Source organism: Gobio gobio (assembly GCF_949357685.1).
Source record: "Gobio gobio genome assembly, chromosome: 21".
NCBI lineage: Eukaryota > Metazoa > Chordata > Actinopteri > Cypriniformes > Gobionidae > Gobio > Gobio gobio.
In genome coordinates, this window is record NC_137117.1 from 33,157,971 (window position 1) to 33,230,059 (window position 72,089).

Below are 72,089 nucleotides of genomic sequence, written 5' to 3' on the forward strand. Positions count from 1 at the left end.
TAACTAAAAACCAACAAATATGCAGGAAACAATAAATATGGAATATGCAATATGCACTGAAAAAACAGGAAAACACAAGTTGTCCAATTTACTTAATCGTATTATTTGTGATCTACGCAACAAATTTGTGTTTCTCTTCTAAACATGATTTCTTTGCTTTCGATTAATGTAATTCTCTAAAATGTGCAATCTACTAGATTAAACTATTTGGGGTGAATGAGAACCAATTAAGTACTCGAAAATGATTTTTTCGGAAACTGTAGCTCCCAGCATGCTTTGCTTGGGACTTGACGACTAGAGTAAAATTGTTGAAATTAAGTGTTGTTATATGTGTTTTTGCGCAAAATGAGAAAAGGGGGAGACTTTATATTGTTTATTAGTGTTTAATGTTTAATTATGTTGGAATTATTAGAACAATTTAATTTACACTGGTTTACCATAGTGGAGAAGAGCGGAGCGATTGCTTAGCCTGTGGACTGACTCAGCACATGTCAATAGCATTTCACTTAGCATGTAGCATGTATATGTTGTGCTATTGCTGGCAAATATAATAAAAGCTACTGAGTACAGTGTTATAAATCACTCAAGTGACAACAACAATAGACTATACAAAAATAAACTTGTGCTTTAATTAATGAGGCAGGGTCTCAAACCCCCATATGCACCACTGTTGTTAGGGAGCCATATTAAAATCATTGTGAGACTACTCAAATCGTCTACTTAAAAATTATTTAATTCCATTATGTTGAAATTATGTGAACAAATTATGTTTGTTTATCTTAATTGAATCATGTGGAACCTGATTAAATCATGTAAATCCAATGCACCATTTTTTTCAGTGTGGAATTAATTGTGCAGGGCTTTCACTGTGAGGTCGAGTTATAAATGTGTGTGAACGCACACAGTGCTTACATCTACTGTGTTTATGTGAATACTCGACTTGGCATTTTGATACATTTCTGTGTTTATTTGGCCGTTTAGCGCATTCCGCGTTGTGCTCGGAGCGTGCGCACAGCGTCCTGTCAATAATTCAGTTGTCTTTCACGACTTATCGCTCTTTTATTATTTATTTTGATCAAATCTGCGTGGATTATCATAAATACAACACATTTATTTATCACAAGGGTCTCTGCGGGAAAAGCGAATGTACCAGCAGGTGAAATGTCTCTTTGCACCAGTTTCAATTTCTAAAAAAAAAGGTTCTATATGGCACCAAAAATGGTTCTTGGCTCGTTATCATAGGGGAACCTTTTTTGGTGCTATATAGCACCAATTTTGGTGCTTCAGTGGTTCTTCATAGTGCTAAATAGCACCTTAGTCAAAGAACCGGTGAAGAACCTCTGAAGAACCGCTGAAGAACCAAGCACCAAAATTGGTGCTATATAGCACTAAAAAAGGTTCCCTGATTACGAGCCAAGAACCATTTTGGGTGACATATAGAACCTTTTTTTTAGAGTGTATAGGCCTATTTTAAAGATTTGCTATATATTATATTTTGAGCTGAACTTCACATCGTATATCGCAAATTTTGCTTTTACCATGCAGCAAACTAAAAAATAAATAATAATAATAATAATAAAACACTTGAAAAAATAAATTTTAAACCGTTTAACTGTATATTAATCTATCAAAATTACTTTTGGTAAACGGTTAAACGGTCAATATAAGCATCCCTAATCCTTGCAACCCTTTAGCAATACACTTTTTATGTGTTTTGGTCATTTGTTTTAGTGATGCAAAGTCAGATTCTTTTCCACAAACTGGTTCTTTTCGGACAGTTCGGCTCAATGAACCGGTTCAAAAAGCCGATTCATAGGTTCCTGACGTCATCATGCAATGATGTCACTATGCATTTAATTTATGCTTTTCATGCATTTCTCAGTGTCATGCTATATCAAGGAAACATTCAAATAAAGTAATCTGTGTCAATGCATATTGAAACAATCAAATAAAGTTATTTGCGTGCAGAGCATTTTTTGCTTATTATTGCCTTACTTGAGTTAATGGTGTTTGTGTTCACAGTTAATTCATTTATCGACTGAAATTTGCGCAACTACAGCACACATTACAGTATTGACAATACAATATTGAAGGAGGAACGCGATGTCTTAGAGCCCTCGCCGCTGTGGGGAATCCGTGGTGCCATCGAGCTGAGCAGAGTCTGCCACCATGGATACTCGAGGTGGTGGGCTGGAGTGACTTGCCTAGGGGGCTGGAGGGGCGGCTGCCGTCCAAGAGGGAGTGGAGGAGTCGCCACCATTCGCCATGGGCCAGAGCCTGCTGCCGTCCTCCATGATGGGGGGAAGCAGGGATCGGGGTACTCGCTATCAGCTGCCCGAACCTGGAGGATCCGTTGCTGTCCACCAGGCGTCACCAGGAATCAGAGGGCCGTCCACAGAGGGTTATCCAGCACCACCGCCAGACATCGTGGAGGAGTTCATGCCAACTGGTGGAGGACCAGATGGCAGTGCGTTTTGGGAGCTGGACCAAGATTTTTTTTCTTTTCCTCTCTCTGTCTCTCCTCTTGCTTCCGTCTCCTTTTCTCTCACCTCATCTGTCCTTACCCCCAGGGGTCGTGGGAGAGTAAAGTGCAGTCCCGAGAGTTGATGGGGGTATGTGGCAAGCAGGATGAGGTCGAGAACAATGAGAATGGGGTGTCAGGCCGGTGTTAATGCACGTCACACCGGTCACACACCAGTCTCGAGTTTCTCACGGAGGAGCTTCGGGAGCATAAAAGGAGCGACAACAGTGGAGGATGAGAGAGGACCAGGCCTGGGACATTTACGTAATGTTTTGTTTATGCGTGTGCGGTAGTCGTCCGTGAGGGGCTGCCGATTTTAATTTCATTTTGTGTTTGTTTATATAATTAAAGTGTTGAGTGCTCGCTCCCTCCTTCTTCTCTTATCAACTAACCTCATTACAACTAGTTAATGCATTGCATACAGTTGCAATGTTATGTAGGCCGATTAGTAAATGTTGATCTTAATCAGCTTAAGATTAATACACTGCAGAAGTAGGCTATTGTTTGTGTAACTAATGTAGTTAACTCATGTTAATAAATTAAACTTTATATGTAAAACTGTGTCACTGGTTAATTCTAATTGTTTTGTGATAAACACAACTCAGCATATTGTAAAGAAACTGGAATTCAGTTTCTGTTTACTAAAGCATTCCAAAACCTTTGAAAATGTCTCATAGTGCCACATAACTAATATAACTAAAAGGTGAATGTCACTGCACACACACACGATTATTGCAGTCAGTTAGAATGCACCTATTTTGTATTTGAGAGGTTGAAAGTTATGGTTTTTATAATAACACAATTTACTATATTAGCCTACCGTTTTGTAATCTTGAGGCAGACCAGAAACCATATGCTTGGTTTGGAGGCCAGACTTAATGTCTTCCAGCTATGAAGGTAAAATAATAAATAATGGACTAGGTACATCAACATGAGCGAATTCCTCAACGCTGAGAAAGTTTAGCTGCTAAAATTCCTGAAGTGGACAGAGACAATGTGTAAATAATGTCATATTTTATCATAGGCTACATACACAAAAGAAGGGACTTAAAGGGACCTATACGAATTCCTAAGTGCGCTACTTTTCACATCATGCTGACAAGAGATGTATTATTTCGCTCCTCTGAAACTATACGTGTGTGTGTGTGTGTGTGTGTGTGTGTGTGTGTGTGTGTGTGTGTGTGTGTGAGTGTGTGTGTGAGCGCGCGGCCACCGGTGGGTGGTGTCAGCACGCGCTATAAATAAAGGTACACTTCATCAGGACATTTTAAAAAAAAATCGCATTTTCCTTTACGCCAGAGATGTTTCAGAGATGATAAAGATGATGCTCAGAATTGCTCTCGGCACTGAAATGGAGTTGTTTTGGAAGAAATTGTTCATATAGAAACTCGGATAACCGCGCCTGACAACTTTTTCCCAACTAAATATTGGTCACGCGCACATTAAGGACGCTGGTAAAATGGCAAAACTGTTTCCTGATGCCCTTTTGTTAATTGTGAGTTTGCTACACATTTTCACCGCGGGTAAGTGCTACAACTAGACTGAACCGCTGTTCTATGTCTGAGTTTTAAATTAGTAAAGTATGTTAAAATTGATAAGAGACGTTAGCCTAATAGGTTGTTATTTTACCGTTTTTAGTTTTAATCCTGTAGGCCTATACGCTATTTTTGTCCTCACTGGCTGTTATTGGTGGGTGAATCCCAGGAAATCTGTAAAGAACATGTCAAGATCACAAGACAGTAAAAAAGATAGCTTTGATTTGAATGATCAAAATTTATTTTTGGAAGATTACGAGTTTTTACATTCTGATATTATTGTCAAGTAAATTATTTAGGCCTATACTTTATTTAAAATTCTAATAAAAACGTTTCCTCAATAATTTGCAATAACAATAAGAATAGCACTAATATGAAAAACGTGATAACAATTTACAGTATTGTTACATTTATTAACATTAGTTAAGTGTATTAGTTTACATGAATTAACAAATGAAAAATGCTTCCGAAGTATTTATTAATCGTTAATGTACAATACATTAATAAAATCAAAATGTGTATCTGTTAATGAACATGAACAATGAATAGTGGTATTTTTTATGAATAACTAACTTTAACAAAGATTAATAATACTGTAACAATTGTATTGCTCATTGTTAGTTGATGTTAGTTATTGCACTAAATAATGCACATTTTTGCACCATGATAGAATTTCTTGTAATGCTCTAAATTTGTGGTTATTTAAATAATAACAATTTAGGTTGCACTTTATTTTAAGATGACATAGTTACATTGTACTTACTCAAAGAACTACTGAGTAATAGTAATTAACTACAAATAGGCTAAAGAGTTTGATTTAGGGTTAGTTACTTGTAATTATGCATAATTTACTGTTATTAAGTACATAATAATTATGTGTAACTATGCCACCTTAAAATAAAGTGTTACCCAAGTATTCATATATATATATATATATATATATATATATATATATATATATATATATATATATATATATATATATATATATATATATATATATATATATATCATTATCATTATATGTGTCATTATCGTTCTATAACAATAGTAATGATGCAAAATTTGCTCAAATTATAGGTGCATCATTTTCCCGGACAGGAGACCTACACTCATTCCCAGGCTTCTCTGATAATCCGAACAGTGTTTTACATCAGCAGACAGAAGCAGAGCTCATTTCAGCATCACACACCCACACGAGATCCAAGCGCTGCACTTGTTACTCTTTCAAGGACAGGGAATGTGTTTATTACTGTCACTTGGGCATCATCTGGATCAACACCCCGCAGTGAGTACATTTACAGTATCATCATTCCCAGGCAAATGAAAGCGCTGACATAATACAGATGATGACTGATTTGTCTACCTAAGTAGTGCATGTATTTGATCATATCATATAGTGTATTAATTCATATTTTGAAAGTCAAATTAAATTAAATTTAGCCCATTAGTCTCTTTCAAACAAACCAACGAATACACTATGCAAACATGTGTTAGCAATATATTAGGTTACAATATACTAAAAATGAAATGTATTTACCAACCTACAAACCAAGCAACTGAATATTCTGCAGAAACACACATTCACTCCTCTGAATGTTGTATTGTTGGGGTGGTCTGAACAAAATGAACCCCTGGGAAAGTAATACATTCAATGTCTGAGATTAAGGCAAGGATTGTCAGTCATGCTGAAGAACCTATTTTGAAAGTCTCTTGTTCAGGCCTGTAGCTTGATGAATGATCAACCCAATGACCTTTATATTCAGGACAGAAGCAATGAGAGGTACTTAAAGTAATAATTGGATATGGTCGTTCTTTCTTTTCTCTTTTTCATTCTATTGGACCAAGAGTCATACTGAGTACACTGTAAAAAATGTATAATCTTCCCAACTCAAAAGTTTCTAGTGACTGGTCACATCTAAAATTTTCAATTGGCTAAATTGAATTTCTGTTAATTGAATTGTATCCATTGTGGCAACAGTCTGTTAACATGGGCTCAATTAGAAATAATATGTTGAGCCAATGGAAAAATGTAATTTACCAACACTGAAAAAAATGTCAGGCCTCTCCAATGTAAAATTTTCTAGTGACCGATCACATCTTAATTTTTCAATTTGGCCAACTAAAAAATTTAGATGTGATCGGTCACTAGAAAATTTTGAATTGGAGAAATGTTTTACAGTGAAACTGTGTGGTTGGTCCAATTCAATATTTTAAATTGTAGTAACAATGGTTTATTTCTCACTGTCCCAAAAGACAAAAATGACTAAAAACATAAATATATTAAACAAAATACAGAAACAGACAACAGGGTTGACATTTTATCACATTACTTTATTAACAAGTAAATTCCAACACAGGATATTTGGGTGAAAATACCTTATTTTCAATAAGGAAAAACTCTGAATACATTCAAGAAGTCTTCTGCATAACAGTCTTAATGTGGTGAAGAAAACGCAGCACTGCAAGCTAAAAACCTGCAAATAAAAATAAAAACTAACATTAATGACAAAGCTCCCCTGCATCACATCTGGCAAGAGACAGAACAGAAGTTTCTTCATTATATAATGAGGATGAGACGAATGAATGGACATAAGAAAATCACGAGCTTGACGTGTTTGATATTAAAAGGCAATAACTCAAGCCCTGAAAGAGGCGGACGCCAAACGCACCGTGTTCAACAGTCGCATGCCGCACATATCACATAAATGACTTAATTTCCTTATTACCTATTGTTTTAGACATATAAGACATGAGGAAAATAAAACTATTGGCTACAGGCTACCATTAGATAAGTATGTGGTAAACGAGAACACACTCATGAAACCAATGAATGCATGAACTTGTGATTCTACAAAATCTCTATTCTCTTGGGAATGTCTGTTTCGGTCTTCAGCACCTGCTGGTTCGGCTCCGCTTGCGCTGCCGCTCCCGCGCTCCGCATTTGAAATCTCCACACGAACGGTTTTTTTCAATCACATTTTGCGCATGCGTATACCGTTTTTCGGACGAAGGACTTGTTCAGCCAACATGGATTTTTCACTTCGACTTCATAGATTGACTGAGCACAATTAAATATGTTCAGTGAATATACAATTTTAATTTTGAGTGAAGACCTTAAGCTATGGTTAGTACAATGCATCTTTTTGCATGGCGATAATTATTGGTTTATTTATTGGCGATTAATAATTTGGAAGTAATTTATTGGGCCAATATGTAATGATCAATTTGCACAATTTTTCCCCCCAATTTTTTTTTACAGTGTAGTTGTAATTCATTTTGGATTATTATTATTATTATTGCCAGCAGCCATATCACCCTGTAGCCCAAGACTGGTTTCCCACTGAAGCTGCAGGGCTGAGTCTGGTCAGTACCTGGATGGGAGACCAACTGGGAAAACTTGGTAGCTGCTGGAAGAGGTGTTAGTGAGGCCAGCAGGGGCTGCTCACCCTGTGGTCTGTGTGGGTCCTAACGCCCCAGTATAGTGATGGGGACACTATACTGTAACAAGCACCGTCCTTCGGATGAGACGTTAAACCGAGGTCCTGACTCTCTGTGGTCATGATCCCATGTCCTTCGATAAAGAGTAGGGGTGTAACCCTAGCATCCTGGCCAAATTTGCCCATTGGCCTCTGTCCATCATGGCCTCCTAATCATCCCCATATATATATATATATATATATATATATTATTGTATTTAGGGAGCTGCAAATAGCTAAGTTGTAGGCTATTCGTATGCATATGGTAGCTGTTATGAACACTGATCATAGGATTAAGTAATGCCTGGCGTTGTTCCGTGGTATATGTGGGAGTTTTATTCAGCGTCCACCTGGCTGCGGTTTGGACGTGTGTGTGTGTGTCTCTCCAGTGTTTCCCACACATAGACTAAGTCGCGGTGGTGCGCCACAGAATCAACACCGGCCGTCACATACTGTGTTTTTTGGCGGCTGACAAAGCAAATTTTTATTCCACTAAAGCCTTATTTGATCGGTGAGTGATGAGACTGACTGTTGCACTTCTGACTGAAGGCCCGCGTATACTTCGGCCGTCCGCGTTCGTGCACCGTCTGCATGACGTAATTTTCGTCATGCGGAGGGCTCGCGGCCGGCCGCACACCCCGGTGGACAGTCCGCGTGCAACGGCGGATGCGCCAGCAGTACAGAAGAGTCCACTAGGTGGCAATACGCACAGTATTGAGCACAGTGTTCAGCCGTCGAAGAAGAGTGTGCAAAGACTGGTTTAAAAACAACACGCTTGAAAAAAAAGAGAGAATTTTTGATTCTTCAGTGTTTCTTCCAAACTATGTTGCAATGGTGAATGCACTACAGTTCCCTTTCAGTCGGTCACGTTCGACGTACGTCGGAATTGGGATCACTTCTGGGAGCCCCTATCAGCTTCGAGCTACATAGAACCGGCCAATGAACAATTGGCGTGCGAGATTTGCATCTCGCTCTCCGCCCCGCACCGCGGGTATAAACAGGAAGTGAGAGCGAATGCACACTGTCATTCACTTCGGAGCCGAACGGCATATGAAGACGACTCTCAAATCATTTGAGTATTCAGAGCTGCTATCAGCAAGACTGCAAGACCGGAGATCGGGGATCATCGCGTGTTGGAGAGACGGCACACATCAGCGGGATCGCGGTGCTCATCTGCTGCCTCTGAGTGACAGAGAAAAACTGCTGTTGTCACAACAACAACTGTTGGTCTGGTGGGCATTTTTCCTGTGAGTACAGGCACAGGCTGCACTATTCCCTGTGCGCTGTCGCGTTTCCCCCTGAGTGCTTCAGCACAAGAGCGTTTCCTCACAAAAAGAGTACACGGGTGACGCTGCGTCTTTTTCAAGATGTCCGCCTTGCATGCCATGGCGTTGCTTCAGGTCCACCAGGCCCAGGCACTCCTTGACATGCACAAGGGTAGGCCTGACCTAGAGATCCTCCTCCCCCTAGTTCGGTGTCTGGGAGCCTGGCTAGCGCTTCCCAGCCCGTCTCGGTGGCTCCTCTGTACCATCAGACTCGGCTATGCGATTCAGTTCGCCCGGCGTCCCCCCAAGTTCAGGGGCGTTCACTTCACGACAGTAGTGGAGGCGAACGCCCCTGTGCTCAGGGCGGAGATCGCAGTCCTACTGGCGAAGGACGCGATAGAGCCGGTCCCTCCAGCCGATATGAGGTCCGGGTTCTACAGCCCGTACTTCATTGTACCCAAGAAAGGCGGCAGGTTACGGCCGATCTTGGACCTGCGATTCCTGAACCGGTCCCTTCACAGGCTGCCGTTCAGAATGCTAACGCAGTAGCGCCTCTTCAGGTGCATCCATCCCCAAGATTGGTTTGCAGCGATCGACCTGAAGGACGCATAGTTTCATGTCTCGATTCTCCCTCAACACCGGCCCTTTCTGCGCTTCGCATTCGAGGGATGGGCATATCAGTACCGCGTCTTGCCCTACGGCCTGTCCCTGTCGCCCCGCGTCTTTACGAAGGTTGCGGAGGCAGCCATTGCTCCCATGAGAGAGCAGGGTGTTCGCATTCTCAGCTACCTCGACGACTGGCTGATCCTTGTCCAATTGCGAGAGCAGTTGTGCGAACACAGGGACAAGGTGCTCAGTCACCTCAGCCAGTTGGGACTTCGGGTCAACTGGGAGAAGAGCAAACTCTGTCCCACACAGAGGATCTCTTTTCTCGGTATGGAGATAGACTCAGTCGCCATGACAGCGCGCCTCACCGAGGAGCGCGTCCAGTCAGTGTTGAACTGCCTGAATTCGTTCAGAGGCAGGACAGCGGCACCACTGAAACATTTTCAGTGGCTCCTGGGGCATATGGCATCCGCAGCCGCAGTAACGCCGTTGGGATTGCTTCATATGAGACGCTTCAACGCTGGCTACAAGACCAAGTCCCGAGATGGGCATGGCACAGCGGAACCCTCCGCGTCCAAGTGACTCTGATGTGCCGCCAAACCTTCAGCCCCTGGTCGCACCCTTCATTTCTACGGGCGGGAGTTCCCCTAGAACAAGTGTCCAGGCTCTCCGTTGTCTCCACGGATGCCTCATCCACGGGCTGGGGTGCCACGTACAACGGGCTTGCAGTTTCGGGTCTGTGGAAGGGGCCTCAACTGCAAAGGCATATCAATTGTCTCGAGTTGTTAGCAGTTCGTCTTGCACTCAGCCGCTTCAAAGTTCCGCTCAGAGGCAAGCACGTTCTGGTCCCTACAGACAACACTGCGGCCATAGCGTACATCAACAAACAGGGTGGTCTACGCTCCTGTCGGATGTCACAACCTGCCCGGATGTGCCTGCCATCTCCTCTTGTGGAGTCAGAAGCATCTGAGGTCGCTTCTTGCCATTCACATTCCGGGCCTGCTCAATCGTGCAGCCGACGAGCTGTCACGTCAGCAGGTGCTTCCGGGAGAGTGGTGACTCCATCCCCAGGTGGTTCAGCTGATCTGGAGTCGTTTCGGGGCCGCACAGGTAGACCTGTTTGCCTCCCCAGAGACGACCCACTGTCAGTGGTTTTATTCCTTGACCGAGGGGACCCTCGGGTCGGATGCCCTGGCACACAGCTGGCCCCAGGGCCAACGCAAATATGTGTTTCCCCAAGTGAGCCTTCTTGCGCAGACACTGTGCAAGGTCAGGGAGGACGAGGAGCAGGTCCTGTTGGTCGCTCCGTATTGGCCCAACAGGACTTGGTTCCCGGAACTAGTGCTCCTCGCGACAGCACCTCCTTGGCCCATTCCTCTGAGGAAAGACCTCCTGACTCAGAGACGGGGCACCCTATAGCACCCGCGTCCGGACCTCTGGAAACTCCATGTCTGGTCCCTGGACGGGACGCGGAGGTTCTAGGTGACCTACCGCAAGCGGTAGTTGACACCATCACTTCCACTAGAGCCCCCTCTACGAGGCGCCTCTATGCGTTGAAGTGGAACCTGTTCGTCGATTGGTGCTCTTCTCGCCGAGAAGACCCCCGAAGATGTTCGATCAGGTCTGTGCTTTCCTTTCTACAAGATGGGTTGGAGCGAAGGCTGTCTCCCTCCACCCTCAAAGTCTATGTTGCCGCTATCGCCGCTAATCATGAGCTAGTAGATGGAAAATCTTAAGGTAAGCACTGATTGTCAGGTTCCCGAGGGGGGCGAGGATCCACCTCGCCCTCCCTCTATACCCTCTTGGGACTTGTCTCTGGTGCTAACCGCACTGCAGAGAGCGCCCTTTGAGCCTCTGCAGTCAGCAGAGTTGAAAATCTTGTCGTTAAAGACAATACTCCTGACTGCGTTGGCCTCCATCAAGAGGGTTGGGGACCTGCAGGCATTTTCGGTCGACGAATCGTGCCTGGAATTCGGGCCAGGTAACTCTCATGGATATGTGCCCAAGGTTCCCACTACTCCCTTCCGGGACCAAGTGGTGAGCCTGCAAGCGCTGCCTTCGGAGGAGGCAGACCCAGCCCTAGCTTTTCTCTGTCCCGTCCGTGCTCTCCAGACTTACGTGGACAGAATGCAAAGCTTCAGGACTTCAGAGCAGCTCTTCGTCTGTTACGGAGGACAGCAGAAGGGAAAGGCTGTCTCCAAGCAGAGGATGGCCCACTGGATAGTGGATGCCATCGTCTTGGCTTATGAGTCCCAAGATGTGCCCTGCCCGCTCAGGTTAAGAGCCCACTCCACTAGGGGTGTTGCTTCTTCCTGGGCGCTGGCTCGTGGCGCCTTGCTGACAGATATTTGTAGAGCTGCGGGCTGGGCGACACCTAACACGTTCGCTAGATTCTATAGCCTCCGTGTAGAGCCGGTATCTTCCTGTGTACTCACTTCCCATAGTCAGTAACAGCGAAGTGCCCGTTCTAGTGTCGGCTTGCTGCGCCATTCCCTCCCCTATGGTACGGATACGTGCGCTTATCTGCTCCAGTCGAGTTCCCCAGAACGGCGAACCCTGTTGAGTCCTCCGCAACCCGCGGCAGTCGGACGTGGCGGAGCGTTCAACGCCAGGTCTAACACTCGTATGCATTGGTGGAACTTGTGTTAGGCTGGGTTCCATATGTTGTGACCCCCACGGCGGTCCCATATGTGTATTCTTCCACGGTATGGCTCCCTACGGCGAGCCAGTATCTTTCCCTCGGCAGAGTCTCCTCTGCCATCTCAGGAAGGTGTTGTCCCCCTCCTCTAATTGGCCGGGGCCACCCCTGGGACTTTCGTATGTTGTGCTGCCCACGGCCAGCCCATACGTGTATTCTCCACATGTTAACTCCCTCCGGGCATGATGTGGCCTCCCGCAGCGGCCTTCACCGGCACGCTTTCCCAGCGTTATCCAATACAGTCAGCTGAGTGGGTCTTGTGGAACAGCAGCTTTGACTCTCCCTGCGTGAATTTCCCCGCCCGCATCAGATCGGGGTCTGAGGGGCTCATCGCTGGGCGTTGGAAGTCGTAGTAACTATGGCGTTTTCCAAAGGGATCCCAATTCGTCGGTACGTCCGACGTACGTCGAACGTGACCGACTGAAAGGGAACGTCTCGGTTACGTATGGTAACCCTCGTTCCCTGAAGGAGGGAACGGAGACGTACGTCCCGTCGCCACAGTTGCTGTACCATCACTGCAGGGCCGAGTCACCAAGTTCGGCTCCTCAGTGAAAAACAGCGTGCATTCGCTCTCGCTTCCTGTTTATACCCGCGGTGCAGGGCGGAGCGCGAGATGCAAAATCTTGCACGCCAATTGTTCATTGGCCGGTTATATGTAGCTCGAAGCTGATAGGGGCTCCCAGAAGTGATCCCAATTCGTCGGTACGTTCAACGTACGTCTCCGTTCCCTCTTTCAGGGAACGAGGGTTACCATACGTAACCGAGACGTTCTTCTCCGATCATGCCCAGCAAATGTCCCGTTGATGACAGTTGATGAAATTAAGTATAGTTTAGTCAGTGTGCACTTTATTATGCTGCTTGCTTGTTGCTACTGTGCCCAATAGTCTTAAATATTTATTTTCACCACTGAACTCTTTTTTTTCTTGTTCTACCTCACCTGTTTTTACCATTTGTTAAATATAGTTTTTTTTTGTTCATTAAATGTTCCTTTTTTTAAATTGAGGCTTGTAAAATTGTTATCATCATGATCATTGTGTCATTTTTATGATGTAAATTGAAGGAGCAAAAGCAGTATCGGCTCCAAATATCGGCTCGAGAAAATCGGCAGCCCGTATTGGTCATCGGCTAAGGCTGATGAAAAAAAATCGGCATCAGGACTAAAAAATCCATATCGGTCGATCCCTAATACATATATATATATGATTGGCTTCATCACTCTGTCTCCTCTCCACCAATAAGCTGGTGTGTGGTGGGCGTTCTGGCACAATATGGCTGCCGTCACATCATTCAGGTGGATGCTGCACATTGGTGGTGGATGAGGAGATCCCGCTCCCCTTCTATGTAAAGCGCTTTGAGTGCCTAGAAAAGTGCTATATAAATGTAACAAATTATTATTATTATTATTATTATTATTAAGGGGTTTGAGGACAAAACACATGAATACAGTACACCCCCTGAAATTATATATTTCATTAAGCTGCTAAAATGTAGGTTTTACTTTTTAAACAATATAAAAAGCCCTATTTTTTTACCAATTATACTGACTTTATATTTATTAAATAGGCCTGTTATATTATATTATACTGTTGTAACGTCTTAGTTTCCAGTGAAGATGAATATGATCCGGAATCAAAATGTAATGAATGAATCAAACTGTATTGACATTAATGTAGTGCATATTTACATACAGTATATGAATTTGAAGTATTGTATGTTATATACACAGCAAAGATAGCCTGCATTTGACCGAAATTACAGAATCGTCAGCAAGCAGACTATCTGGATAGAATCGTGAATGTTTTTATGGTTGTCAGTGGTGCATAGGCAATACGATTTTCCCAATAAATAGGCAAGAATAAACCTGGTGTCCTCCATGATTCCTGTTCATTCTGACCACAAAGCACCTGAATGCAACAAGCTCGTATTCACGACTTGGGAATTGTGACATTTCCGATAGCCCGTGAAGGCAGCATTAAATACACAGGGATAATAAACAGAATTAGATGCCACTAAAATGTACACACTACCTTTAAAGAGTTGTAAGAAAACAATCATGTTTGACAGCGACAGATCTTAAAGTGACAGCGGCCTAATAAACCTGCTGCTGTGATGTCAGTCATTAAAGTTAATCAAAGAACAAAGGTAACAGAGAAAATTGTAGCTTTAATAAGGATTCATCTATATTTAATGTATTATTTATGCAGTTAAGAAAGGTGTTTGATAACTTTATTATTGTTGGTCTAACAGGAAGGCCACAGGTAAATTTGACATTTATTATAATGGGTTTATGTGAAGATTGTTTTAAGTTCACTTAAATTTAAAAGTTTTTGTTTTTTAAAAGCCTTATAAATATTGAAATTGATAGCTTTCAATTATACTATAATGCTGAATTTCATAGAGACAGCAGGAGCTGTATTAGTATCAGTGATACTGGCCTTCATTCATAAAAAGATGCCATTACAACAAATATTTTTAATATACTGTCTTTAAGTTGTTTCTACAATAATTTGGAGAGTAAATGAAATGATTACAATATAAAAACATTAAAATTTCCAATGAAAAAAAATTGTGATTAATTAGTTACACAAATACACAAATTAACCCCCGTAGCACCTATACAGGTGGAGCTGGGGGAGGTGGAGGGTTTCTCAAAAAATCGTGCTGCAGATTGCTAACAGCAACACTACCGGCATTCGTTTGAATGTTGAGCCGCAGCTCATTGGCTGCTGATGCAACAGCAACCAATCAGCTGTGCTATGTAGATAATGATGTGATCGCTAACAAATGAGTTAAAGACCTATCAGCCTGCACCATCTAGAGTTTCATGCCAGAACTAGGCAATTGTAGTATTTTAATATCAACTGAGTATCATTGATTCAGTGATTTTTGCACTTTGAATTGTACATAGAGGTCCAACTAAAGTTATACCTTTCTGCAATACGTACCACAAGCACATTTGGATGTGACTGTGTTTCCATGGTGACGGCTACTGTCCATGGTGCTGATGGAACAGAACAGTATTCTCAAATATTAGAGTTTGAATAGCATTACCTTTTGACAGCCAGCATAAACCGTGTATATATTTCAAAATACACCCTTTCTGTGCCCACTTGCGCTCTATAGTAGCCAGAATACCCAAATAGCTAAAAGGATTTTTTTTAAAGGACCTAAAAGTCCCTAATGTCATTTCATAGCCAGCAAACACATGGCTAAAATATATGGCTACTATAGATAATGCATTCAGAGGTGTGTTAGTACAAATATGACAGCTTGCAGTCATGAATTCGTTATCCCTATTTAGCCAAATATAAGAGGGATCGCCACAGGACTTTTAGTAGAGTGATTCAGATTGATGTTGAGCTATTTGAGGCCCATCACTCACTATGGATATTGACGGGCAATCCTTCAGGAATCTGCTCGGACCCCTGGCTCCACACTGAAACCAAATGGTCAACATGAGAAGAAACACTTCTGATGTGAGATGAGAGGCATGCATTCAAAAAGAGAGACTAAAGAGAGTGGCTGGAGATCAGAGAGAAGCTCATATAAAGTGCATGGAAGCTTTCCCAGATGAGGCTGCAGAAAGATTTTTGGCCGTCGCTTCAACCCATCATCTCCATCACTAGAGGCAGTCTCTTAAGGTTTATCTCCAACAATGTGATTTCAGCTTTTTTTGAATGAAACAGGTTTCTTTCATTTTATTTTCATTAAGCTTGTACAAAAATAAAAAGAAGATTTTGTGTTTCTTGTAACTTTTAGTTTACCAAAATACTTCAAAATATCATCTTTTGTGTTCTGCAGTAGAAAGACAGTCATACAGGTTTGAAAATACAGTAAATGATAACTTTTAAAATACACTATCGTTCAAAAGTTTGGGGTTCAAAACTAAGATTTTATTTTATTTTAAAGAAATTCATACATTTATTCAGCAAGAATGCATGAAATTGATCAAAAGTCTCAGAAAAAGATATTTATCATTTTACAAAAGATTTCTGTTTCAAAGTAATCCTTTTGTTTTAAACTTCATATTCGTCAAAGAATCCTGAAAAAAAAAATGGTGGCTTCCACAAAATTATTAAACAGAACAATTGTTTTCAACATTGATAATAATAAGAAATGTGTATAGAGAGCGCAAAGATGAAGAATGCATCTTTTAATTGAACAATTCAAAGGATACAGGGCAGAAACACAGGGTAACACATCCACTCAAAGGCGAGACCGGACAAAGAAGTGATAAAAAACCCAGAGTATATATATAGAGAGGGTATGCATTGACGTCACTTTCCCACCGGAACACGCCCCCTCAGCCGGACTGAGAGGACAGGGCACACAGTTCATACAGGAACAGAACTAAAATGCAATGAAATACAACCATAACAGAACATATATGTGACTAAATATTTCTTAAGGATCATGTGACACTGAACACTGGCATAATGATGCTGAAAATTCAGCTTTAATCACATTAATAAATTGTATTTTAAAATATATTTAAATGTGAAAAACGTATCTTATATATAAATATATAACTCAAATACTGTTTTTACTGTATTTTTGATCATAAGAGACTCTCACAACCTTGATCTTTTGAATGCTATGTTCTCTTGAAACTGTGTATCATCACCATTAAGGTGATGATACACGGGGCAACTTTTTGAGCAATGTTGCCGTCAATGGGCAACCAGGTGAGACACAGGGCCCATGACTGATCTAAAGTATCCAGATAGAAATGTGTTGCTCATTCTCAATGGAAAAGTGCCCAAGCAACAGCATTTGGCAACATTGCTCAAAAAAATGCCCCGTGTGCCCCTTTAGTGTTTTTGCTTGTTTATCACAGGCTGTGAAGTCTATGTAAATATTGGCGCAATTACAGATTCTCTATCTTACTGTACAATGTCAATCTGTGTCTTATGCCAGGGTGGATGAGTTCAGCCCAACTTGTGCCATGCTGTGTGATTTAAATTTTAATAATCTGCTTGGCATGATTGTCTATGTTCTGGCTCAACTTTTATTGATTTGTTCTCTATTACATTTATATACTATCAAAACGACATTTCCACATGATTTACCAGCCCACGTGTTGTCTCAAAATCAATGCCATACCTCTTCAGCTTCAGTCCAACTGAGTGAGACTATTCTGAATATTTGTCGTCAAGATATCACTCATTTTTTATTAAACAAAGAAAAAAGTTTTGAATGACAACCACATTTAAATGCACTAAAGAATTCCCAAAATTATTCCAGAGCCACTTTTAAAGTCGTTATTTGGCAATGTGATTTCCATATAGCAAGGTTTATTTGAACTTTATTTCTATAGTCCACTGTAGACATTCTACTAACTATAATTAACTTTGCAAGTACATACAGCAGGGGTGTCCAATCTTGCTCCCGGAGGGCCACTATCCTGCGAAGTTTAGCTCCAACCCCAATTAAACACACCTAAAGCAGCTAATCAAGCTCTTAGGCATATGGTGCTTTCAAGTCATGTCGTAAAGAGCGTATTTACGAGTTGAGCGCACATGAACGCCACCATGAAGTTGTAAATTCCAGTGGGAAGTTTGGGATTTTCTTTAGAACGCCACAATGAAGTTGTAAATTCCAGTGGGAAGTTTGGGATTTTCTTTAAGCCCCGATCTGTACGAGTTTCGGGCGTGTCAGTGAGAAACATGGCGGAATCAATGGATGCAACAGAGGGAGAGAGAAAGAGAAATAGCAAAAGTAAAATATAACGGGTATTTAGCAGTGACACTGTCAGGCTTTGTCATTTACAACAAAGTAAGCTAGTAGTGTAATATAACAGTTAGCCTAATATGTAACGATACAGTTCTTAATCTTAAGATTAATTTAAAATGTAAAAGGTTAAAATTCACCTGATGCGCATTCTTTGTTCTTCATTTTCTATAAGCAGAGTTAACAGACCTTTCTGTATTTTCATGAAACTCATTAAAAGAAGGTACACCGCCATCTTGCTCCACCCAAAGAGGCTTGAACGCACATGATGTCATAAACACGACTTCTCACCTTGTAAATACGAACATCCCAGGAGGACATGAACGCACCAATACTATGCTGCATTCCAGTTCATTTTTATTATGCCCTTCACTAGCTAACTTATCGTTCACTTGGATGTGCGACGCGTCATTGCTTACGTTGCTTGAGTGCCCACTACTGGAGGAACATTTGCAATGGAGTGAACTGGAACATCCTAAGCCCTTGATCACTTGGAATCCACTATAGGATTGATTTTCCCCTTACGAAATTGTTTAATGCAGCATTCTATATAGGTGTGTTTGGGTTGTTTTAAATGTTTTAAAAAATAATTAAAATATCATAGAGTTGTTTATGGTGGGCCGTGGGGTAAATTAAACTCGATATGCGGTGACGTCACAATCGTGTTGCTTTGTGAGATATGAAGCTGTCTGAAATGTACATATTAAGTAGAGTAAGTAGAGTACATATTAATTAAGTAAGTGTCAAAATCGAGGGAGCGAGGGTCTGTCCATATAAACTTCCCTTGTCCACTTCACAAAGTGAAGCACACTTCAAAATGGCGGTGGGGATTCCCCACGAAAACCTTTGTCTTTTAATATGGACATTGGCTCATCATTTGAACAATATTGCGAGATGGAGATAATATAAATAATAATACTAAACTCTAATAAAACTGAAGAAATTATTTGTAAAATGTACTTAATAGAAATGCAATATTTGGTGAGGAAGATAGGACACCCCCACATTTATTTACTACTTAAAATGTTAATAAATAATAATACTACACTCTAAAAAATGCTGTGTTAAAAATAACACAAGTTGGGTTGAAAATGGACTAACCCAGCAATTGGGTTGTTTTAAGTAAACATTTAACCCAACCACTGGGTTAAAACAACCCGATTGCAGGGTTAAAACAACCCAATTGCTCGGTTACCGTATCAGCGTTTGGTCCACACGTTTCTGCCGTTTTGGGAGCATGAATCTGATATATTTGGAAACCGGGTCCCTGAGTGGATAAATCTGAAAACGACACCCTTGCGTTTTCTTGTGTACAGCCAATCCGTATATTTTGTGAAACAGTGATGTCATTACACCACGTCCTGCACGGTAAAATCTAGAAGGGATACAACTACGGGCACTGGGCATGCGTACATCAATATTGCGTCATTTAATTACCGTTTTTGCATTATTGTAAGGGTAGGGTTGGGGTAGGTGGCGTTAATAAAACACAATCTGGTAAGTATCAAATTTATTTATTGTTATTTTATTGTGAGATTTTGCCTCACTTTCGACCGTTGCTGTACCCCTTCTAGCCACAACTCTTCTCTGTTTTTAGTGTATTTCTATGGCAGAATTACAGCACCACACACTGGCCTGGCATGTATGCTGCATCGTTTTGAGTGTGTTTCAGTGCTCTTGTGTGGACAGGGCCTTATTTAAACCTCATACATTTCGCTTGGTTTGCTCTTGATTGTTGAAGTGAGTGAAATCACCATGGTGAGATCAAAAGAGCTCTCGGAGGCCTTCAGAAAGAAGGTTGTAGATTCATATGAGTAGAAGAATCTCCAAAATATTCTAAATCAGCCATTCCACTGTCCGGAAAATAATTAACAAGTGGAAAACATTTAAAACAACTGCCAACATGACCAAGTCAGGCTGTCCTAGAAATTTGAGCCCAAGAGCAATGTTTCAATGTCCTTGTAGAATTATTCCCTTTGCACAGAGCGGAATACCACATTCTTGGCTTTTAACAGCTCACTTACAGTTTGTGGTTGTGAACACAGGTGCCAACCGCTGCATGTGTTGGATTCATTGGTGGATCTAGAGGAGCAAGCTACATGGATCAGTGATGCAATGGCTCTTTGCAGGGATTTCCAAGAGGAGAATCTCTGAAACCTGTCAGAGGTCAGATGTTTATCCTCTGTTCCTGTGGCACAAGCTGTCACAGTTGGCCTGATCACTGTATCTGAATCTGGGTCCACAAGCATAAAGTTGTCTGTGATAATGAAGTCATCTGCATGTGGCTTACGCAGGAATGCTGGACCTGTAAGCCAGTTAGATCTCGCGAGTTGAGATGCATGGATGGACCTAGAAGCAATGTCAGCAGGAATGTGCTCTGTGGGTATGTATCGCCTCTGCTTTGGTTCTGAAAATTGTCTGATTCTCTGTACCCTGTTGTGGACATAGACGTAGAAACGTTTAGTTTCCTTGTGGATGTAGCCGAGTACAATTTTACTGCCACAGTAGAAGGTAATAGCATCTGGCTTGAAGTCAATCTCTTGAACAATGAGTTCTGCTACCTCCACTGCTAAGACTGCTGCACAAAGCTCTAACCAGGGTATGGTAGGCTGGTTTTTTGGTGTCAGTTTTGCTTTTCCTAAAATGAAGCCAATGCTGATCTGTCCATCTCCATCTACTGTCCTGAGATATGCTACCGCTCCTATAGCTTTCGTTGACACATCTGAGAAAACACAGATCTCTTTGTGATTTGCCTTTGAAAGAGAGTTTGTCGAGTAAGAACGAGGAATATGAAGGTGTTGCAAGTCTTTTAATGAATCTTTCCATGATTCCCACCCATTGCATTTCTCTTGTGGCAGTGGTGCATCCCAGTCTGTACCTTCGATGGATAGCTCTCTAAGAAGAAACCTTCCCTGTATAGTGACAGGAGCCACAAGACCAAGAGGATCGAAGAGACTATTGATTATGGATAGGACACCACGGCGTGTGAATGGTTTGTCGTTGACTGATACATTAAAAGTAAATGTGTCAGTCGCAGTTTCCCAATTCAGACCAAGGCTGCGTTGTGTAGGCATGGTTGTTCCACTGAGATCAAGGTCTTTGATGTCCTTTGCGTGATCTTCAGATGGGAATGCTTTAAGTACTTGTACACTGTTGGATACAATCTTGTGCAGCCGCAAGTTTGATTCAGAGAGGGATGCTTGTGTTCTCTTTAGTAGGTCTATTGCTTCCTCTTCGGTTGGAAATTAGTGCATCGTCCACATAGAACTCACGTTCCACAAAGTGTCTGGTGTCTGGATCGTTGCGTACCCTTCTCTGCTGCTTGTCTTAGGCAGAAAGTTGCTACTGCCGGGGAAGGGCTGTTGCCAAACACATGGACTTTCATCCTGTATTCAACAATGTCCATGTTAAGGTCAATATCACGATGCCATAGGAAGCGTGGGTAATTTCTATGATCCTCTAACACAACAAAACAGTGAAACATTTGTTGTATGTCTGCCATCACTGCTACACACTCTTTCGTGAAACGCACCAGGACACCAATTAGGCTGTTATTAAGGTCTGGTCCAGTGAGGAGCACATTATTGAGAGAGATCCCCTCATGCTGTGCCCTGGAGTCATATACTACCCTGATCTGATCAGGTTTTTTGGGATGATAGACTTTCCAACATTCCTTTCCCTTTGGTATTGGAGCTGCAAGTTCTGCATGGTCACTGTCGAATAGTTTTTGCATGAAGGTTACAAACTGTTCTTTCATATCTGGCTTCCGTTCTAGGGAACGCTGCAAGGAAGAGAGGCGGCTTAAAGCTTGATGTCTGTTGTTTGGAAGAACTGGCCATGGAGATCTAAAGGGAAGAGGTGCCACCCAACTGTTGGAATCATTCTGGTAAACTTCTCTCTCCATAGTCTTTAAAAAGACTTCATCTTCGATGGAGGGTGCAGGTTTACTGTCGTTCTCTGTTGTTTTAAATAAATCCTGGCCTAGATTGTCTTTGCTCATGTTCAAATGTGTTTCAAAGTCATGAGCTGTATGCAGAGCTGTTAAGTTACTAGTGATCTTTTCTTTAACATGTACGTGACTTGTACAAGGAATGAACAGTGAGGGTCTTCCATTTTCTAAGATGTTTGTCTTGACACTGGAAACACTGGGCTTGTGCACATCTCCTAGGCATACTTCGCCAACCAGAACCCATCCTAGGTCTAGTTTTTGGCCAAAGGGTGTGTTGTGCGGGCCGTTAATTTGTTTTCTCACCTTATGAGTATATCTCGTGCAAGCAGCAGGAGGATGTGAGCTTCAGGGTCTAGAACTGGGATTTCAGATGCAATATGCTTGAGGTGAGGTTGATGGAGAGCAGCCGCAGGTGTTGGAATTTCATTGCGGTTGTTGGGAATTTCATCACATTCAATTAATGTTGGAAGCGCAAGACTAATTCCACCATTTGCTGCTTCAATCCGATAGCATTTGCTTTTCTTCCTGAACACTCAATTAATCCAGCACATGTCTTTTGGCTGTAAGGAGATGCTTTGAAATTGATGTTGAATAAGTCTAAATGATTTTGACCTGGCCAGAGATCTGTTGCTCTGATCATCGAGCATAGCATACATCTTTACTACATTCTCAGGATGCCCGTCAGGAAACACCTTGACTAGACATATTTTGGAGCAAGATTTTGTGGAAAGGCCGTGGCAAACTTCAGTGTAAAGAGAGCTCACCTCTTGTGTCATTGGAATTTCTCCTACATCCTCTCCGCCATGCTGTAATGGAGGACTTTGGGTTTTGGGTGCCCATTAAGGTGGACCAGGATGCAGAGCTGAGTTATGACTATCACTGCCGCATTCATCACATTTTAGAATGGCTTTGCAATCCCGAGCAAAATGTGACAATGATGAGCAGCACCAGAAGCAGATCACTTGCTCTTTCAGAAAAGCTTTTTGCTTGTCGATTGTCTTCATTCTGAAGCCTCGACATTTCCTTAAAGGGTGGGGTTTATTGTGGATGGGACAGTATTTGGCTGGATCATCTTTAGAAGGCATTTTGTCTTGAGATGCTCCATGAGAGATTTCAGTTTTGTGTACCCACACTGGTGTCTTGAAGTTAGTGCATTTTTGAGGGGGTCCTTCATACTGTGGACGGTAACTACTGAAAAAAGCAAAGCTGGGATCGTTGCGTGTTTTGGCATGATTGCAAATGAACTGAGTAAAGAATGAGAAAGGAGGGTAAGTGACACCAAATTCTTCTTTGAACTTTGAGCCTTGAGAAACTCAAGGCTCAAACACTTACACTTCTCTTGTAAGGCATATGGCAGTTTTTCAAAATTAGGTGTGATGCCACGAGCAGTGTCTAAGCTAAGCCTGGTAGATAGCCGTCTTCTTTGGCTGAGAGCAGCTCCATTAAAAAAGATCTTCAAGCTCTCTAAGTTTGAGGTTATCTTTGCCTGAAATTCTGGGAAAACTGTCTAACTTCTTAAACAACGCACTTTCGATAACTTCAGGTGAGCTGTAACATTCATCAAGTCTCTTCCAGACCATTTTCAAGGCTGTGTCTGGGTTTCCAGTGTGAACTGACCTAAGACGTCTCATGTACTCTGAAGATTCTTTGCAGAGCCACTTTGACAACAAGTCTAGCTCCTCGCTGGCTGTAAGACCCAAATCTTTGATTGTGTTGGTAAAAGAGGACCTCCAGGCTCTGTAACTTTCAGGGTGATCATCAAAGCATGTTAAACCAGTGCTCACCAGCTTACGACGCGCAATATATTTTACTAGGTCCATCATGCCTGAAGTGTCTGAGTGTTGTTGCAAAGAACTTGATACTCCACTGAACCTGGGTTGTTGCTGGCATTTATTGCTGACTGGTATTTCGATTGACTCCTCTTTCATGTTTCTTGAGAGGTTTTAATTTTTGCATTTTTGGCTCTCTTTGAGATGAAGAACATGCATCAAGTACAACATACTGGCTATCATTCACCTGCGCTATATTTGGTTCAGTTTAAGAGGTAGCCCGGTTCTGATCTGTTACTTGGTCTAGTTCAAATTTGCAATCCTGATGCTGATCAGTGGCTAAATCAGCCTGCTCACTGCGATATGTAGCTTGGTCCCTGACATAATCACAAACATGCTTGTCTGTGCTTCGTGCCGATGAAGAGTGACTTTTCTTGTCATATAGCTCCTCTTCTTCAAATTCTTATCATGCAATGCAACATGACAATTGACCCAAACATGACCCAAAACATTCCAGGAAATCCACCAAGGAATGGCTAAAAAGAAAGAAAATGAGATTTCAGGAATGTCCAAGCCAAAGCCCGGATCTTAATCCTATTGAGATGCTGTGGGGTGATTTGAAACGGGCTGTGCATGCAAGAAACCTCTCAAACATCACAGCTGAAAAGATTCTGTATAGAGGAGTGGGGAAAACTTTCTCCCAGTCGATGTTAGAGACTTGTAGACAGTTATAGGAAACGTCTTATTGAGGTTATTTCAGCTAAAGGGGGCAATAGCTATTAGGGCATAGGTAAATTTTTTGTTAAATAAATGATATTATGGTTAAAATGTCATTGTTTTTGGTTCAATTACATCACCTCATCTAGAGATATTGTTTGAAAGAAGATCAAATATTGATATGTCTATATTTTTTCACATGACTGTAACTATCAGTCATTAAAGCATTAGGAGACTCTCTGTTTAATATCTGCTAAACTTTATTTTGATGGTCCCCCAACAGACATTATACTGACTTTAAAGGGATAGTTCACCTTGAAATTAAAATAAAGTCATCTTTTACTCGCCCTGCTGTTGTTCCAATGCCCTAGGTTTTTCAGTCTTGTACGCGCTCCTCCATAAAATGGCAGTGAATAGCGACCAGGCTAAAACATTATGTAGCGCCCCCTACCTGTCTTTACTCTATTTAAAAAAAATAATCTTGTGTTTTTGGAGTTGTGAGATCCAGGCGATCACCGGGCACTCACCGCTCATAACCCCGGGCGTGAGCAGCCTTTCCTCGGCTAGTCCTTCTGACGTTTGCCGCTGGCTCTGATGTCCTGTAGTGGTTCGTCTTGTGTAGATCTAACGGGCGATCTTTGGTGCCATGAATCTATAATTTGTTGTCTGCCAAATCGTTTTGACTGAGGGCAAAGAGAAGTTTCATAACGTCTCGGTTACGTATGTAACCCTCGTTCCCTGAGGAGGGAACGGAGACGTACGTTAGTGACTAACGAATGGGGGTTTCGCTTAGAAGCCAATCATCTTCAGAGAATTCAACAGCGCCCAATGGCAGTGCCAATGCCATGGGCATGCGGAATTTGCATGCGTAACTCCGCCCCACCTCGTGGGTATATAAGGAAGTACGCTGGCAACATCGCATTATGTTACTGCTGCAGGAGCCAAGACTGAACTCGCGTTCCAGGCAGCACAGCTGACGTGGCAAAGGAAACGTATGTCTCCGTTCCCTCCTCAGGGAACGAGGGTTACATACGTAACTGAGACGTTCCCTTTCGTTCAGTCACTACGACGTACGTTAGTGACTAACGAATGGGGGTGCCAATACAACAACGCCACTCAGCTGTCGTCCAGTGCCCTGGGTAAGTGTGAGTACCCTGTCGTAAGACTAGTACGGACGAAGGACTCCCACTTAACACAGGATTACCAAGGTACACTGGGAAGCATATCCCAGTGAGGGAATGCCAAGATGCCTCCCCTTAGGGAGGGCTTAAGAACACACATATGACCCGCTAAGGGCTGCATATGGAAGATCTCTAGGGTACCAGCCGAAGGTGGATTTTTAACCCTAGCGTTGGCAGGGACTTGCCAAGGGAAAGACACCTGCTCGCTGAGGAGGCTTACGGTGGAAATACTCGTGTGGGGGTCGCCGGAGGGGAACCATGCACACGGAGCACCTGGCCGGACATGAGGGTCTGGGCTCGAAAGGGCAGACTGAACTGATGTCGGCGTAAGCAGTGCTGGAGGAGCTCAGGGCTCTCGGGGAGCTCACCTGAGGGAAAATATCGCACGTATCCAGTCCTTGGAGTGGAATTGCGAGCAAGCGAAGACACCTGAGCCTGGCCCATTACCGGCCACCCGTAGGGGCGAGTACATAGTTGGACACTGGCTCCACTCGGAGATTGTAGAATCTGGCGAATGTGTTGGGTGTCGCCCAGCCTGCAGCTCTGCAGATGTCTGTTAGCGAGGCGCCATGCGCTAGAGCCCAAGAGGAGGCCACACTCCGGGTGGAGTGTGCCCTCACACCAATGGGACATGGTCGACCTTGCTGCTGGTAAGCCAAAACAATGGTGTCCACTATCCAGTGAGACAACCTCTGCTTTGAGAGAGCACTTCCCTTCCGCTCTCCACCATAACAGACAAAGAGCTGGTCTGAGGTCCTGAAACATCGCGTACTGTCTACATAGGCGCGGAGAGCGCGTACTGGACAGAGCAATGCCAAGGCTGGGTCTGCCTCCTCCAAAGGCAGCGCTTGCAGGTTCACCACCTGATCTCGGAACGGAGTGGTGGGAACCTTGGGCACATATCCGGGCCGGGGTCTCAGGATCACGTAAGAGTTAGCCGGCCCGAACTCAAGGCACGCTTCGTCAACCGAAAATGCTTGCAGGTCCCCGACCCTCTTAAGCGAGGCCAATGCGGTCAGCAGAGCCGTCTTCATAGACAAGAACTTAATCTCAGCCGACCGGTCCGGTCTCAGAGGAATAGGCCAGGGAGGGGCTGTCGCAAGGAGTAGAAGTTCTGAGAACCAGGTCTGGCCGTGCCAATACGGGGCGACCAACATGACCTGCTCCTTGTCCTCCCTGATCTTGCACAGTACCTGTGCAAGGAGGCTCACTGGGGGAAACGCATACTTGCAGAAGGCGCTGGGGTCCTGTCCAGGAGCCCGCGGCTGCTTGTCCATTGCACATGGCACCCCAGCCCGTGGATGATGCATCTGTTGATACAACAACATGCCTGGAAACTCGTTCTAAGGACACTCCGGTCCGCAGAAAACTGAGGTTCGACCACGGGGTGAACGTCTGTAAGCAGGCCCGAGTCACTTGTACCCGGAGCGTGCAAGACCGCCATGCCCATCTCGGGACTCGATCGCGTAGCCAGTGCTGAAGCGGTCTCATATGAAGCAATCCGAGCGGCGTCACCGCGGCTGCAGATGCCATATGCCCCAGGAGCCTCTGAAATAGTTTCAGTGGAACCGCACTCTTGCCCTCGATTTGACGAAGGGAAGTCAGCAGAGACTGCGCGCGCTCGCTCGAAAGCTGCGCGCACATGGCGACCGAGTCGATATCCATACCGAGAAAAGAGATCCTCTGCGCGGGGCAAAGTTTGCTCTTCTCCCAGTTGACCCGAAGGCCCAGACGGGCTAGGTGATGAAGCACCAAATCTCTGTGTCCGCAAACCTGCTCTCGAGAGTGACCCAGTATGAGCCAGTCGTCGAGGTAGTTTAGGATGCGAACCCCGTGCTGCCGAAGGGGCTCAAGGGCTGCCTCGGCAATCTTCGTAAAGACGCGAGGGGACAGAGATAGCCCGAATGGTAGAACTGCATACTGATATGCCCGCCCCTCGAAAGCAAACCGTAGGAACGGTCTGTGTCGAGGTAGAATGGAGACATGGAAGTAGGCGTCCTTCAGGTCGATCGCTGCAAACCAATCGTCTGGACGAACGCATTCGAAAAGGCGTTTCGCTGTCAACATCTTGAACGGAAACCGGTGAAGGTAACGGTTCAAGACGCGCAGGTCCAGGATCGGTCGTAGCCCACCGGTCTTTTTGGGTACAATGAAGTACGGGCTGTAAAATCCGGAATTCATCTCGGCTGGAGGGACAGGTTCGATCGCACCCTTCGCCAGTAGGGTGGCAATCTCCGCTCGCATGACGGGGGCATTGGCCCCGATCATAGTGGAACGGACTCCCCGGAAGCAGGGAGGAACCTGCGCGAACTGAATCGCGTAGCCGCGCCTGATGGTCCGCGCGACCCAGCGGGACAGCCCTGGAAGCTGAAGCCAGACTCCCAGAAACTGTGCCAGCGGGGTCATACGGATTACAGACGTACCCGGTGTGGGCTTGCAGCGATGCAGCGTCACCGGCCCGGACAAGGGAGGCTGAGGGGCGTCCCGTCGCGGGGGCACGGTTGACTGCTGCGTCCTGACAGAGGAGACCAGGGAAGGACGCATGTTCCACTGGGGTCTGCTCTGCCAGGAGGCTGGCGACGGAGTGGGATGCGAGTGGCGGGACCTGTGGGTGGCGCGCACCGTCATCACCGGACTCTGTGGGCTCAGGGATGGGAGTGTTAATTCTTTCTTTGACCAAATTAGGGTGCTGCTGACCCGAGGGCCAGCAGCTGAACAAAGGATTCTCCCCCGGCCCTCCACCGGGGGAAGGAGTGGTCCTGCTACCATCTCCTGGAAAGAATATTCCATCCCTGAGCCATCCGTCTCAGGAACGCCGCTTGGCCTGGCGTTTAGCGGGGCGGGCTGAGCGGATTGTGACGCCTTCCTACGGCGACCTCTGCCACCTGGCCCGGGTGAAGGCTGCTGCTTGGGCCGGGCGGGAGGGGCGGGAGCCTTAGGAGGGCGTCCTCGGCGTGGAGCAGACTGAGGCGACTGTGCCGGCGGCTGGGTGGAGGCAGCAGCTGGCCGCCGGGGCAGTACGTGTTTTATAGCCTCAGTCTGCTTCTGGGCGATTGAGAACTGTTGGGCAAAGTCCTCAACCGCCCCGCCGAAGAGGCCGGCCTGGGATATGGGGGCATCGAGGAACCGGGTCCGCTCGGTGTCCCGCATATCGGCCAGGTTCAGCCATAAGTGACGCTCCTGGACCACGTTTGTGGACATCACTTGACCCAGGGAGCGTGCGGTCACCTTCGTCGCTCGGAGAGCGAGGTCGGTGGCGGCACGCAGCTCATTTAAGAGCCCCGGATCAACTCCACCCTCGTGCATGTCCTTGAGGATCCTGGCCTGGTAGACCTGGAGGATCGCCATGGCATGCAAAGAAGCGGCAGCCTGCCCCGCGGCTCTGTGCGATTTCGCCACCAAGGTTGATGTGAACCGACAGGCTTTGGAGGGGTGCTTAGGATCACCGCGCCAGGTTGAAGCGCTCTGAGGACACAGTTGCATCGCAACAGAACGTTCAACTGGGGGGACCCCAGTGTACCCATTGGCCGCCGCCCCATCGAGGATGGAGAAGGCGGAGGAAGTCGTCGAACGGTCACGGGAAGACAACGGGGACTTCCAGGACCGCGCGAGTTCCTCATGAAGCTCGGGAAAGAAAGGTATTGGGGGCGGGGACTGACGGTTGTCAGCGCGCGCTCCCAAAAACCAATCGTCGAGCCTGGAGCGTTCGGGACAGGGCGGAGGGTTCCACTCTATCCCTAAGCTCGTGGCTGCCTGAGACAACATGGCTGTCAGCTCTGGGTCCGACTCGGGCAATGCTGGCGCGCCCGAAGGTGGCAGCACAGCCGAGTCATCATCCTCAGAGGACTCGAGCCCACCTTGTGATGCGGTGACCGACATCGCATCCTCCTCCGGAGCGCCAAACGAGATGCGCGGGGGGGCAGGAGCCGGCCCCGCGATCTGCGTCTGAACACTCGCGGGTTGCAGTGTGCAAGACGGGGGTGTGGCCCGAGGCATGAGCGTCGGGGCTTTGTTCCACACCGTAACCGTCAGGTCACCCTGACCACCAGCCGAAGTACTGGGCCTCTGGGACTCAGTAGATCGGGGTGTGGTAGAGGGGACTCTCACTTCATTACGAAGGTCATGGAGTCTTGACCGCAACACCGCGATGGTCATGTTCCCGCAGTGGGAACATGACTCATCCACAAACGCTGCCTGGGCATGTTGAAAGCCCAAACATACCAGACAGTGTTTGTGCCCATCAGAAGAGGACAACGACCGGCCACACCCAGAAGTACACGGACGAGACATCCTGAAAAGGACGCGTCACGTGTAAGCTCTTTTATGAGAGGAAGCTTCGCAGAGAACGCCGAAGCGCCCAGGGACCACACACCAGCTGTCTATCGGACCACTGCGCAGATCAGCAGGCAGGCAGTATGATGATCACTGGAACGCGCCGTAACACCAACGTCTCTGGAAAGCTGCTCGTCTCGAAGGCTTGTCGAAGACTCAGATCAGGCTTGAAGGAGTGAAGAGATACTCTTGGCTCCAAAGCAGAAACATAATGCGATGTTGCCAGCGTACTTCCTTATATACCCACGAGGTGGGGCGGAGTTACGCATGCAAATTCCGCATGCCCATGGCATTGGCACTGCCATTGGGCGCTGTTGATTTCTCTGAAGATGATTGGCTTCTAAGCAAAACCCCCATTCGTTAGTCACTACGTACGTCGTAGTGACTGAACGAAAGGGAACTTTATTTTTTAAGGATATTTAAATACACATGCAGTGAAGATAATGTAGGAGTTGCCTGGACCACATTTATGTGGCTATTAATGTTTAATACGTTCGTACGACCAAGATGGCGGCGCGAGTAGATCGCGAGGCTCAGCGTCTCTCCAGATTCTGCAATTTTGCGGTATTTTTCTTGTTCATCTCGGGTCTGTTCGTACAGAACAGTTGTGCTTTTACATCGTACACCCGTTGTGAGCTTTTGGATATTGGTTTGCGAATTTCCGACAGTTTTATGGACAATCTTCGACTCCTTCCTGAGATCGCTAGGACGCCCGAGGCGATGCGCTCTGCCCGGCCGGGCGGAAGTGCTAGAAGGCGGCGCTGTGATCATAAACAAAGGCGGGGTAAGCGTGGAGGTCTAAGAGCTAAGCTAAGGCTAACTCCTTACCGGCTCTCTTTACCCAGCATTTTCCTTGCCAATGTACGATCGCTAGTGAACAAAATGGAGGAGATTCGACTCAGCATTACACACAGTAAGAAACTTTTGAACTGTAACGTCCTAATCTTCACTGAAACCTGGTTAAACAGCGGAATACCGGACACCGCTATTGAGCTAGCGGGACTCCACACACTCAGGGCGGATAGAACACTAGATGGCTCCGGTAAGAGCAGAGGGGGTGGATTGTGCATTTATATTAACAAAGCTTGGTGCACAAACTCTGCTATTGTTGGGAGTCATTGTTCAGCTAACCTGGAGTTTCTCATGGTTAAATGTAGACCGTTTTATCTACCGCGGGAGTTCACCTCCACTATTATCACTGCAGCCTATATTCCCCCGGATGCTGATGCCAAGCTTGCTATGAAAGAACTTCACGCAGCCATCAGTAAACAACAGACTGATCACCCGGAAGCTGCGTTTATTGTTGCAGGTGACTTTAATCATTCAAACCTAAAGTCAGTGCTACCCAAGTTTCACCAGCATGTTTCCTGCCACACCAGAGGAAACAAAACCTTAGACCATGTTTACACAAACATGGCTGGCGCTTACGTTGCGACACCCCTCCCCCACCTGGGACAGTCAGACCACCTCTCTTTGTTTCTATCACCCAAATATTCACCCCTCATCAACCGTGTGAAGCCATCAGTAAAGACCATCAAGGTGTGGCCTGCGGGGGTTGATTCCACACTCCAGGAAAGGTTTCTAAACACAGACTGGAGTATGTTTGCTTCTCAAGCCACCAGTGGCGCTCACACGGACATTGACTCATTCACTTCCTCTGTATTGGATCATATCAATACCACCATCGACAGTGTTACAACCCAGAAACAGATCACCACATACCCTAATCAGAAGCCTTGGATGAACAGGGAAGTTCGACTCCTGCTGAAGTCACGCAATACTGCCTTCAGATCAGGTGATGCACAAGCCTACAGTACATCCAGAGCTAACCTGAAGAGGGGCATCAAAAAGGCCAAGCACTGCTACAAGCTAAAGATAGAGGGTCACTTTTCCAACTCTGACCCTCGACGCATGTGGCAGGGCATCCAGGCCATCAGTGACTACAAACCCCCCCACTCCACCCCCGCAGCCACTGATGTCAACTTCCTGAACGAGCTAAATTACTTTTATGCTCGTTTTGAAAGAGACAACAGAGAAACTGCCAACAAGCTCAAACCCTCAGCTGACCACCCACCAATCACACTCTCCTCCACAGATGTCTGCAAGGCACTGAGCCGGAACAGCGCACACAAGGCTGCTGGACCAGACAACATCCCTGGACGTGTGCTCAGGGCATGTGCGGAGCAGCTCGCTGGGGTTTTTACAGACATTTTCAACCTGTCTCTTGCCCAAGCAGCTGTACCGACATGCTTTAAACGCACTTCCATTGTGCCAGTGCCGAAACACTCTAACCCGAGGTGCCCTAATGACTACCGCCCTGTAGCACTCACACCCATCGTTATGAAGTGCTTTGAGCGGCTGGTCCTGGAACACCTAAAAGACTCTATACCATCCACATTGGACTTACACCAGTTTGCCTACCGCAGCAATAGGAGCACAGAGGATGCCGTTTCCATGGCACTGCACTCTGTGCTCACCCATCTGGACCATAAGAACACGTATGCACGCATGCTGTTTGTTGACTTCAGCTCAGCGTTCAACACTGTCATCCCATCCAAGTTAATAGCCAAACTTGGAGACCTGGGCATCAACACTTCAATGTGTAACTGGATTTTGGACTTCCTAACTGACAGAACCCAGAATGTTCGTTCAGGATTCACCTGCTCCACATCCATCACACTCAACACTGGTGTACCACAGGGCTGTGTGCTAAGTCCGTTTCTCTACTCCCTCTTCACCGCCGACTGCAAGCCTGTGTATGGATCTAATTCCATCGTCAAGTTTGCGGACGACACTATGGTGATTGGGCTCATCAGCAACAACGATGAGACTGCCTATAGGGAGGAGATCCAGCACCTGGCCACATGGTGCGCTGATAATAACCTGCTCCTCAACACCACCAAAACGAAGGAGCTCATCGTGGACTTCAGGAAGGAGTCAAGAGGCACACACATCCACATCAATGGAATGGCTGTTGAACGTGTCTCCAGTTTCAAGTTCCTGGGGATCCACATCTCGGCGGACATGTCGTGGACGACCAACACCTCCAGCCTGGTCAAGAAAGCTCACCAGCGCCTCTTCTTCCTGAGGACACTGAGGAAGAATCAGCTCTCCTCGGCTATCCTGGTGAACTTCTATCGCTGCGCAATAGAAAGCATCCTGACCAACTGTGTGGCAGTGTGGTATGGGAGCTGCTCTGTTGCGGAGCGCAAGGCACTGCAGCGGGTGGTGAAAACTGCCCAGCGCATCACAGGGACTCCACTGCCTGCCATCGAACACATCCAGAGGAAACGCTGCCTGCATCGAGCTCGCAGCATCCTCAAGGACTCCTCTCACCCAGCCCACAGACTGTTTTCTCTCCTGCCCTCCGGCAGGCGTTTCAGGATCCACAGGACCAGGACCAGCAGACTAAAGAACAGTTTTTTCCCCAGAGCTGTCTCTTTATTGAACTCAAACCCCCGTTGATCCACTTCCCTCATAAACTGATAACTCTCCTACACTCTAAAAAAAAAGGCTCGTAATCATAGGGGAACCTTTTTTAGTGCTATATAGCACCAATTTTGGTGCTTCAGTGGTTCTTCAGCGGTTCTTCAGAGGTGCTATATAGCACCTTAGTCAAAGAACCGGTGAAGAACCGCTGAAGAACCTCTGAAGAACCGCTGAAGAACCTCTGAAGAACCGCTGAAGAACCACTGAAGCACCAAAATTGGTGCTATATAGCACTAAAAAAGGTTCCCCTATGATTACGAGCCAAGAACCATTTTTGGTGCAATATAGAACCTTTTTTTTTTTAGAGTGTACCTCACATCTTCCTTCACTTTGTTATTTGCACTACCGACTGTTTATCACAGTAACAACTGTTTACATATGCATCTTGCACTGCCATATCTTAACTGGATTATGCTCATTTGCACTGCCGACTGTATTTATAGTACCAATGTTTACATTTGCATTTTGCACTGTACTTCTAACTGTAATATGCAACCACTTTCCACTGCACTTTACACTTTTTTTCCGGATAGCTCTGTCCATAATTTATTGCACTACCCTAATCCACTGCTATTCCTCATATTAGCCTAGCATATTATTGTATATCTCTATCTGTAAAATTCTGTTTATAGTAATAGCCATCTGTATATTGTATTCATAGTACATATTCACCTGTAAATTCTGTTTATAGTAATAGCCATCTGTATATTTATTCACTGTACATATTCACCTGTAAATTCAGTTCTGTTTATAGTAATAACGTCTCTCTATTTATACATATTTATACATATTCAGTACATATCCATGTCCTGCACTTACGCATCCATTGTATATCCTGCACTTGCTGCTATTGCACTTCTGGTTAGACCTAAACTGCATTTCGTTGCCTTGTACTTGTACTTGTGTAATGACAATAAAGTTGAATCTAATCTAATCTAATCTAATATATATTTTTTATGAAAGTTAAAAGAGGCAGAGTGGTGTCTTATGACATATCTCTCCATATATTCAAGGAGCGCCTTGAACATGCGTCTATTTCGCTTCAAACGCTCGATTTCTACGCGCGTCCAATTCGCCGCGGACGCGCGAATGGATTCAAAATGTTCACGCGTCAAACTAGACGCGATTTTGACGCTCTAATCGCGTTTGGTGTGAACGCAGCATTACAGTGTAAAAAAACTCAGTATGCATGAAACAGCATTTCACCCCCCCTTTAAGTCAGTTGAATAAAATTTCACCATTAAAACTGCTTAAGATTTACCTTAAGAACTGAAGTTTTTAAGTTACAAAAACAAAGAAATTGTGCAAAGAAACACTTTTTTTGTATAATCTTTTATAATTTTATTATAATTAAATTTGTATAGCAAATTTTTGTTAATGTGTAATTATTTAATGAAAACATTTGGTCATATGACATGAAATGATGAAATTATTATGATAAATGATAATGATAAATCATATGACTATAGTGAAATGTCCAAAATAAGAGTTTGCGTCTGTTCTGTTCTCGTGTCTGCAGGCGCACAGTTCCGTATGGCATATCAAGTTACCGCAGCCCTCAGCGATTGAGACGCTCCAGTGGGACAGTTGCGGAGGTGCTTCATCGCTGCACATGTGCAGACCACAATGATAGCCAGTGCTACCACTTCTGTGATGCAAGGTACACAAAACTATTTAATAAGCAAATTAATCTCTATTTATTTATTTATTGTATTTATTTTTTTCCCTATCCTAGTCCTAAAACGTCTACATACACTACCGGTCAAAAGTTTTGAATATTTTTTAATGTTTTTGAAAAATGTCTCATATGCTCCCCTAGACTGCTTTTATTTGATAAAAAATACAGTAAAACAGTAATATTGTCAAATTGTCAAAAAACATTTTCTACTGTAATATATTTTAAAATATGATTTATTCATGTCTTCAGTGTCACATGATCCTTCAAAAGGTGATTTGATGCTCAAGAAACATTCTAAAGTTTGGGTACATGTATGATTATAATAATAATAATATTAATAATAATACTTTTATTCAGCAATGACGCATTAAAATGATTAAAAATGTGACTAAGACATTCATAAAAAAATTTAATTCTAAACTTCTAATGTCAGACAGATAAATACTATGGCAATGACCACTCACATAACGATGCTTTACATAGAAAGTCTTTTTTTAAACACAGTTGCAGAAGAAAGAAAATCTAATGGTGTGATAGAGGGTGAATGCATAATCACTCATTTAAAAAATTGCCAAAAAAGAGGGAAAAAATAAATTAATAAATTCTAAAGAAAACTGTTGCTGATTCTGATTTTCAGATTCCATTATTATTCAGTGTGTGATACTTTATGGTTCTGTTTTGAATGATAAAGAACACAGAATGTTCCAGACAGAAGACTGAGAGGACGTTAACCTTCTCGTCGCACCTCAAGCCTCTGAGACCAGGACTGATGATCAGCATCAAACTGAGCACCTAACTAGGTACAGGTTTTGGATTTTTACAGATGTGGGGCAAAACCTACTCCACATTCCTCGACGTGTTATATTTCTTGGAACAGCCTTGGCTCATCTGGTCCACAGTAACAAGTGAATTCTTTAGAAAACTCTTTGCAGATTTCGGAAGCATGTCTGTGTGGCACCCACATCTTTGCTTCATGGGTCGCTCAGTTTGACTTTACACTGACTTTACACCAAATGCAAATATTCAGTGGACAGCCTTGCAGTATTGGAAGTAGACCTGTAAAACCGACTCTGCATTATCTCCACTTTGTGGATACATTTTCAAAGATTACACAGGGGGATTATTGAGTGAAGATGGGGATGAAGTGGGTCATGAATTTTTACGTGTACTGAGGCTCCTTTACTTTGCCCGATAGAGGAAAATGAAACGCTTAACATTGTTATTGTGGATGAACTGTTAGGAACTCTAAGTCTCCAGAGAGAAAGATTGGCTGATTAACCACCACAATTTTTAACCTCCACATAATAACCTTTACATTTTTGCTCACTCAAGCAAAATGTATCCCGTCTCCTCAACAACTTATGACATTTTATATTCTTCAGATGTCTTTGAGCTCCAATGTTATTCATGCATGTAAGAATGGGTCAAGAGACACAAATACTGAAAGCTGAATACTATACTAAATGGTCTACTAATCAAATACTATTCTAAACTTTGACCTGAGAGTTTTATTTATTTATTTTTAAGTACCTAAATGTTTTATTCACCAAATCATTTAACCCTCTGGTATTGTTCATTTATGAGTCACACTTGTGGTGTTTGCGGTCAAAAATGTAACCTTTTTTTATTTTCAGTTTAAGTTACATCAATGTAATATATTTTTGTTCAGTAATATTTTTTCTTTTGTTTTTTGAGAGAATTGTTACTAATTAATATTTATGCAATAATTATGATAAATTTCCCCCATTTTTTCCTAATATTTAAAATAAAATTTTCAATGAAAGCAGTATTCCATGTTAAAATAGAGACAAGGCCTTTAAAAATCGAATTTTTAAGGAAAATTAGTGTAATCTGGTGGGAGTAAAAAAACATCTGTAATGCCATGTTGTAACCTCTAGATTCCTATATAGCTCTTAGTAGTGGGAAGTTCGGATCATTTTACTGACTCGGATCTTTGAATCTTGTTCAGGAAAATGAACTAATCTTTTTTCAAGTCATTTCGTTCATTTCAGCAGAATCTAATTAAAATGTTACATGCTACTTTTTTCAACACATTTAGTACTTTTGGAATAAAAAATAAACTATAAGCTAATACAGCCATGGCCAAACTTTGAGAAAAGTTTGAGAAAAGAAAATATTAATTATTTGCTTAAGCTGGGTCTTGAGGCTATGTATGCACTCTGTTAGTTCACCTCACCTCCCAATCCAAATCGTTCTTTCCTGTGTCACTTCACATTTAAACACGTCATTTCCCTGGAAAGTTTAGTTCACCTCTCGTGTCTTGGGTATGAGCCGTTAGTTCCGTCATCATGTCTGATCTGGGCCATGACAGCCTCATATGTAATACATGCGTCCGGAAAGAGAATTGATTAGTTCATCTCTCGAGTCTTCGGGTTTGAGTCATTTGTTTGTCAAGTCCCAGCCCCATAAGCAAGGCTATGCAGTCACCAGAAACAGAAAAGATTAGTTAATCTCTCGAGTCTTCAGGTTTGAGTCATTCGTTTGTCAAGTCCCAGCCCCATAGGCAAGGCTATGCAGTCACCGGAAACAGAAAAGATTAGTTCATCTCTCGTTCGAGTCGTTCGTTCTTTTTTCACGTGACTGCTTCCCGGTTCAGTGTCTCGCAACATATACATTACAGTCATATTATTGACTGCATGTTGTAATATATTTATTATTATAAAATCATCAGAAGATATGTGCAATAAACATTTGTTATGCCTATCCGTTCTGAACAACCCAATGTGTCCAGGCTTCATATGAAAATCAATTATTATACTGGCTAAAAAACTGAACTAAACAAACAAAAAAACTACTCACTTGTTTGTAAGGATGGTTGTGAATTAACCATAGACTGTAAAGGAATTAACTAATTTCTGTATCCAACACGGCTGTCACGTCACGTGACAAAAGAACGAGACTCGAGAGATTAACTGTTTCTGCATTCAGACTATGGGGACTTGAACGAATGACTCGAACGAGAAGACTCGAGAGATGAACAAATATTTTCTGTTTCCTGAACAGAACATATGGGATGTTGCGCATGCGCAGTCAACATAAAATGAATGAATCGCTCTCTGAGACAACCCGTTGTTCTCGAGTTATATTAAAGATTCGTTCAAAATGAACGAATCATTCATGAACGACACATCACTAATAGCTCTATATAAAGAGGCTTATGAATTCTATACTTGTTTTTAGACATTTAGGGCCCTATTTTAATGATCTGAGTGCATGGTCTGAAGCGCATGGTGCAGGTGCACTTAGGGCGTGTCCAAATCCACTTTTGCTAGTGTAGCGAGCTATGTGCAATGAACCAATCAGAGTCTCATCTCCCATTCCCTTTAAAAGCCAGTTGCACTTGCATCATGGCGGATTCACTATTTACATGGTGGAATTTGCGAGCGAAAAGACTAAACACTTCTCCAGAGAGGAATCCTTTTATTATTAATATTTAAAAATGTTTGTGTGCTTCTGCGCATCCCTGTGTGTGTAATAAGCAGAGTGTGCACGTGGTGTGTTCCTGCCTATAGGCGCATATTACTAACACGCCCTTTAAATAACACAAAAAATACTGCACTATTGACTTTAGACCAGGTTTTTGTTGGTCAATGGCACAGTCGTTTTCAGTTCCTCAAAATAGCAACGCGCCAACAATGCGCCTGAACCTCGTTTTCAGACCAGCACACCCATGGGTGAACAGATATGCGCAAGTGCATTTGCTATTTAAACAACGTAGTGCTGGACGTGAAAATGATAATTGCGTCGGGCTGAAACTAGAAAGTACTACAGTCACACCTGAACACAGAGCAAGGCGTTTGTACATTTCTACAAAAATGTAACAAAACTGAACAGAAATATTTTAACAGAGCTTAATCAACCTATTATTTGAGTCTTCTGGCTCAATGTTGCCATATTACTACAGCCACACCAGTTCATTTGTGTGTGTATAATAGTGTGTTGTATGTGTGAGTGTGTGTTTGAGTGGGTGTGTCTGTTTTGTACTCTGCTGTTTTAGAGAGTAACCCCTTCACTGCACACTTTTTGTATATTGCATATTTTTTTGCCAGTGAGTTTCGTACCATTGCGATTTTTAGAAAATGTGGGCGAACACACATGTGGGGGGGGGTATGGGGTCTAAAATGACCGAACAACACCAGAGGGTTAAAGAGACCGGCATTAATGGCTTGTTGGTGATAATAATTTGTTTGGTTTCACTATTACTCAATTTGCACTGGTATAATTTGTATTTGTAAAAGCTTTTATTATATTGTCATTTTAGACTGATATTAATGACAAGCTTGATTTATTACGAATCACTGAACTTTTAACAGTTCTGTATCATCCAAATATTGTCCTTAACCACTGTTTCGCTTTCAAACTAACTGCAAGTTGCTTTGGTTTTTAGTTTTTCTTTAACAGTAGGATTGGTGAATTGGCAACTCATTGGAAAAGCAGTTGTAAAACGATGTTTAAATAATACTTTGTTACAAAACCTGTTGTAAAAAACACAATTATCAATCATTTTACAGTACATAAACTATGGAAGCTTTCTGCTACGGAATAAAAAATAGAAAAGGTAATTGCAACTTTTTATTCTTTTTTTTTCAACACGTAGTGTATAGTATTTGATGATCATTCATTCTATAAGAAATGCCCTTTTTAATTTAAAAGTTTGTTTATTTGCAGTCTGTTTCAGCACTGGCTTGTTCGTCAGATTTCTTTTGATATTTACTGGTAATTTCACCTGCCACTTTTCAATGTTTTTTTTCTGTGCCTGTTTGTAAAGGCTTTTGTACATCCTGTAGTTTAGACAATTGGGCTTTCTGATATTAAACTATATCAGTATGCCCCTCTGCTTGTCTTGAAACTAGGGTTTTGGTTTAAGCAGTGGAAATTGTGTGCTTTGCATTATTCATGCAAATCCTTAAACATCATATCAGAGACCCACAGTGTGTCAGTTATGGATGTTACCAAAACCGAAATGTTTCAACAGCTGTAATTGGTAGAGATGTTGGATGATATATAGAAATTGTAATTATAGCAAAGAATGTGCTGATGGTATTCTGTTTTTCAATGACGTTCCATTCATGAACAAAAACATCTGATTTTGTAAGATGTGGCATCACATTTAATCTTCGTCTTTGGATATTACATAGTTCTGTGAGGCCAGCTATACGATGTGCTGTTGTGGCTTTAATAAGTTAAAGGGATATTTTGGATTAAATAAAAATACTGACGGCCTCTGTGACATGCTTACACGTCAGTTTGTAAAAATGAAGACAATAAGTGTTTGATGGTTACACATTACAAGTTACATAATCCGATTACTTTTTTCAAATAAATAGTAAGTAACAGATTACTTTTATGTTTTCAACAAGTTACTTTTTCAAATAAGTGACGTAAGTTGCATTGTTGTTCCATGTATTTACTGACAGCTCTCCTGTTGTGAGAAAGTGCAGAGGCATTGTGTGAACATGATGGTTATTGTAGTTCTACCAGAAAGACTCGGGAGGCCAGATGAAGTACAATGAAGTAAACAAATTTATTAACAGACCAGCAAGTATTATATTTAGAGTTTCCTTGGCGTAGGCCCTGTCCGTAGCTCTCGTCTCGAGGGTAGTGGACTCTCCATTTCCAGCCTGAAGATGAAGGCAGGGGCGCAGCCGACCCCCTGGGAGGTATAGGCAGGGACCATCCTGGTGGTGGAGGGGAGGATGGAGGTAAATGTTGCTGTCAGCATCTGCAAACTCAGACATGTGTAAGTACCGATCTTTTATACTCCGAGTATTAGGACATGATTGGTTAGGTCTGATTGTAATAAGCGACGTAACATTGAATCTTCCTGGCAGAACTTACTCGCAATTTACTCAAATGCAACTCAAAATATTACACAAACTATAATAAAATGTTAAATTATACTTTATTTAATCTCACTTTATTAACCAATGTCTTTGCTGTTGTCCTTCGATGATCCAATTCAACCACACTAATATCAAAAATAACTAGATAAGCATCACATTTCTATTAATTTTTTTTCTTTTGTTTTTATTGCTGAAGAGTGTTGAACTTTCTTCTCCGGCGTCCTATTCTTCTGTGATCCAGAATGGCAGCAGCTGAAAGGTTTGTTTGAGCTGTTCTCTACTATACAGGTGTAAATTTACATTTCCTTCAGCCTGAGGCTTATTCATTTCACTTTTGGTGTGAGATGGCTTTTATATTTGCCAAAAAATGATTTTTTTTTGTTAAGAAAAAACTAACTATCAAGCCCAGCCTAGGTGAGAAAAAGTTATGTAATGCATTACTTTTAAAAGTAACTTTCCCCTACACTGACAATGGAAATCTATACCTAAACAATGATTTAGCCAACTTTACGACTCAACACTGCTTGCAAAAAATCGAGTAATCAGTAAAGCTGGGATAAATCACAATAACACACCTGTTATGTGGTCGAGTTTCTGAAATACTGGATCCAAAGTGGATCAGTTCTAATATCACAACTGAGAAAACATTTCACACCCTTTTGCATACTCCTCAGCTAACTATGCTAATGTTTCACTTATAGGGACTTTACTATAATGTATTGATTATTTCAACAGAGCTCAATCACAGTCCTTTTTCAGGTGCCTGCACTCAATACAGTCCCAGCATGCCTCTTGTTTTCATCCATGCTCCATTGCACAAGTGGAGCGTTTTAAAAACAAGGGCAAGGTAATTGCTTTTAGGCATAAAGGGAATTTTTGATCCTCTTGTGGCAATCTTTCACAGACAATTAAGCATGTTGTCTTGATGATCGACAGCCTCTGCGGCAGGAGCTATCAAATTCATTCCAGAAGCAGCTGACTGGAGCAATTTCATAACAAGTCTCTGGGCCTCAGATGCATGGTGCAAGCTTTTGTATGATATATAATCTTTGCTTAATAGACAACTAAATACAATATATGATGTTGAGGGGCATTAGAAGGAGAGATTACAGATCCATGATCTATATTCACTGCAGTGTTAATGGCGTAAACAGAAAGTGTTTACTGTGAGTGCTGTTGACTGAGAAATTCTAGTGAGATGTGACAGTAATGAATTATTGCTCCCACGGCTCCAGTTCAGAGATTTACATTTTAGATCATTCTCTGAACATTTATCTTCAGTATGTGATGTATTTCTGCGTGAAACAGGGCGTTCAAAGGGGGAAATGCCTGATTCTATCCATCAGGAATGGATTGTTACATACCACAATGGAGCCAAGTGATTTAAGATACATTTTTTATCAAAGATTCTGAAAACAACTTTTCTTTGGAATACCGTGCGCTGATGAATTGTCCACAACCATTATGTTTTAAGCAGGGTTTTGCGCCATTCAGAATTCCTCAATATGAATTGAGGTAGCAAACAGGATGGTAAACTGCACTTCAAATGTGTATGAATTAGTATTAAAATTAAATCAAAATGATTTGAAAGAATATGTCAAGACAAACTTTGAACATTGGCTTGAACAAAGAGTTTTAGATGGAGAAATTTATATTTCGGGTTTCGGTCTATGTACGGTTTTTGAAAATGTTTTTATGGTTCTTATTCTCACCAAGGCTGTAATTTGATCAAAAATACAGTAGTATTGTGAAATATTATTACAATGTTTCTTTTTAAATATATGTTAAGATGTGATTTATTCCTGTAATGGCAAAGCTGAATTTTCATCATCAATACTCCTGTAGTGTCACATAGTGTTGTGATGTAATCAAATTACTTTTTCAAGTAACTAGTAAAGTAATACATCACTTTATTATTTTTTTATTGGGTTTTCCTCAGAATATTCAAACTCAAAATATTACGCAAACCTGCAATAATTAAATGTTACATAACACAAATATCCTTTATGTATTTAATCTCACTTTATTAGCCAACGTCTTTGCTGCGGACCTTCGATGATCCAATTCATAATAAGCAAAAATTACTTTAGATAAACATCACATTTGTGTTTCTTTTTTATTATTATTATTGTTTATTATTATTAAGTGTTGAACTTTCTTCTCCTTTTTTTTCTGCGAACCAGAATGGCAGCACAGCTGAAAGGTTTCTTTGAGCTGTACAGGCGTGAATTTGCATTTCTGTTTGCATATTATGCACTTTTGGTGTTAAAATGCCTTTACATTTGCCAAAACAGAACTTTTTTTGTAGTCCTCTTGGTCGGCGTCTAGAGGACGGATCACATCAGCAATGAGCTACTAAGGAAGATGAGCAAGGTCAAGGACGCCGTCAACCAGGCCGAACAGGCCAAGAAGTGCTGGGCCGGACACGTGGCCAGGATGTCGGATGGGCGACGATGGACACGGGCCGTGACCGAATGGCCGCTCGGCCGCCCCGCAACCCGATGGCGGACTCGCTCAGACAAGACATTGGCAGAGACTGGATGGGTCTGGCCAGGGAGCCTGGCTAAGTTGTTGTGGCATGCATCGAAAGACCGAGATACAGGCCTAACTGAAAGATTAAAAAACTAACCAGCAAGCATATCCCAAGTGAGAAAAAGTAACGTAACACATTACTTTCCAGTAACTCACAAAGTTAGTTACTTTTTTAAGGAGTAACGCAGTTTTGTAACTTTTAAAAGTAACTTTCCCGAAGAGATCCTTTAGAAATCACTCTAATATGCTGATTTGGTGCTCAAGAAACTTATCAAGGTTGAAAACAGTAGTTTTGCTTAATAATTTTGTAGAAACCGTGATGCATTTTTTTCAATGATTAGAAAGTTCAAAAGAAAGAAATCTTTTGTAACATTATAAATGTATTTTCTGTCACTTTTGATCAATTCTATGAGTAAAAGTATTAATTTCTTAAAAATAAAAATCTTGCTGACCCCAAACTTTTGAATGGTATAATAGAGTACTGAGATGTGGCCAATTCAAATTCAAACCCATGAATCGAAAGTTAGCCAATTGTTCAATAATGAAATTTACCCAATAACCCTGTATTAAGACCTCAACAAGAATATCTGTTTTGATTTGTTTTGGTCAGATTGGTCCCGATTTTGGGAAACACTGTTAACTCTAAAAATATTGTGATGTCTTTATGTGTCAAATGCGTCCATTCACTGTTTGCCAAATTTATCCTTTAAAGGACAACTGTGTGCATTATTCTGAAAATCAAACAATGAATAGTTTATATACTGTGATATAAAAATTCAAGTTCAACTTTCACACTCACAAGACCCGTTGAAAGGTTCTGCTTATCAGTTATTTGATTTTTAGTTGGCAAGTGTTTGGACGACTGTCTCAAGGAGAGAGGCTGGCTCCAAACCTGAAGATGTTCATTCCAACCTCCAAGGCAGTGAGTCAAACTGCATTAAGTTTGGTTAGAGGGTTTTGGCCACACATACCAGAGTCTGGAGCCATGTCCTAGCATTTGATAACACTTTAGTAGTAATGGAAAAATCAGTCACAGCTTTTCATAGGAGCATTTGGAGGTTGATTCCATATTCCTAAGCTGAAAATTGTTCCTTTCTGAGCCCTAGGACATGCAGGTTGTTTTTCCTCACAATTTCCCTGACCAGAGCACCAGAACCACAACCTCAAACCTGGACAGGACATCATGAGAAGTTCGTCCCTGCTGGGATCTTGCCCTATTTAGGGCTGAGCTGTCAGGATAAAGACTGCACGCCATATCCTGGCCATAACGCTACTGTCCCACTCAGAGGCAATTACCCTCCACGCCAACATTCCACTTTGAATCCAACAATGCTTAGGGAAGCTTTGGATTGAGGACTCTGGACCAGCGCCACAGAACAAGGAGGTTTTTCACCACACTTTGTGTTTGCTTCTCATATCACCCAAGGAGAGATGAAGGATAAAAACATACTAGCCCAGGCAGTCGGCATGGTTGGATTCATGCAGGTAATCCTTTCTCTATGTGTAAAGGATTCTGCTGATCCATGGATGAAGTACATTTCATCCCCTGTGATTTACTTGCTTTGAAGAGATGACAGATTGATTTTTATAGATAATTGTCCATTTGAAGAAAGAGCGTTTTGATGTCAGACTTTATGAACTGAGAGGTTGAATCACACAGCTGCAGTGCATTATCAGCCTAGTGTGGTCAACATGCCCTGTCTTGGTCAACTCACTCACATAGAGTCAGTGCCCACACAAAGTCAAGCGTCGTTTGACCAAAAACTCCAAACCCAAACTCTAATAATGGGTCTAGAATGTTGTGCATGGGTCAGGGCCCTCTAGGGGGCCTAAATTAAACAGTTTAATATATGCTAATATTAAAACGTGTTAAAGAATAGGATTTATGTCAAACATTGGCCTACATGAGCAAACAGGAAAACATGTCTTATCGCATCCGCTAGTCTGGGAAAGTGTTAGGCCTCAGCTAGCCTTGCTAGTTCTTTATATTGTTGTCATTTTATTATATTTTAATATCTGAATGTTAGTGAGAAGAAGAAAAAATAATAATTAAATAAAACTTTTAGATTTCAATCTGCATGTGCAATGGTCATCGGTTATCCCCATCTTTGGTTGCTGCTTTTAAGCCATAGCGAGTAAAACGGCTTTATATTTAACAAAGCCCATAAAAATGACTTGAACCAGAAGCGATGCAACCGTTTTACACGTCTGTTTTGGAAATATATAGGCTGATGAAGGCTTTGGAGTAAAATAAATCAATTGAGAATCACTGATATGGGCTAAATCATCTAGCTGCTGCCTTTATTTTGCTCGACATGTTTATGTGTGTCCGATATTAAAATCACGCTGGTAAGCAAGTGTCTGTGCACGTGAAGATTGCGTTTCCTTGTTGATCATTTTATTTAAATTATGCTGCCACCTAGTGTACATTCAATGAGCTCTAAAAAGACAAGCAAATATTTCCAGCAACATTTATTCCCAACTTCATTAATTTGCTTTTGCGTCTATGAATTATGATCAACCCATTAACATGAAATAGGAAATAATTATATTATATTTGGTATCTGAGAGCAGAGGATTCATTCATTTATTAATTTATGCATTTGTTTGTTTAGTGTGTTTGTTGGTTATTTTTATAGCCTATAGGCTTTTTACTTTTAAAATTTGTTGACATACAAAAATATAATCGGGGGGGCTAATATCAGTTAGCCTAAATTGCTTATTCCCAAAAGCAAATTCAAGATCCGTGATATTTGTGTGTTTATATATATATATATATATATATATATATATATATATATATATATATATATATATATATATATATATATATATTAGGGGTAGAGCAGGGTTTTTTTTGGCAGAACTTATACTTAGCCTAGATACAAGATCAGAGAAATTAAGCATGGTTTATATCTCTTATAATCAGAGGTGGAATGTAAGTAGCTACAACTTTGTTACTTTACTTATTAGTCCTACATTTTTCACGTTTCTGTACTTTACTTATAGAATCAATAGTGCATACTTTTGACTTTTACTTTGTTACATTTAATTCGATCAAATTTAAGAATATAGAAGGAAAGCTGAAACAGCCGATTAGGGAAAAATGCCCTGGTAAAAATATCATACATATGCAGATTTAAATATGTCAAAGCTGATTGAACACTGGTGAGAATAGTGCTTCATAATGATATTTAACTCTGCAGATCACCCTGATAGATGACCAGAATCGTAAGTCAGAATGTAAACTGGGCCACAGATGGTAAGCACAATTGCATTAACCCAAAACTAACAACAACAACAACAACAACAACAACAAAAAATATATATAGGCCTATATATATATATATATATATATATATATATATATATATATATATATATATATATATATATATATATATATATATATATATATATATATATATATATTAATGCCACAGCCCATACTGTTTTAATCATTATTATAATATAGACATTAAGAGAATACATTGTTTTATTAAAGTAGCCTACTTTTACTTTTACTTAAAGTACATTTAAAATCAGGTACTTTTTACTTGTCATTGTGGTAGGCTACTTCTGCTTTTACTAAAGTAAATATGTCTCTTGTTATTTGTATTTTTACTTAAGTACTGAAATTCACCACTGCTTACAATGAAAAATCATAGCAACAAAACATATCCTGGATTTGACAAACTATCAAAATGTGTAGGCTGATTACACAGAAAAAGAAAAGAAAAGCACAATAATAAGGTTAAATAATATATTTGAATAAGTCGTCATAATGCATAAAGAATTGCACTTTTTTGTTATTTATAAGTCTAAAGGATGAAATAAAAGAGTTAAATTCAGCAAGAAAAAGAGGAAACCGTATGAGACAATCCAGTTATTCTTGTGAATGAAGAATATCGCGTACAAGATAAAGAAATTGACAACATATGCAAGGGACAGCAGCTTTGGGTTTTCATAATAAAATATAATCCATTTGAGGGCGAAGGTGTGTGTGGGTCACATTTTGTAGGGCTCGGAGCGATCAGAGCGGAGTGTTTTGGGGAGGTTGTTTGCTCTTAGGACGTCACTGCGAAAAGCGGCGAGTCGATTGGTCCGCGGTGGTTGCTATGACAACACAGACTACAGTTAAAGTCTCACGCTGCTAATGTTCCGCTGTTATCGGATGGTTAGTTTCTGACATGTCCAAGAATAAGGTAAGCCGGTGACTTTTGAAACAAACATATATATATATATAACCGAATTACGTGAAATTGCGTGCCATACAAGAGTCATTTCTGCACATTTTAATAAGGTTTGCTGTAACAAACTTGCCTCAAACAGCAGACAGCTGCACATAAAGGCGCTTACAGTTCCCAAAGGAAAAAGGAAGGGTAAGTCTGTTAACTTTTGTTTTCTAATACAATGACATTTATTAATATGTGTGTCTAGATAAGCCTACTTTACACTACCACTCTACAGTTTGGGTCAGTAAGATTTTATTATATTTTTTAAAGAAAAGGATACTTTTATTCAGCATGGACACATTAAATTGATCAAAAGTGACAGTGAAGACATGGATAATGTTACAAAAGATTTTATATTGCAAATAAATGCCGTTCTTTTGAACCTTTTATTAATCAATGTATCAGCAAAAAATATGAAGCAGCACAAACTATTTCAACATTGACAATAATCATAAGTGTTTCTTGAGCATCAAATCAGCATTTCTGAAGGACACTGAACACTGGAGTAATGATCCTGAAAATCCAGTTTAGCATTAATAAATTAAAATTTAAAACCCATTCAAATATAAAAGTTATTTTAAAATGTAATAATATTTGACAATATTACTGTATTTTTTGATCAAACAAATGCTGTCTTGGTGAGCATAAAAGGGTTCTTTCAAAAACATAAAAAAGGAGATGCTTGTTCAAACTGCATTTTTAAAAAGCATTTTTTTTTTTGTCTTAAGTTCAAACTGTTGTCTGTGTGTAGGTATGTATATATTTATGAATTAAAGGTAGTTTAACAATCCACAGTTGTACATTTTCAGGGAGGGAAGGAGTTGTATACGGTACAGATGTGGCCTGACCAACACCATACAGGACGTCCTAATCCAGAGACCAGGCTGGGTAGAGGTGAAAGAGTAAGTGCTGTGCTTTTACTGTGTGTTTTTTAACTCTATGTGCAGTTTCATCTTTGCATCATGCATTCATGTCTCTCTCCATACAGTGATGGTGATTGGGACTTTAACTGGTGTGATGTTGGATGGCTGAGAGAGAACTTTGATCACTCGTACATGGAGGAACATGTGCGTATATGTCACTTCCGCAACCACTACGAGGTCAGTATTATACAAAATACGTTGAATAATACATGGATTGAAATGCAGAATATTGTGTCAATTACGATTGAATGTAGGTAAACAGAAAATAATCATGATTGTTTTGTATTTTTCAGCTGACCCGTAAGAACCTGATGGTGAAAAACCTGAAGAGGTATAGAAAAAATTTAGAGCGGGAGTCTGGCCGTTTAGAGGCAGCCAAATGTGACTTTTTCCCACGTACGTTTGAGCTGCCCAGTGAGTATCACATATTTGTGGAAGAGTTTAAGAGAAGCCCAGGGAGCACCTGGATCATGAAGCCGGTGAGTGTTTATAGCAGTACGATACTGCCAAACTGATCATCAACAGGTCATCCATTGTTACAATAACTTCCCAACAGGTGGCACGATCACAGGGGAAAGGAATTTTTCTGTTTCGAAAACTCAAAGATATCATAGATTGGAGGAAGGTAATACACATTTGACAACCTTTACATTTTCCCAAACATTTAAATTCTGTCATCCGTTGCTCACCCTCTATGCTGTGTAACGGTGCTGCTGTTGTTTTTAGGATGGGACCCGCTCTGAAGAGCAGAAAGATGAGGCTCAAGTTGAGAGCTATGTTGCTCAGCGCTACATTGAAAATCCCTACCTCATAGCTGGTACATCTAATACTGTTTTAAGGCCAATTCACACTGAACCGACAGATGCTGACAGACCACACTTCGTCCGGTTTTGTCGGATCAGTGTGTTACCCCTTTTGGCGTCTGTCGGAGCTTGTTTTCATCGACTGACTGTGTAACTGGCTCCTGTTGAGTTGTGGAATTGTCCACGTTTGTTGGCATCTGTCGTGCAGTGTGAAACTGGCCTTTAGCTTCAATGCTTTATTGTCTTTATTTGATTTAGTTCACCCTTTATTATTATTGCTGAACGTATTTTACCTCTACCACAGGGAGAAAATTTGACTTGAGAGTCTATGTTCTTGTAACATCAGTAAGTGAGCTTATTGAAATTGTTTTTTTCATAAATGTAATTTTTTGTTGATAAAGTACTTTCTTCTGCTGCAGTGGTAAACATGTTTGAATTTTTTTTTAGCAATTTTGCAGAAATTAAAGGGATAGTTCATCCAAAAATGAAAATGTCTTTCTTCTCCTGAACACAAAAGAAGATATTTTGAAGAATGTCTGTAGCCAAACAGTTGATGACAGATTGACTTTCATAGTATTTTTTTCATAAATGTAATTTTTTGTTGATAAAGTACTTTCTTCTGCTGCAGTGGTAAACATGTTTGAATTTTTTTTTAGCAATTTTGCAGAAATTAAAGGGATAGTTCATCCAAAAATGAAAATGTCTTTCTTCTCCTGAACACAAAAGAAGATATTTTGAAGAATGTCTGTAGCCAAACAGTTGATGACAGATTGACTTTCATAGTATTTTTTTCTATACTATGGAAGTCAGTGGGGCACATCAACTGCTTGGTTACCCATATTCTTCAAAATATCTTGCTTTGGGTTCAGCGGAAGAAAAAAACACATACAGGTTTGGAAGGGTGAGTAAATGATGACAACATTTAACTTGGGTGAACTATCCCTTTAAGGTGCATTCACGCATTGTTGGAATTAGTGCAATTATGAAATTCCGACTTATAAAAAGCATTTACGTCCTTACAACTTGTGAACTCACATTTCTTTTCAGCATACCTAATGTGTCATTTAATAAACTATACATTTGCAAATGCATTAATATAATATATTTAATGCATTTGCATGCTTGTTACTTCTTGTTTTGTGGGTTTTGATTGTTGATTACTCAAATTACACAGATTCACTTTGGCTGTTCCATTTTGGCTGTTGCCATATAAACTATAATTCCGCTCCAAGTAGAATGTCCCGGTTGACATCTAGTAATTACGTAATTACAACATAGCAGGAATGCAGCACTATACACAGATGGTTTTTTTGTTTTTTTTTACTTCACATCACTGTGGGAATGTTGCATTTTTAAAACTAGACAGGCAATAGAATTAACATTATTTTGTTTTTGGCAGTATATTCCATTGAAGGCCTGGCTTTATCGTGATGGTTTTGCTCGCTTTTCCAACACCAGGTTCTCTCTCAACACCATAGACGACCAGTGTATCCTTTTCATATATTTCTGAACTACGCTTTATATATATTACGCCCCATCGTACAGGAAAAGACCTGGAATTCACTCGTTTGTCCCCTTTAACATTGATGTACACAGACGTTCATCTCACCAATGTTGCAGTGCAAAAAACTGCTCCTGATTATGATCCTGAGAAGGTATGTTAGGAGTATACTATTATGCTCATTAAAATATACTTTATTAAAAAGCAGTAATCGCCGACTGTTTCTTTCTCTTAGGGTTGTAAGTGGCAGATGCAACAGCTACGCTGTTATCTGACTGCGAAGCATGGTTTCGAGACAGTGCAGACTCTGTTTAAAGAAATTGACAACGTATTTATTCGCAGCTTGCTTAGTGTTCAGAAGACCATCATCAATGACAAACACTGTTTTGAGTTGTACGGATATGACATACTACTGGACCAGGATTTAAAGCCGTGAGAATGCTTTATTTTTGATTGATTTCTTTGTTGGGAGAGCATTTCATGTTGTTTATCAGAACTGTCTGAATGTAGGAATACCTTTCATTGCTAAATGAAAATAAAAAATGACAGCACATTTTGCCATCATGCAGGTGGCTAATTGAAGTGAATGCTTCACCCTCCCTCACAGCCAGCAGTCAGGAGGACTATGACCTAAAATACAGACTGCTGGAGGACACCTTGCACATTGTAGACATGGAGGGCCGGTACGATTTAACAAAATTATATAAAATTACATGCAAGAGAGTGGAGGATTGTTTATGTTGACATTGTTGTCCAAAACATTCTATTGTGCTTAGTCTGACAGGCAAGGAGAAGAGGGTTGGCGGATTTGACCTAATGTGGAACGATGGGCCTGTCTACATGGATGTCGGTCTAGAGGCTATGGGTTGTTCTTGCCTCGTGACAAATACACACCTTGGTTAGTGTCCTTTATTACCTAATTGGAGATTTAGGCCTATATTGCACTCAATGAGCCTGTTTCTGTCCATAGTTGAGCTTCTTAGACATACACTCCTAGGCAGTGTTGGGGGTAATGCATTACAAGTAACTTGAGTTACGTAATCAGATTACTTTTTTCAAGTAACACGTTACTTTTACAACAAAATATCTGGGTTACTTTTTCAAATAAGTACTGTGTTTTCCCATTTATTGACTGACAGCTCTCCTGTCCCCGTGTGAGAGAATCGTGAGAAAGTGTAGAGGCGTTGTGTGTAAACATGATGGTTATTGCAGTTCTAGACTAAATGGGAGCATGTACTTACTAATCTCACTTGCACAAATAAGATTTAGTATTCCTCAAAATTAATAAAACAAAATCAGAAAACTATGCAAACCTCCAATAATTAAAAGTTAAATAAAACAAATATTTGTGTGCATTTTATTTCACTTTATTGACCAATGTATTTGCTGCAGAAATTCGATGATTTAGTTAAACCAAAAAATGCAAAAATGACTTAAGATTTTTTTTTTTATTGGTGAAGTACGTGTTAAAGAATTTGCATTTCCTTCAGCCATATTATTTAAATTTTGGTGTGGAGCGGCCATTACAATTGCTTAAAAAATTTAACTTTTTTGTTATAAAAAAACAAGCCCAGCCCAGGTGAGAAAAAGTAGCGCAAAAGTAACGCAATATTGTAAAGCATTACTAAGTAACTTTGCCCAACACTGCTCTTAAGCATTTTCGAATTACATCCAGCTCAACAAGAAATATATTAACAGTGCATGCATTATACGTTCCAAAAAATAGGGTAGTAAATACTGCTTTAAAGACTTCAAAAAGGTAAATGGTCAAAGCACTATAGAACATTCTGTCATCACTGTCTCACCTTCAATTTGTTCCAAAACTGAATTCTTCTGTGGAACATTTTTTGTATATACAATGGAAATAGATGATCACCAAAACTGTTTGGTTACCAAAATTCTTCAAAATATGTTATTTTTGTGTTCAGGTTTGTAATAAGCTGAGGGTGAACCATCCCTTTAACGTTAAAAACAGGAGCTGCTTTATTTTCCTTTTTTTAACCAAAATTTGGTACCATTTGAACCATTCCGCGATTAAAATGTATGAAGAAATAAATAATAAAATGTTGAATGGTAACAGGGTTGCAAATAACATATTACTACTATTTTTCATGATATATGCTGTTAAACATCCAGGTTTTCTCTCTCATGAACATGGGTTTTGCACCGTTATTTCTTAATAATGACACCTATTTATGGAAAGCATCACATCACATACAGCATTTACTAATGTCTCCTGCAATAAAAACAAATGCTTTTTGCTAATTTTGTATCTACACAGGCTGTGTGAATGATCGCCAGAAACAGCTTCAACAGCTTCTAAAGCCTTTCCCAGGACAGAAGAGAGCATGACAACAATCAGTGTAACAAACTATGCATGACGTCCCACAAATACTTACAGTGCTTACAATATTCACCCATGGATTCAGATGAATGTTAATATGAGCATTTAAATACCCAGAAGATATGGAAAGGTCACTGAACATTTTCATTCACATGCTGAACATGACATGGTCTGTCATGAGTTTAATACATTTACAATGTCAGCATACATTTCTGAATTCAAATAAATACTGTAGACACAGGCTCTGATGATGTAATGAAAACTGTTTATTTTGTATCTCATAAAAATAGCTGCATTCAACTCTACCAAAAAGTCCTAGCAAAATAAAAGCACAATCTGACAATGATAGGACAAAAGTAGATTTTTGTGTGTGTGGTTATTTTTTTGCCTGATAAGAGTACATAACATCCAAAATGAAACAAAAGTGCTACGAACAGTACATCAAGTATGGAAATGTGGTACCACATCCTGTATGGCGTCAACCTGTACCAACTTTCAAGTCATATGCATTACACATATAAAACTACAAAACCACTACCATCATTGTTCCTTAAAAAAATAAACTAAACATGCTATATTTAGAGACATGAAGTTCAATGTAAATCACCTGAAAAGTTTGCAAGAAGTAAACAAACATAAATAACCTTGACCATATTATCTTAATAGTCGTGTCCCCGTCAACACAAACTGCACCACAAAACCACCATCGGCAATCCTAACGTCACAATTTAACTACATCCAACTCACCGAAAAGCTGTCTTCCGAAACATTAAAAGATAAACAATGCATTACACAAAACATTCTTATTTAACTAAATAAATGTCAAACCATTGTAACAAACAGATAAATTAATGAATAAATAGCAAGAAAAAAAGTCCATGTAAATAGCACTTTACAAAAATACAGTCGTTACAAAACATTCATTATTCATCTCAAAAATATACATTCTTTGATGAGTAGTGCTTACTAGACAAAACGCCACACACTGACATTCTCAGCTATACCTCCCTCAAATAAGAGATATGTACATGCACTCACTGGATTTAAGCACGTTTATTTCATTGTATAGAGGATTTGTGCGTACAGTAAAGATAACCTGCTTTTATGTGGCGCAGATAAAATAAATATATCTTATTGAAGAAATGCACTTTGAAATCTACTTAAATGATGAAAAGGCATGATTTCTAAAGAGAAGGATAAATATTTAAGGTGCGGTCACATTTTTGTATTTTGGCAAAATTCAGTCATTTCAATAGAAATGCAATTGGGTCTTTCCTTCTGAGGGCAAACTGGTTCAAGTTATCGCTGACTAAGGGCGTTTTCACACCTACCTTGTTTGGTCCGGATTTTCTGACTTTTCAGTTTGGTCCGAATCAAAATAACAGGTGTGAAACCTCCCCCGTACCACGGTCCGGACCAAACAGACGAAATTTGGTCAGACGAAAAGAGGTAGTCTCGGTCCGGATCAAACTGAACAAAGGTTCGGTTCGTTTCTAGTGTGAAAGCATTTTCTGTATGGTTCGTACTTTCAGACCATTTACAGGAAGCTCCTGTTTATGTTTAAATATTATAGTGTTATTTTTAAATTCAATCTAGGCTACATTGATTATGAAAAGTGAAAAGATGTGCAATATGTCAGAAATGATTTTGAAAGAAATTTTGTATGATTTTGCTTAGAAAGCCTTTCTTTAATGTGAATTTCGTTTCGTATAAATTGTATCTCAATTTTAATCAACTTTTAATCAGATAATTGCCTGGATTTAATAAATAAGAAGCAAATAGTCTATAGCAAACAATAATCGCGGGAGCGATCACATGCTTTGCACATGAACAATAAACCGAAGCTCAGAAGGCTACTTGTCTCACAAAAATGATAAATATGTGTATATAAAGCTTGAAATGTCCACTTTTAAATGTAACGAAAAGAAAATAGTCAAGCAATGCGCACTGTTCAATAGTGACAACGATATGCGTCCGTTCATTCACTCTTGTCAAAGACGCTGACGTCAGACGCACGTCCGTTTACAAACCAATCAATGTCCATATGCAGCCCACATAGATGATGACGAGTGGACGCAAGTGTGTCATGTAAAGTTCTTTAGTGCGCTCGCATAATTGCAATGTGAAACCAAACCAAAACTAAACGAATGTAAAATGTATCAAAACATGAACTTTGGATCGGACCTTGGTGCGGACTTTCAGGTGTGAAAACGCCCTTACAGAAAGCTCCTTAATTTAAAAAGTGACTTCTGTGCGAGCTTTGCTTCATTCATCACTACACTATTGCCAATAGACACTAGCGCCAAATTTTTCTAATCTGACCGCACCTTTATCCTTTTTTACGTATATAACTACAGCTAACTGCAGGGATATTAGAATTGTTTAATGAGCTCTTTACAGTATGCAAAATGTAAATGTTTTTGAGGCAACTGAAATAGGCGTGAAAGGAGCACTAACTACTTGGCGTACTGAGCATTTTTCGCTTTGCCATTAGTCTTGGTAGCTGATGTCACTTTTGCATCGCAGCTGTCGGCAACCATTCTTTTGGTGGCAGATCTTGATCGTACTTCACCTGTTTCGGCTCTTGGACAATCCTTGACCATTTTTTTCCCTGGACCACCACCGTCCCGCTTTATAGGGGCAGGAACCCGCCTATCAACCCCTTCACATTTCACTCCAGGTGGAACTTTCTGTCTCTCCGCTTCATTTGACCTCCCAGTCTTAGCTTTCCTGACTGTAGAATGGGATTTGACATTCGTGTTAAATTCGTTAGATGCCCTGCGCATGTTACCCACGGCCTGCATGTGGTTCTGCTGAGCCTTTGCTGCTTGAGGACTGACCAGGTGCTGGTTTTTCGGTGTGGTGCGGTTTTCGGAGGCGGAGGCTCGGCTTTCACTGCTGCTTCTCTTTTGGGTGTTGGCTGGAGGGGCTTTGCGCTCTAAAAGGGGGCTGAGGCGAGAATGGCGCTGGTAGGCATACGAAGAGCAAGCGCCATTGCAGAGTGGGTAACGGATATGGCAGTTGGGGCAGACTTGGCGAGCAAGCTGGGTGGATGATGGGCTGCCCATAGAAGAGAAGAAGCCCCGCTGACCCTGCCGAAAGCTTTTTGGAGAGTTGAGGCGTGTCGGAGGAGCAGTGTGAGGCCTGGTCCGGTTGCTGTTTGCTAGGACACTGGTGGCTTGACCTTTTGTTCGGATGATGGGGACGACATGCTGCCCACTCTCGGCCTGAATGGTTTGAATCTGGTGCCACTCCAGCTGGAGGAGGCGCTCCAGATACTTCTCTAGCTGCCCTACGGGTTTTGGCCGGGGAGCCTTCTTACCCTCTGTGTTGAGGAAGATGGCAAGCTGCCTCAGGCTCCAGGTATTGAATGGAGGTGGCAGGAAGTTTGGGTAGTCGTAGCTGACGTCATCGTTCTCCACCGACCTCGGTCCAGGTATGTCGGGATGCAGGTCCATGGAGTTGATCACCTCTGCTCGGAGGTTAAGCTGAGGAGGAGTGCAGGGAGAAGGCAGCACAGGGAGCCTCTCGGAGTCAGACAGGTCACTGGCGCTGTCCGTGTCGTCCTCCTTGTGCTCCAAAAGGCGGAGTGACTCCAGATCAGAGACTCGTTTCTGAAGGGGGAGCTGCTGCAGCACTGTCTGTGGAGCCAAGGGCAGCGAGAGGGCACGACGGCTCTTCTCCAAGGCCACGTGGCTCTGTACCATCTCTTTACAGCACTGAGGCTCCAGTTGAATTTTCTGCCTCTCCTGTCCACGCTCGGGACACGAGAGTTTGGGACGTGGAGGCCTCAGGTCTGATTCACCCTGTGTGCTACAGCAATAGTTCAAGTGAGATATTTTATTCATATATTTATTAGGGCTGGGTTGACAATATTGATTTTCAATATCGATCGTTATTTAAATTAAATGATTCTTAAATCCCAAGAACAATCTTTTAGTCTGTGCTGTTTTTTGTTGATGCATGAACCAAATTTCATTATTTGCAGCGTGCCTCCCCCCCAATAATCACAATAAGCTTTGTGATTTGTTACTTTTGATATTTAACTTCTGTCAATTCATCACAAAATTCAAACAACAAGAACCGTTTATGTACTCAAGCGGCACATGAACTTATTATTGCTTCCTCTTTAGTACTTGTTATAACACGAAATAAAAAAGAACATCAGAAAATATGTTGAAAGAAACTGTACAACCATGGATGTCGGAACCATTGTATGTGGGTGGGACAAGACCCACTCACTTTTTTTCGGTTCACTTTTCAGAGCACTGTCAGTCAAATCCATTCCACTCGAGAAATTCCCTAATAAATTAAACTCCATACCACGTTTTAGCTACAGCCTTGACTTGCATGCTGCTGCTCCCTCAAATCCATTCCACTTGGCTCATTCAGAGTCCATATAAATTAAACACCATTCTGTGTTTTCCGGACACATTTTTTGATCAAAACAACCTACTAGACTTTTGCTGCTGTGTTAGCTTTTGGGAAACCTTGCCAGATATGTGGTAACTGTTTTAGGCTATAAAAGCAATCGTTTCATTAAAGGGATAGTTCACCCAAAAATGAATATTAGCCCATATTTTACTCACCCTCAAGTCATCCTAGGTGTATATGACATTCTTCTTTCAGACGAAAAAAAACAGAGTTATATTACAAAAGTCCAGGCTAATCCAAGCATTAGAATTGGATTCATAGTTGCTCTGTTTTTGGTCCATAAAGTGCATCTGCCCATCAAATAACTGCTCCACACGGCTCTGGGGTGTTAAGGCCTTCTGAAGCGAATCGATGCGTTTGTGTAAGAAAAATATCCATATTCAAAACTTTATCAAGTAAACTTTCGACCGACCGCCTTCCCTGTTCAATTTATGGAAAAATTGTTGAAAGTTCCCCTGCCGATCGAAAGACTAACGCGACCAGGTCCGCTCGTCATGATGTCACGAACGCATCTTGAGTTTCACTTTCAACATTCAACACTTTTCCATGGAAGGCGGTCAGTCGAAAGTTTGCGTGATAAAGTTTTAAATATGAATATTTTTCTTACACAAGCGCGTCGATTCGCTTCAGAAGGCCTTTATTAACACCCCAGAGCCGCGTGGAGCAGTTGTTTGACGGACAGATGCACTTTTTATGGACTTCAAAAACAGAGCAACTATGAATCATTGTTCTAATGCTTGGATTAGCCTGGACTTTTGTAATATAACTCCGATTTTATTAGTCTGAAAGAAGAATATCATATACACCTAGGATGACTTGGGGGTTGGTAAATTAAGGGCTAATTTTCATTTTTGGGTAAACTATCCCTTTAAAAGGCACCAGAATACAAGAAATGGCATCTACTCCAGTCAAATGTTTCTGGGGGAGGACCCACCCACATTTTTTTTTGCTTCCGCGTTCCGACGCCCATGGGTATCAGTACAAACGTTCAGTACAAATCACTCAATGAGCGTTTCAACTGCCAAATGACATCAAAAACAGCTTGTAAACAATGTCACGTAACTTTAAGTTTACCTCAGGAAAGCCATTCAATTACAATAACATTTGTTAGCTAGAAGAAGAAAAAAATCACTATACAATGGCGCATTTTGGCATGTTTGTTGTATTTTTACTTAACCTGTTAGAGATTTGTAATTTAATGCATGTTTGAATAAATCTGTCAGGAAAACAAGTTATGACAGCCACAGTTTAAATGGTTTTACTTAAGTAGAAACATAATTTAAGGAGTTCAGAACTGCTTTTTGTGCATGTTTGTAAACAACTCAGTTTGTATATGTGTTGCTTATTATACCTAAAAAATAAAATAGCAATTTAATTTAACAGTTTGGACTCAGGTGATGATACACAGGGCAACTTTTTTTGGGCAATGTTGCTTGGGCATTTTCCCATTGAGAATGGGCAACAAATATCTATCTGGCCTTTGTGTCGACATCAACACTGCTCAAAAAGTTGCCCCATGTATAGTATGCCTTAAGAAAACAATGACGTACTGTACCTGAAATACAACCAAATTAAGAGCATGAAAATAAACCGAATCAAGTGTTTGTAAATTAGAATTGAATCGATTTGTGAAATCTGTGTCAATACCCCGTCCTAATATCACACAGCACTCTGGAGAACTTGATTCTGATCGGTTAATCAGAGCATTCTGCAGTGAAAAATATAATATCCATTTGTTTTGTTTTAATACTATCCATTGTTATTTATATATTCAATTCCATAAGCAACACTCACCCACGCAACTTGCAAGTGCCACCAGTCGGACTCTTAGCCTTCTTTGGTTTAATGCCATTTTGGACCTTGGAAAGATCATGAAAACATATTCAAATTGCTACCAACAGACATAAAAACGTGTGACGCATCTTAATGTTGCATATGTAACTTACAATTTCGGCTTTGGGCAGAGGATCCTTCTCCTGGCCTGGATGCAAGGACACTGTTTTTTTGAGAGGTTTCTTATTTTGGTTCACGTATCCTCCTCTCTTATTATTGCTGCAAATAAAGCACATTCTTAGTGACATATTTTTGTTATTTCTGTTTGATTTGAATAAATTGCTCTAATCAAACGTACCTGGCAACAATCCCAGTGTTTTCTGCATTTTTCATTCTAACCTTCTCCTTGTCTGGCACCTTCTTCAGTGTCGCAGACGCAGTTCGTTCTTGCAGGATGGGTCCCATCGCATTAACACTACGAAGTGTACAGGCGCAGTTTCAAAGCTCTCAGCTGTGCCCCAAAATGTCCCATTTGTGAGCGCGTACACGCACTAGCTGTACGACTGGAGAGCATCATTGCAGATTTGTAGCGAAATAACAGCGTCACAGCTTACTATGTATTTTCCAGTTTGCCAAGAATTAGAGCAATCCATTAAACAGGGTCGAACAAACTAGTTTTAGCGTTAACCTTCAATAATCACCTTGGCATCTTGGTTATGAAATCCCCATCATTTTGCAATGAGCGAAACGCGTTGTTATCGCCGTTATTGTGCATCACTACAGCAGCTCGATCAGACTTGTTTACCTGCTGCTGCTTTGTATGTTCAAGCACCGCTGTCGTCGTGATCCACCGACTGGCATGATGGGAATTGAAGTGAAATGCGAGAAGCGGGTTAATTTCACCGCTGCCCGTTACGGTTACTCAAACACGAGACAAAACAAAATACGCGTAGGTGTGTGTGCCACGAGGCTGCTATTATAGTTGTGTAAGTTCTCAAGAATCACAGTTTTATTAAAATGACCGGCAGTGTTGCCAGATCATGGGAAAACATCCTGGTCTGAAAAAAAAAATACTACTCGATTTTTTATTTTTCTGACTGGGTCTAAAACATTTAAACCATATACACCATTCCCCATAATTCACTGTTAGATTTTTTTTTTTATGTTGCGTAACTTATTATGCCGTCTTTAATTAAAGCACCACAATTCAATTGTATTGTCTGTTATAACAGGGACTAGTGAACAAGTTTATTTTAAAGTGCTGAGAATTGAAAATGTGTAAAGCTCTGTAAAAATTGCATTTTACAACTCTGTGGCGCGGGTCTACACAAACTCGCAGTCTTCATGCCCACTTATTGGGTCAAATCAAATGCAGAAAATACATCATGTAAGTTGACAAGTGGTCAAATGCAAAGACCGCCAGTGCTTCCCAATTCACAGGCTATACTATCCGTCCTAAATAGTATTAGAAATTAGAGTACATCCCAAATCGTATTATTTTGAAATTAGTATTCCATAGATACCCGGGTGGTCTACTATTTTCGGTTAGAATTCGAAGTGCAGATCGACGCACACTCTAACGGCTAATAGAGGGGTGCAGGTATGACATCACTGTGTAGGCCAAAACCATAGACTGTAAAAAAAATATGGACGTAGTGTCCGTGACGTCACCCATAGGATTCTGAAGAGCCGTTCTGAAGCGCAAAGTATGGATGATTCCGTTGCCATCTTGGCAGCGCGTCATCGCACGTCACTCCCGGATAACAGAAAAAGGAAAAAGAAAATGGGCAAAAAGGCGGGACGTGGGCGGAGCTGAAGTTACGCGATGACTAACAGACAGCAGATAAAATGCTATCCACCTGTTACTCGAAGTGGCCACGCCCTTAATTATGCAGAACTTTAATGCTTTATATAATGTAAACGAACGAGTTATAAAAAAATTCACCCCCCTCACAGTTGTCATGAAGGGCATAATTAGCCGTATAGACCAAAACCACAATTTGTACCAGACTGTAAACATGTTTTTATCTGCTGTAAAGTTGGGCATTTTAACATGGGGCTCAATGAGATTCTGCTCCCTTCTGGAGCCTGTCCCTAGCGGCCAGTCGATGAATTGCAGTTTAAGTCACTTCCGTATTGGCTTCAAGTGAAATTGCGGGAGGTTGCCGCTTGGCCAAAACGCGGAAGCAAGTTAGCATTTAGCACTTCTGTCATGGGACTGCCGTTTATAGCTTACCATTAGCTTTTTACTTCTGGGGACTGCATTTAGACTGCATTTAGAAATGTATAAAACTTGTGTTCATCTGTGTTATTTATCTTGATGGACAAAACGTGCCCATACTACAAACTTCTGTTGATCACAGAGCTTGTTTTTAGCGATAATCCAAAAACCTATGGGAAATACTACTGGGTTTTTGCAAGGGGGTAATCCACCACCCGGAAAGCGTACCATAGGGACAGCCATTGCTAACCAAGCCATCACCTGCTGTTAGCATCCCATTGACTCCCATTCATTTTGGCGTCACTTTGACAGCGAATAACTTTACATCTGAGGCGTTTAAAGACTCCATTTGTCCATTGTTTATTTCTAAAGAAACACGAAATGTATAAAAGGCTCCATTACCTTGTATCGTCCAGTAGAAGCCGTTTTTGTAAAAATAGGCTAACGATTGCGTCATAACCACGCGACTCCCTGTCGCATAGTAGAGAAATTACGGTGTAGACCCTTATAGACAGGAGGAGAAGCTTGCAGGCAATCTTTTACTGTCTATGAGGCAATCGGGGGGACGTGGAGGCATAAAGTCCGATAAAGTCAAGGGAGAAGCATGGGGAGAAGCCCATAGAGAGCCAAAAGCAACAGTACAAAATTTTTCAACAACGTGATTCAGATTTCAGTCTATGGCCAAGGTTGCAGGTTGCAGACGCGATTCGATTAGAACTACAATCATGGATAAAAAGTAAAAAAAACTACAAACATGGCAGATGTGTGCATCCAACGTTAAGTAGAGAGCATGTTATTCTGCCTTCACATGCTATTGGAAATGTAAAAATTCCTACTTATGAAGTCAAGAATACGAGCTCATTGCATTCAAGTTCGAAATGGGAGGGCATTCATGTGTCATTTTTAGGAAACTTGTATCGTAAATAATTCCGATAGAATGTGAAGGCAGCATTAGTTAAAGGGGTTTGAGTGAATAATTATCAGTAGGCCTATCTAACTTGACGAAAGGATATTTAATGTTTTCCATTTTTCATCTTCAACATGATACGTTTGGCCATTCATTTTTAAAATGCAACATTTAAATTGTAAACATTTGAGGAGAGTCTCCACATGAAAGACCCTCGAATGGCAGGTCAACGTGCTACTACATTTCTCTCCGATACAGTCGGAAATTAAATTAAATTGAATGTGGAGGATTTTAACTGTGACAAGATGATTGACAGGACTGTTTCAATGGTGTCAGGGTGCATGCAACTAAGAGACAGAGCTCTCCGTTAAAGTTGACGAAGTATTATGCCCCAAAGCGTGCATACTCTTCTCCTACACACTCAAAAGTATGTACTTTTTCTTCACAAAAAGAGTATAGTACAAGTAGGCGAATTGGGACATGGCACACACGTTCAGGTAAATCTTATTACAAGGTAAAAGTAATTTTTACTTGAGTACAAGTAAGAAAGTGCTACATTTTTTAATGTTCTTAAATATTAAAGGTTAAAAAAACCTTTTATGTATGAAATGTAGGCTAGTGCAGTAAAGTGCATTATGCTTTGGAATGTATAGTGAAGTAAAGGTTTTCCAAAGGAAACACTCTGATGAAGTACAGATAGCTACTTGAAAAATGTACTTGAGTAAAGTAAAAATACTTCACTACTGTCCACCTCTGCTTTTTTGCAAGCCAAATCAACAATCTGCAACTGTCTATTGAACAAACGAGCCAAAAGCAGGTTATAATATGATGACATGGCAACCCTGAGACCAACAGCACTTCCCGAGTACAGCTGACTCAGTAGCCACGCCCCCTGCGTTTGACATCACACTCATACCAGCTTTGCGCAGTTCATGAAATGCATCGTATGTGAGTTAAATCACGTAGTAGGATACTTCACCTTTACACAGGGTCTGTGTCATGTTCCACACTATGAGCGCTTGGTTTATAAAAATAGCATCGGAGTATCTTCAGATGCGTCGTAAACCCAAACACGTCGGATTTGACTGGTGAGATAATGAAACACGAACGTGAACTTCTTCTTTTTTACATTTTTGTTCAGAGCCAAAGTCATTGACTGCACACCCTTCCACGGACACTGTAGCATTTTAACAGGTATTAAATGTATCATGGATAAAAGTGAGCTGAGATTGAAGTTGCTAGTGAGCCTGCCATGTTTTGTTTTCACAGCTGCACAGTATTAACTTTGTCAGTCGTGCATATTGCTTCTTAGAACTTACTAAAATATTGAATCATTATTTATAACCTGGAATATTTCTCATTTTCAGGTCTCTCTGAGTTCTCTGTGCAAGCTGCACTGGAAGGGAAATATTTCTAATAAACTTGGCCTGGTCTTTGGGATGTTGCCATAAAGACACACCCCTCGAAGAGATGAATGCTGACCTATTTTTTAACAGGGTATCAGATGGCTCAAAAGAAAGTTCCACACCGGTTTTGCAGGACATGTCCCGCTCAAAAATGGACAGTGGGAGGAAGCCAGTTAAAATTCGTCCACCTAGCCCGAGAACTATTCCAAGGCAAACTGCAGGCCGCAGTCTGTCATGTGAACCCCCAACCAAATCCATCATCCAGAGACGGACTCAGTCCTTTCCATCTCCATCAGAGAGAAGGAAGCTTAGTCGCAGAGCCAGCGTCCGATTTGTGGACTCTTTGGGATTGGACCTGGAAAATGTCAAGGTTTTCAAAAGCGGCGAGGACCCGTTTGTGCCAGAACATGTTCTCTTTCGACTGTTAATGAATTCGGAGCTAGCCTCGAGTAAGAGGATGGAGATATCCCTACCCTATTTGAAACCCATGTTCTCTGTCCAGCCAGGTGAATGCTCAAACTTCACGGATCGTCTGTGTAGCCAGCGAGTGTGTCTGGAGAGGGTTTTGTGCTATGAGCCTGGCATTATAGGGATCGTTCAAGTTGTAAATTTGGCCTTTGAGAAGGAAGTGAGTGTTCGCTATTCCTTTACAAACTGGAAGAGTTGCTCAGAAACCAAGGCTTACTGGGTTGCAAGCAAATCAATTTCAAATGGGCCCTGCTGTGACACTTTTCGATTTCATCTTCCAGTGCCTCCATTTATCCTTCACCCTGGGGCTGTGCTGGAGTTTGCCATTTGTTATAAAGTAATGGGGACTCAGTTTTGGGATAACAATGGTGGGCATAATTACAAATTAACCTGTCAGAGTTACAACCTGCCTGTGCCGAAGGAATGTGAAGACAGCATGATACACTTTATCTGAGGACACTGGAAGTTAATGAAACTCTTTTTTTAGAGCACTGTTTTCACTTTATCATTAAATTCACTTGCAACCACCAGCATTTTCACCATGTGATATGCATTGCTGAGCTTCTGGAGGTCTTGCCATAGCACATTTCCTTTGTGAATTATTATTAGTATTATGAAATATGAGATTTTTAACTAAGAACTGTTTAACTGGACTGTAGCACTGAGAGTATTACTGCATGTTGACATGATAATGTAATATAGATTCAAAAAGTGCCTTTACTGTATTTTTTACATTTCAGATTTGCACTTGTGTGAGGATTTTATTGACACTATGCGGTACATTTTCATAATACTTGTGTATATTGTAAACACAGATGTTGATGGAATAAATTATAAGGATGCTCAATGGAGATGGGAAATACCACTTGTTTTAAAGAACTGGTAAAAAAAAACTATTCAGTGATTCTTTTATGCCCTCACATTGTCCTTCAATTTCCAATAAAGCCATATTTAGACAAAAATTACGGTTTTAAGTGTTTTTTTTGTGTTTTGTTTGTTTGTTTGTTGCTGCCATGATTCAGTTCATAACAACAAAGTTTACAATAATAACTGACATTTACAATAAATGCCTGCTAAAATGTCTTGGACGTTTTAATTCTGTTTTTATAGAGATGGAATGCATAAAAAAAGTCATACAAATATTTTCAGTACGTTTTATTTGTAACATTTCTGCCATTCGACTTTTAATATAATTTAGCCTATACTTAGCCTCCTGGGTGCCACTGTCCACGTACGAGGACATTATATTTTAGTGAATTTCTCTGACACCATATATGTCACAGTTTTAAGTCTCGATGCCCTGTAAAGAGCACATTAAGGGCGTTTCAGAGATACCATTTGTTTTTCGGTTTCACAAGGACAGCAACTTCTCCTTGGTCTTTAAAAATGACTGAATGATCAAATTTAGTGATCGGAAATATAATATTTTGTATCATTCTGACTAATTGTAAAATTGTTTGTTATAATCAACAGCTCAGGAAAATGTTATCGGGTTTCAAATCAAAATATGACTTTCTGTTACAAAATGTCCTTAAATCATGTTTATCAGGCATTTTGGGAGACACAAGTGAATAGGGAAATAAATTACACATATCTTATAAAATATTAGATATTATTATGAAAATGTTGCCAATTACTCCCATTATTAGCCTACACTTATTTTTTCATTACATGTTGCTCCAAGAACACATTAATATGCAAATTAGATACTGTGTTGCTTTGAATGTGAAAACACATATGGCTATTTTACCCACATATAAAGTAAAAGGGTAAATCAATTAATTCCGTTATATTTTTCATAAAATAGTTGAGAACCATCTTTAAACAAAGTTTGGTTAAAAAAATCGTGAAACCTGAAAGTTGATTGGTGAATGAAAAAAAAATCCCATTGTTTTTGCCTAACGTAGTAACGTTCATGTCATTTTTCGAGGACATAGCATAACATATGAATAAAATATAATTTCAAAATACGTTGTTTTCCTTAGGAGGTTAATGAAAATTGTATTTTAAATAGTGATTGAATAGGACACTCGGTGAGTTTTGAATCGAGAAACATTTCAATCGATTCATTGAAAAGATCCGACTCCAAAGAACAACTCTTTTTATGTGCCAGCGTCTGCGCGTGCTCGTCATTTTGCTTTCCCGCGTTATCAACACAACGGTTCAATACAACCGTCAAACACGAAAGATATCTTTCTTTTACAAACTATTTTGAGTGACAGTTGAGGATTTTCGTCTCGAACGATCAGCGTTAACTTTATATTATTTGTTAATAAGTGTGAAAGATCCTCCTGAAGTCCGTTGGAGCTTCCGTCATAACCTGAGGTAAATTAACATAATCTGAACGCTTAAATTAGCCAACAGGCCAAACTATCCACGATTTACTCCATCGAATAATTAGATAAAACGCCTACAGCATTAATATTTACTGTTATGTGTGTGATTTTGCTGTTTTTGCCACTGTCATTTGCTGCCTATGCAGTAGATGAGTTATTACAACATAATTTATGATTAAATTATCGCGATTAAAATAGTTTTTTGTTTAGTTAATGTGATTTTGAGAATTACAAAGACTGACATTTAGAAACGTAAGACGGCTGAGTTCTCATCTTTCCTGGAATTGTATTTTCTTTGCATTATCAGCGTCTGAGATCATATTTAATGTCTTCAACATTTAAAGCAGGTCGTCGTCTGGGCATCATGGCACCTTTGCAGGACCATCAGGTGAGAATTAAACCCAAAAGAGCTGTTTAATTCATGCTTTTATTGCTGGGGAAATGGATTTAACCTCTCACCTCTGTAATGCTTTTGTCTCCAGTAATTATACTTGATGATATTTATTCATTTCTGCATAATACCACAGAGTTAACATTATAATTTATTACTTAGGTGGAGAAACTGGTGGACGAGGCTTTCAAACACAATAAGTTTCAGGCCCTTGAAACATTTCTGCAAAATGAAAGCAAGGAGGAAACCACTTTGAAATGTTCCAGACAATTCATGACCAAACTGGATAAGCTGTTCAACAGGGTAAGTTATGTGTTTATTATTACATACATGACTTAAGCATATGAACCTCTTCACTGGATTTTTATGTCCTATAAAGCGCAACAGTTCTGGAAGTAAAAACTCCATTCATTTTCTCCATAGGGAAATAGATTTTTAATGATAACTTTTAAGACAGACCTAACGTTACTGTGAGCTAGGAGGTTGTTAATCGATGGTATTTGCTTAAGTTAAAGCCAGCAGCCCGCATTATTCCAACTTATTTTTAAAAGAATCGTGTTTATCATTGGAATTTGTGGTGAAAAACCACAGTTGCGACACAGACGTGTATGAGGATTGAGGACTCCTTCATGAAAATGTTTTTAAAACCGACTACATCCCACATGGAAATTTAATTGCAAGGTAATCATTCACAATGTTAATGACACATCATTTTAATACAGTTGTTTGTTAAGCCAAGGCAAAAACGGTTGTTCGTCAGCATTTTGTTTTGTTTCCAAAGCATGTTACACTAATAACACTAATAACAATACAATAATAATTTATTAATAATAATAATAATATTACTAAAATTATATAGACCTACTCATCATTGATGAAAATCAAAAGCAGCTTCAAACACCTTCTTTAAAAAAACAAAACAAAAAAGAAATTGATTCTTCTAATTTATTTCACTATTATTACTGTATAGTCCATAAGAGAAATATTAAGCCAGTAAATTAAGATTTATCAGCACTTAAGGTGTCTGAGAGAATTAATGCGCTGTGCAGTGTCAGCTTTTGCTTTCACTTTCAGGGAATAATTGACTATGGTTTGAAACTCCTTCACCGGCATAACTCACATGCAAAGTTGGCAAACTGCATGTGTGATTTCCTTTTTGGTGGAATATTTCTGTTTTTCTTCATCACCAACTCCATCTTTGCTCGCAAAATGAAAAAGAAATCCCTATGGGAAAAATACTTCCGGAACCAACGCCACTGGAAAAGGGGACGGGCACTAATGCACTCTTTTGTGTGTTCTTGCAGGAAATGGATCTTGGAAATGTGGACAATGCTTGTCTTGTGCTGGCCGTTTTACACAAATATGGCGAGATGCTGGTGTTTCCAGGGGGTGGTGGACTATCTGTCATAGTCGCCCAGGGGTTTGTTAAAAAGATAAGTGTATAATCAATGCTTCTGTTCCCTCTGTATGTCTTGTTTTGGTGAAAAGAATAATATATTCATGGCTTGAACTGTATGTCTACATGGTGCAGTGGTTCGAGAAGGCCAGAAAGCTGTGGGTGGAGGCAGGGTCATCAAGAAATGAGACAATGATAAAGCTGGCTGAGGACTTCTTTGATGCGCTGATGGTTTGTAATGGCACATTTTTGTGATAAAAGGAAATGCATTTAAATAGTTATGTTTACACACACCCAAATATTCTGTTAGTAGTAGGGATGAGTAGGGATTTTCGAATATTCGATCAGTTGATTTAATTATAGAATATTGAATAGGTTGTGCGATTATCGTCAATAAAAATCCCCAAGTTTTCGATGCTGATGTGGTGGTGGCGAGTTCATGTAACCAGAGAGTGGCGCTACCAATAATAGTCAATCAACTTTATATAAGTTTTATAATGGGCACGTTTTTAAAATTAATTTGGTGCTATTATGCGCAGCTGAGTAAACGACACTGGCAGCTTTTGCTGCTTGCAAACAGACTCTTTTGAGGAGACAGTGAATTGCTATTCATTTGCTGCCCTGATTGCACTCGCTATGCTCGAATACACTGCAGGCTCGCTCGTATCTAAGGTAAAATACTTGCATATTGTTGATATTGTTGCCCTTGGACTGCTCTAGCTGCTTCTATTGCCCTCATTTGTAAGTCGCTTTGGATAAAAGCGTCTGCTAAATGACTAAATGTAAATGTAAAATGTAAAATGTGAGATGGTGGTCCAGTGGGTTAAACCATGGAACTGATACACAGAAGGTTGCTGGTTCAATCCCAGCGGTCCCCACCAGTGTGTCCTTGAGCAAGGCACTTTACTCCACGTTGCTCCAGGGGGATTGTCCCTGTAATAAGGGCGCTGTAAGTTGCTTTGGATAAAAGCGTCTGCCAAATGCATAAATGTAAATGTAAATCATCAACACTATCATCCCTTACATGTATGTTATTGAACTAAATGACACTGTAATCGGCTAAAACGCATGCGCTGGTTACTTTTCTTCCTGAACAAGTGCGCACCCGAGTCATGTTCACGTGGCATCAGCAAAAATCCATTAACCCTTTCATGTCTACTCCACCAAACCTATTAGAAAAAGGAATTTTTTACGAACTGATATCGATTCTTAAATCCCAAGAATCGATTAGAATGAATGGAACATTGTAGCGTGCCCAATAAATCACAATAATATTTGTGCTTTGTACTATTCATATGAAACAAAGTCTCAGATTTCAAATTATGTCCATTTTATCACGAAAGTCTAAAACAAATACCTTTGTGGCGTGAGATCGCTCTGGCGCAGCTCAGCTCAAGAAAAGCGGTAGCGCGGAGCACACATGAACTGATCGTCTCTTCCTCCTTAATACCAGTTACAGCGCAAAATAAACATGAATGAGCATCTGAAAGTGTGTTAAAAGATACAGTACAACTTACCAAAATCCTTGTCATGTCACAGAATCGCTCAATCAGTGTTTCAACCGTGGAAAGATGTCAGTAAAACAGCTTGTAAACAATGTCATGTAACGTCACATTTACCTCAGAAAAACCATATCCAGTGACCATAAACTCGTTAGTCAGCTAGAAAAATTAACTCTAGAGAGCTGCATTTAGCTAAATATATGCATGTAACGAGGTATGTAGATATGGGAAGAAGGAGGCGGGAACCTGCGAGCGTTTAACAACTTTTATAAACAAAACACAAACTGAAAGTAAACACACAGGCAGCCCTTCATGGACGACTGCCGCTCAGACACATAATAAAAACATAAACAAAACACAACATAAAATCCAGGCCTGGTCCTCTCTCATCCTTCACTGTCGTCGCTCCTCCTCTTATGCTTCCGAGCATATTTATTATAATTTTTAATGTTCTTCAACATTTAATGCATGTTTAAATAAATCTGTTTTTATGACAACCACCATTTAAATGTTTATATTTCATATAACTTTATTATTATAAAAAAACATAATTGAGTGTAATTTAAATGTTTGTATACAAATCAGTTCATTTGTCCCTTCAATATTATAGTAGACCTATAGGCTACAACTGACTCCCATAGTTCACAGCATTAGTTATGAGATTTGTTTTCCTTGAGAAAATGATTGTACCTGATAATCGAAATCGAATCGAATTTTGAAATTTGTGTCAATACCCATCCCTAGAACATAGGTCAGCTTGATAAGAACTACCCAAACTGACAAAAACCTTCTTTGGAAAAAAAAATAATTTGAAGTGTTATTGGATTTTTTATTTGATTACATGGAGAGGGCGGGTTTATGATCTAAATTGACGCTAGTCACCAGGGGGCAATCAAAATGTTTTGGCTACACTTGTCAGGATGTGTGCGGCACAATTTAACCACACACACACACACACACACACACACACACACACACACACACACACACACACACACACACACACACACACACACACACACACACACACACACACACACACACACACACACACACACCTACTGTAATACAATAGTCTGATCTGTGACTTTTTTTATTTGACCTTTGCAGGTTGTTCATGAAAGTTGTAAAGAAGGTGAGTATTTTGTTCATGATTTTCAAGTTGAAAAAGAAAGACAAAAAGTAGGTTGAACAGTGCTCTGCAATCTGCATCTGTGTATTCCCTCAGGTACATGTGAAGTTACTGAAGCTCTGCTTAGTCACATTGGCAAACTGGCCTCCGATGTCCAAATAAACATCATGATCCAGAAAGAGGTAAGAGATTCAATGCCGCTTAGCTTCAGTCACCACTAATATGCATGGAAGTAATCATTTCGACCAAATGACAAAAACTCATGACATGTCACTTGAGCTGTGTTTACCCAGACTTTTCCATAAATATAAGACTGAATTACAGGAGGGAATGTATGAATGATTATTATTTACTCTTAATGACAGGCAGCAAGGAAACTCAATGCTATTCTGGCAAAGATTCCTGTGGAGCTGAAAAAGAAGAAGATCTTGTCATCTCAAGAGGCCTCGTGTATGATGTATGTTGGATGAGTATCTATCACTCTCCTGTGTCCTGAAAGATTCTTGAGGACTTAACCATACATTTAAATGTCCCCCTTCTGCTCCTGTGGACACATTTATTCAGGAAAGTACCTGTAGGGGTACAAGTATGCTTGTATTTTAAATCTTTAGTCTGTTCTGTTTTGAATCAGGAATGACGTGGCCAGTCGAATCCTTAAAGGTGGAGGTTAGTGTTTGTGTGTGATCATAGAATTACAATTAAACACCTTTCAAAGGAATTATAAATGCTATGATCATTACAAAACACTTGTGCAGACTGCACTCATACGTACTATGACTGACTTTAGCTACATTTCTGCTGCTGTTTAGATTATGACCTGCAGGTGTCTTTAATGGAGGCCATCTGCAGAATGACTTCACCAGCTCAGAGGAATGAACTAGCTGACTCCTGGTTTACCATGACTTTTGTCTCCTCTGCATTCAAGAAGATGAAGGATTCTGAGTTTGAGACTGTAAATATGGTCCCGCATTA

The 72,089-nt window shown here is 41.0% G+C and overlaps 4 protein-coding genes across 5 annotated transcripts; 3 read left to right on the forward strand and 1 right to left on the reverse strand.

Moving 5' to 3' along the window:
* Positions 1–3,696: 3,696 nt before the first annotated feature.
* On the forward strand, positions 3,697–39,511 carry edn3b (endothelin 3b). Its single transcript, XM_079801867.1, has 4 exons — positions 3,697–4,044; positions 5,137–5,344; positions 34,791–34,931; positions 35,641–39,511. The coding sequence occupies exons 1-4, from the start codon at positions 3,981–3,983 to the stop codon at positions 35,678–35,680; spliced, it is 453 nt and encodes a 150-aa protein (XP_079657993.1). The 5' UTR covers positions 3,697–3,980; the 3' UTR covers positions 35,681–39,511.
* A 3,666-nt stretch (positions 39,512–43,177) lies between these two features.
* On the forward strand, positions 43,178–53,503 carry ttll9 (tubulin tyrosine ligase-like family, member 9; the record flags this gene model as incomplete). Its single annotated transcript, XM_079802053.1, has 13 exons — positions 43,178–43,251; positions 48,390–48,482; positions 48,569–48,680; positions 48,797–48,982; positions 49,060–49,128; positions 49,230–49,320; positions 49,611–49,651; positions 50,706–50,793; positions 50,903–50,961; positions 51,043–51,239; positions 51,377–51,490; positions 51,584–51,705; positions 53,089–53,503. The coding sequence occupies 13 exons, from the start codon at positions 43,178–43,180 to the stop codon at positions 53,157–53,159; spliced, it is 1,317 nt and encodes a 438-aa protein (XP_079658179.1). The 3' UTR covers positions 53,160–53,503.
* On the reverse strand, positions 52,322–60,361 carry fam217ba (family with sequence similarity 217 member Ba). The gene is made up of 4 exons (XM_079802230.1): positions 59,717–60,361; positions 59,532–59,637; positions 59,380–59,444; positions 52,322–56,964 (listed from the first exon to the last, which is right to left on the reverse strand). The coding sequence occupies exons 1-4, from the start codon at positions 59,821–59,823 to the stop codon at positions 55,608–55,610; spliced, it is 1,635 nt and encodes a 544-aa protein (XP_079658356.1). The 5' UTR covers positions 59,824–60,361; the 3' UTR covers positions 52,322–55,607.
* Positions 60,362–63,438: 3,077 nt separating this feature from the next.
* On the forward strand, positions 63,439–65,311 carry ppp1r3da (protein phosphatase 1, regulatory subunit 3Da). Of its 2 annotated transcripts, none has more exons than XM_079801858.1 (2): positions 63,439–63,574; positions 63,854–65,311. In XM_079801858.1, the coding sequence occupies exon 2, from the start codon at positions 63,957–63,959 to the stop codon at positions 64,812–64,814; it is 858 nt and encodes a 285-aa protein (XP_079657984.1). In that variant the 5' UTR covers positions 63,439–63,574; positions 63,854–63,956; the 3' UTR covers positions 64,815–65,311. The 2 variants fall into 2 exon arrangements, with proteins under 2 accessions (XP_079657984.1, XP_079657985.1); XM_079801859.1 differs by having other exon boundaries at positions 63,546–63,680.
* The last annotated feature ends 6,778 nt before the right edge of the window (positions 65,312–72,089 follow it).

Coding starts and splice junctions, on each gene's coding strand:
- edn3b (XM_079801867.1), top strand. CDS start 3,981: ATGGCAAAACTGTTTCCTGATGCCCTTTTGTTAATTGTGAGTTTGCTA. Junction 5,345..34,790: donor ATCTGGATCAACACCCCGCA/GTGAGTACATTT, acceptor TCGTGTCTGCAG/GCGCACAGTTCCGTATGGCA. Junction 34,932..35,640: donor TACCACTTCTGTGATGCAAG/GTACACAAAACT, acceptor TGAATGATAAAG/AACACAGAATGTTCCAGACA.
- fam217ba (XM_079802230.1), bottom strand. CDS start 59,823: ATGGGACCCATCCTGCAAGAACGAACTGCGTCTGCGACACTGAAGAAG. Junction 59,638..59,716: donor AACACTGGGATTGTTGCCAG/GTACGTTTGATT, acceptor CTTTATTTGCAG/CAATAATAAGAGAGGAGGAT. Junction 56,965..59,379: donor GGCACTTGCAAGTTGCGTGG/GTGAGTGTTGCT, acceptor CTATTGCTGTAG/CACACAGGGTGAATCAGACC.
- ppp1r3da (XM_079801858.1), top strand. CDS start 63,957: ATGAATGCTGACCTATTTTTTAACAGGGTATCAGATGGCTCAAAAGAA.